This window comes from Fukomys damarensis, unplaced genomic scaffold, assembly GCF_012274545.1.
Source record: "Fukomys damarensis isolate Sample0158 unplaced genomic scaffold, DMR_v1.0_HiC HiC_scaffold_35, whole genome shotgun sequence".
NCBI lineage: Eukaryota > Metazoa > Chordata > Mammalia > Rodentia > Bathyergidae > Fukomys > Fukomys damarensis.
In genome coordinates, this window is record NW_022900947.1 from 7,495,773 (window position 1) to 7,567,861 (window position 72,089).

General features: G+C 41.4%; 1 long non-coding RNA gene across 5 annotated transcripts; it reads left to right on the plus strand.

Moving 5' to 3' along the window:
- The first annotated feature begins 28,692 nt into the window (after nt 1-28,692).
- On the plus strand, nt 28,693-47,976 carry LOC104874663. 5 transcript variants are annotated; one of them, XR_783826.3, is made up of 7 exons: nt 28,693-28,808; nt 31,649-31,747; nt 39,848-41,413; nt 41,919-42,235; nt 42,661-43,002; nt 43,268-43,349; nt 47,505-47,976. It is a non-coding gene; the product is annotated as an uncharacterized LOC104874663 (long non-coding RNA). The 5 variants fall into 5 exon arrangements; XR_783823.2 differs by lacking the exons at nt 28,693-28,808; nt 31,649-31,747 and adding an exon at nt 39,040-39,104 and having other exon boundaries at nt 47,505-47,974; XR_783824.1 differs by lacking the exons at nt 28,693-28,808; nt 31,649-31,747 and adding an exon at nt 39,040-39,104 and having other exon boundaries at nt 42,661-42,965; nt 47,505-47,973.
- The last annotated feature ends 24,113 nt before the right edge of the window (nt 47,977-72,089 follow it).

Consider the following 72,089-nt stretch of genomic DNA (forward strand, 5'->3'; position numbering starts at 1 on the left):
CAGAGATAGAATCCTACAGTAAAGTGACAGCCTGAAACGAATAGAAAAAAACACTAAGGAATTCTGGCACTACTATATGAGTGTGAGCTACTCTGTTTCTTGCCTGTGGTGTGGAAAGGTAAAGCTCATAATCAGCAAGACTTCTAGATTTAATTGACAGAGTCAGTCGAGTAGCTAAATACAAGGTCAACACTCAGAAATCAATAGCTTTCTTGTACACAAGTAACAGACTCACCGGGAGAGAAATTAGGGAAACCCTTTCACAATAGCATCCAAAAAATGAAATATATAGGAATTGATCTAACGAAGGAAGCAAAAGACCTCTCCATTGAGAAAATGCAACGCTCTGAAAAAAGAGATCAAAGAGGATATAGGAAATGGAAAAACATCCCTTGTTCCTGGGTGGGAAGAACCAGTACAGTAAAGATGGCCATACTTACAAATGCTATACAGATTCAATAAAATCCCGATTGAAATCCCAGCAGTATATTTCACAGAACTAGAGAAAACAATCCAAAAATTCATTTGGAACCAGAAGAGACCTAGAATAGCAAAAGCCATTCTAGACAACAGAGACACGACAATCCCCAACTTGAAACTATACTACAAAGCCACTGTGATTTAAAAAACAAACAAACAAACAAACAAAAAAACATAGTATGGTATTGGCAAAGAAACAGATCCAAGGATCAGTGGAATAAATTAGAAGATACAGAAACAATTTCAGACACAATCAGATACCTCATCTTTGACAAAGGATTCGACTATCCTCAGTGGAGGAAAGACAGCCTCTTTAATAAATGGTGTTGGAAAAAGTGGATTTCAACCTGACAAAGATTAAAGCTAGATCCCTATCTTTCACCATGCACTAAAATAAAATCCAAGTGGATTAAAGATCTAAATATTAAAACAGAAACACTAAACTTGCTGGAAGATAAGTTAGGTAGAACCCTTGAAGACATCGGCATGGGGAAAGAATTCATGAACAAATCCTCAGTAGCAGAGGAACTAGCACAAAGAATAAACAACTAGGGTCTCATCTTTTTAAAAAGATTCTGCAGTGCAAGAAAAACCACCAGCTAAGAGACAACCTACATTGTGGCAAAAAAAAAAAAATACCAGCTGTTCCTCAGGCAAAGGTCTACTACCTAGAATACATAGAGACCTCAAAAAAATCAGACTCCCCCAAATATAAAGACACAATTCAAAAATGGGCATCCAAAATTAACAGACATTTCTCAGACAAAGAAGTAAAAGCAGCAAATAAACATATGAAAAACTGTGCAACATCACTGGTCATTCAAGAGATACAGATTAAAAACAATGCTGAGATTCCATCTCACCCCCACAAGAAAGGCTCCTATCAAAAAGTTAACCAATAACAAATGCTGGTAGGGCCGAGGGGAAAGAGGAACACTTCTCAACTGTTGGTAGGAGTGCAGACTGGTGCAACCACTGTGGAAATCAATATGGAAATATTTCAAACAACTAGGATTACAAGTCCCATTTGACCTAGATATTCCCCTGCTGAATATCTTCCCAAAAGAATAAAGGAATTATATCTCAGTGATGTGTGCGCAACTGTTTTTGTAGCAGCAGTTTTTAATCACTAAAACTTGAAAACAGCACAATTGCCCAATTATATAATAATAAAGAACGAGAAATTAGAGACACGTATAGCTAAGCGGATGTACATTGAGGCCATAGTTTTAAGTGAAATTAATAGGACACATGTGTGTAAATAATGCATAGTTTCTCTGGTGTGATAAACTAAAAGTGTAAATAAGGATCAAAATGTATAACTGAGATTGTGTAATAGGAAAAAATGGTGCAAAGGAATAGAGGAAGTGGGAGGGGTAGGGGAAAGATAAGAAGGGAAAAGAAAAAATTTGAAAAAAGGAAAAAAATGGAAACAAAAATCTTTGTAAACAGGGAAGAGTGGAGGGGAGAAAGGGAAGACAGGGGAATGGGGAAAAAATAAGCACCAAAATACAGCATGCAAAGGTACAAGATCCCAGTGATGAATGTAACTGTGCTGTATACCTAAAATGTACCAAACTTAGTGAAAAAAATAATGTGCTGATCCAGCTGTTAAATATAGGGCATTCCCACTTGTGTTAGTTTGCCTTTAAAGATAAATGGCAGCAATGTCTCTTTTGCCTCTTACATGATATAAGCAAGTTCAGATAGAATTCAAAGATTCATACAATTCTCTCCTCTAGTCACTGAATAAGCCACATTCCATCTCAACTCCACCACCAGACCTGTGGCAATGCTACTGGGTTGTTTTAGCTGGATAGGTGCTACAAAGAAAATGCAAACAAGCCTCTCTCACCTGTGCTACATGAGCAAAACCAAGACAGGGCCAGGCCCATATTACAGAATCAAGACCAAATGAATGATAAATAGATTATTGTATTTATGCAGCTAAGTATTGAGGTAGTTTGGTAAGGACCAGTAGTTAACTTCAATGCTATAAAACAAAGCTAAAGACACCAATAAGAGAAATGCTTCTCAACTGAGGAAATCAGTGAAAAGATTCACAGCAATAATGCATCCTCTCCATAGATCAGCAAGCATGAAGTTCCAAAGGAAATTGCTAAGGAACTGCTTTTTTGAAGCTGAAGTAAAATTTCTAAGTTTACAAGGGACACAAATACCAACAAATCAAAGACAACAGGAAAAAATTACTACTGGTGAAATATAAATAATAGAATGGCTTTAACCAGTTATGTTCAAAAACCTCAAAAGACAAGATAAACCATTCAAGTAAAAAGTAATAGAGAATATTTGAAGCAAAAGAAAGAATATCAATGAAGTCCTCATAGGTCAAAAATCTGTTAAAATGTTCATAATCATTAACTTCAAAAGTCATTACAAACAAAACAGAAAACATTTGAAATCTAAGTAAAGTATGAATTACAAAGTAGTATAGAAATTTCACTAAACAATTAGTATAGAGAAATGATTAAGTAAAAGTGAGAAGTGGATCATAAATGATATAAAGTCAGTACTGACTTTGGAGAAAGCAATGTTTTAGAGTTTGATGCCTGAAGACTACTGCCAACAGTACTCCCCAAATCACAGTAGCATCATTTTATTGAAGTCAGGTCATAAGTTGAAGTCCTCTAGAGAAAAGCAATCAGCAGAAAATAAATGTGAAATTATGCCAAGGGGGTTTGTTTGGTGGGGCTACAAGGTCAGATGTGGAAGAATCCACAGAGGTCATCTGGTCCTGGAGAGCAAGTGCTCCCAGAAGCCACTCAGACAAAGATGGAAGCCACAGAACACAAGGGCTCAAGGGTACAGCAGCTCAGAGCTTGAGAGCAAGGGCCTGGAAGGTCACTGCAGAGTTGTCGTTGTGAGTTTGTATTGGAAGATGAAAGAAACTGGAGACCTGGGGAGTAAAGTCCAAAGTCATTAGTGGCAAAGACCAAACCCAGTCGAGAAGACTGGAGCTCTTCAAAATGGAGGTGCTTCTCTGTTTCCCTTTTATTCCATCCAGCCTACGTGCTTATTGATTGACCCCACTCATGACTGGGTTGGGTTTTCCTTCCTCAATTTGCTGGTCTACATTTCAGTTATCCACAGTTATACCCCAAACTGTGCGCTACTGATCTGTGACCTGTTTCTTTAATCCATTCAAGTTGCTACAGCATGGTTAATAATTTCGATATCCTTATTAGAGAAATTTTTATCCAATAAATGATCACTGTGGTACAATAAAAGATAATATTTCCTATCCTATTCCTTTCAGCCCCTTTCTATAAGTATTAATTACAAATATACTTCACAAAGGACAATCTGGATGCTATATTTCAACTCCATGTCAGTTGGCTTCCTGAGAAACCTACCTGAGCCATTTTTTCCCCATAGTGATTCATGAAAACAGATGATAACATGGGATTTAGAAGTGGTTCATTGATCACCTGGCTACCACGAGGAAAATATTTCTACATGGGCCATCTAATTACAGTGGTACTGAAGTTCATGTACTTCATTTATTCTACAGTTTTGGAAAAGATGGCCACATCTGTGTTTGTATGGGAAAGATGACCACAGTCATGTTTGTTACCTGATGCAGAGTTTGCAAACAGAAACAAAATTTTGTCAGACACTTTTGTTTCTAAACTAAATTGCTTGCAAAAAGTGTTCATGAACTGAGGTACCACTGTATTATAGCTAATACACAAACAAGAGATGTAAAAGATAATCATAAGGTAATCATTTTTAAAGTACAAAAAAGTAAAATGGAATAAAGAAAAAATGAGACAAATAGAGAAAAATAGGAACATGATAGATGTGCCTGACCCACACAAATTATAATATTAAATATAAATGCTCTAAATACCTGAACTACAAGGCAGAGAATATCAGATTTAATCTTTACTTTTTAAAGCAGAACTCCACCTTTAATTCAATAAGTAATCTTGAGCTTTGTGTTGTAATGACATTATATCACTTGGGAACATTTTATACTTCTGGATTTGCTTTCACGCTATACGAAACGGGTATTTTGTAGTTTTGTGTATATTGCCCTCTGAGAAAAACTTGCCTGAGCCCCAAATTGTACAAGAATGGTCAAATTTCCTTGTCTGAAAGATTAGAGCAGACCCTATCCCTTCTCCAGCCCTCTCCGCAGTTATCCTTTTGAGTATTATTTCCTCAGTCTTGGGCATGCTATCATTCCATACTCTCACCAATCCTCTGTGAAATGGAACCTCTTGGTTTGCAGGAAGGAGGTGTGCAACTATTTCCTCTCCAACTTTCTGTTCTACGATTTCTTTTCCTTCTTATCAGTATATGCTTGCAGTGCATAATGATTTCCTTTAGCAAGGCGAGTTGGTTCGGGTATATAACACATCCTAATTTATTCTTTGTTCCTTTCCTTCTTCTACCTTTTGATTTTCAAATCTTTTTGCCTATACATTTCTCTTCCACTCTCCTATCTACTGAGCCCCATCTATTTTAAAAAATACCTCTCTCCTTCCTATTTATTAGTCTTCCTAATCTTATACATTTCATGTGTGTATGTGTGTGTGTGTGTGTGTGTGTGTGTGTGTGTGTGTGTGTGTGTGTGTGTGTGTGTGTGTGTGTGTGTGTGTGTGTGTGTGTGTGTGTGTGTGTGTGTGTGTGTGTGTATAATAGAGAGAAATTTTATCATATAAGAAAAACCAAATATGATTTAAGCCTTTGTGTCTGACTTATTTCACTTAATATTAATGATCTGGAGGTGCATCCATTTACTTATGAATGCTTCAAATTTATCTTTCTTTATGACAATGTAGTGCTTCTTTGTATATAAGTGCACATTGTCTTTATTCATTCATCAGTTGACAGACATAGAACAAGAGTTAGCTGTTACAAATTGTGCTGCTATAAATTTGGTTATGCAGGTATTCCTGTAATAATATACCTTTAATTCTTTGGGGAAGATATCTACCAGGGGAATAACTGGATCAAATAAAACTTCTAGTTTATTTTTGTAAGCGTCTCCTTACAGATTTCCATAGTTGTTGCACTACTTTATATTCCCACTAACAAGGGAGAAGAATTTTTTTTCCTGGCATCCTCACCAGCATTTGCTGTTATTTGATTTTCTGACGATGGCTGTTCTTTCTGCAGTGAGATGGGGTCTCTGCATTATTTTAATTTGCATTTTTCTCATGGCCAACAATGTTGAGCATTTCTTCATGTTTTTATTGGCCATTTATCCTCTTCCTCTTCCTCCTCCTCCTCCTAAATGTATTCAATTCAATTGCCCACTTTTTATTTTGTCTTTCATTTGGGAGGTCTAATATTTTTGAGTTCTTTATATATGTTTTACAACTTCTTACCCATCTTTGCCCTCCTGGATTCAACCGTCCCTCATTTCTCCCTCCCTACACCCTGGCCTGGAGATTCTGTCAGGCCCAGGAGTATGGGGAACTCACATTGCTCACTTTTTAGGAAAATCCACTGCACAGTGACTGCCATTCTTTTTCCTTGCCTGATTTCTATGCTCTCCAGAAGCATTACTTCATATTTTTTTCTTTACTTTTTAGCTGCCTCAGACTGTAGATCTATTCCTTCTTACTCCTTGGATGGAAGCGGAGGTATAATACGTAACTGGGTGAGTGAACAAAAGTGGGCCTCAAACATTCATAGGCTATGTGATCGTAAACACAGGGCAAGTCCATACAAATATGGGCAGGTTTTGCACCAGTCAGTAAGGCATCTTTACAATTTCAATGTTCTCTTGGATTTTACACCACTAAATAAGCTTTACTTTTAAAAATCAGAAAATTAAGAGCATTTTGAGGAGACTTTTAACATTATGTGAGACTGCAGTTAAAAGAGCAAGTTTCAAAAGCCCGCATTGCCAGGGCTCCTCAGCTGCACACCTGGGCTGCCACCTCTGGAGCCCAGTGCCTCAGGGTATTGTTACATCTTTGAGAAGAAAACAGTGGTGTTCGACGTCATTTGGATGTTACACAAACTGATAGCTCAAAGTGATTCATACTTTTGATAGCCCATGCTATAGGTCTTTTGAAGATATTGTGTCTTCAGAAGTATGAGTTTTTAACAGCTGCTGTAATTGAAAGCACCAGTATGACATGAGGAATTTCAGATTGAGAAGCCTAATCTGATTCCAAGAGTTAAATAGCTGTGCAGTGTTCCATAGTGCTCCTCTCGTATTCGTAAATGAGTTCATGAGTTGAACCCGAACTAGTATATTTTTATTTCTATGTGTGTGTACAGGTGCATATGCTGGAAAGATGATCTGCTCAATGACAAGCCGAATCCATGACAATACAGACCATATAGCCGAGGTTTGCCCTGGTCTGTACCATCTGGGTGATGTTCATACAGTGAGAAAACCTCTCCTGGAAGGCTGCGTTTCTCAGAGCATATCTTGTCCCTGATCGATACATGGTCATATTTTTTCATATGGTTGTACATTTTGAGTATACTGATTAAGCTGTTTCGGTGTGAATACCTAATAAATGGAAAATGTAGGTATTTCTTTTATCCCAGAGGTGCCATGAAAAGCATGACTGAGACAGCAATGAACCAAGAGACCTGAGATTCCTCTCCTGTAGAGCATGTACCCTCTGTCTGTCTGCCTGTCTGTCTGTCTTTCTCTCTCTGTCTCTCACATACACAACACACACTGTGTCTGAGTCACTTTTTTTATGACCAAGACACAACACTTGACACCTACAACTTAAACAAGGAGAGATTTATTTCAGAAATCTCAGTCCTTGCATGGTCAGCCAGCTCTGAGAGAGGAAGCACATGATGCCTTCAAACCCTCAGGCCCCACTAAGGAGGAAAGTTGCTCACCAGGGATGATTGAATAGTCAGAAAGCAGAGCACAAAGGGAGGTGGTGGGAGGAAGCTGGGCCCTTCCGGTTAAGTGCTTGGTGCCTCATCCTTCAGACTCGCGTCACTGATTGGCACCTGGCTGTATGGATGGATGGATGGAGAGGAAGCACATGATGCCTTCAAACCCTCAGGCCCCACTAAGGAGGAAAGTTGCTCACCAGGGATGATTGAATAGTCAGAAAGCAGAGCACAAAGGGAGGTGGTGGGAGGAAGCTGGGCCCTTCCGGTTAAGTGCTTGGTGCCTCATCCTTCAGACTCGCGTCACTGATTGGCACCTGGCTGTATGGATGGATGGATGGATGAGAGCAGCATACACTTGACACCTACAACTTAAAGAAGGAGAGGTTTATTTCAGAAATCTCAAGTCTTTGCATGGTCAGCCAGCTCTGAGGTAGGAAGGACATGATGCCTTCAAACCCTCAGGCCCCACTAAGGAGGAAAGTTGCTCACCAGGGATGATTGGATAGTCAGAAAGCAGAGCACAAAGGGAGGTGCTGGGAGGGAGCTGGGCCCTTCCGGTTAAGTGCTCGGTGCCTCATCCTTCAGACTCGCGTCACTGATTGGCACCTGGCTGTATGGATGGATGGATGGATGAGAGCAGCACTTTTATGACTACTTATCTTCCCAAAGCCCCATCTCTGAGTGCACAAATCATCACACACACACACATACAGACACACGCACACACAAAAAAAACACAATACAAAAAAAATGACTAAAGGGGAAACACGAAGGGGAGAGGAAAGGAAATAAAGGAAAAGAAAAAATGTGAAAAAAGGAAAAAATAGAAATAATGTCTTTGTAAATAGGGAAAGGTGAGGGGGTGTGGGGAGAGTAGGGTCATGGGGAAAAAATAAAGACCCAGGCAAATCATGTAAAGGTACAAGATCCCAATGATAAATGTAAGTGTATTGTTTGCTTTAAATGGACCAATAAACTTATGGGGGGGAAGAAAACACAATACAGTGCTAAATATTAGAAATGACTTACACATTCAGAATGATCATTTGTTGCCATCACTTCTTCATTGAAACCTAAATTTCATTGCCACCAATAAAGAGTAGGTGTCATTAGAGAGTCAAGATGAAAAGGAACGGGACAACAGTCATTCCCTGAGAACAGAGCAGGCAATGGTAAAATGAAAGGTAATTCTTCGAAAAGACACTATTGAGAGCACGGTTTCGGCAAGTGTGGGCAGTCAGGGCAAGATGAAGTCAGACAGGAAATACACTAGAGGCAGAGCCTAAAAGAAACAAGGAGACTCTAGGTGGTAAGATGAGCTCTGGCATAGACATTGGACCTGCAACCAGCCAGATGGACCCAGACATATTCAGGAAAAATCACCACACAGGCTACTGAGGACCTGGAGTTTTAAGAAGTCTTCAAGGGTGACAGTAGGGGGTGTGTGTTGAGGGACACAATGTGGGACAGGGACAGTCTGTGAGCAAGGACAGAGTTGTCTAATGTAGTGTCAGACTGGTATCACCTGTTACTAATACAAACGTGGAGCCTTCAAGCCAGAGTCCAGCCTGCCTCCTGGTCCTTTGCATCAGAGGGAGGGTGTCTCTTCCAGGCAGGGAATTGGGAAGATCGGTTGACTGCTCAGGATTTCAAGTCTGTGTAGTGCTATTTGTGAGCTATGGGCTCTTGAGCCACTCAAATTCTTCAGCTTCAATTTCGTGTAAAAAAAAAAAAAAAGAACAATAATTCCTACTTCACAGGGCTGTGATACCTCAAGGAATCTTTGAATTACCCAGGATTTGTCCTTATGGGACCTGGGTATGCCTGATTCACTGGATTGATAAAATTGTCATCACTTATTTCACACTGTCTATGAAATATGTTCCCCGTCATCCTTCCTCATCCAGCTCAGCCCCATCGTTAAAGACTTTCTAGAATCTTCCTTTATAGGATGATAGAATTAATTGGTCGTTCCACAGTGTTTCCATAGTGTGCTCCTGGCAAATTCCACCCTCCTTTCACGTCTTGCTTTTTTCTCTCCTTCCCCGAACATGTGTTGACCACAAAGCTACGGAAATATGGCGTCTGTCCTACCAAACAAAAGTTGGCAAATTTTTTCTGTTAGAAGCCAGATGTTAACTGTTTTAGGCTTTGTGCATGACATATGGGCTCTGTCACATAGTCTAGTTTTCCTCATATTTTACATCCTTGAAAAGGGTAAAAAATATCATGTTCAACTCACGGGTTATAAAAGAGGAGACTATTGGACAGATTTCGGAGGGGGGAGCATCATTTTCAAACCCCACCCTAGCAGGCCAAATTTTTGTGGAAGACACAGGCGAGAAAACAGCAATAATGGTGAGAAATCAGAACACAGAGTAATTCACACTATGGAAGGGGCTGTGGTGACACCAAGGGGAAAATCCTAACACAGAGCACGGTGTAAGCATCAGGCTCTGTGGTTACTCACACATCTGAGCGGACCCACCGCGTGCCCCACTCCACACCTGCTCTCCACTCGTGTGCGACGCGGGGAGGTAAATGGTCCGTTGTGCCTGTGAAAATGGAAATGGCACCACACCTGGCAGGAAATTCCGTTCTTCCACTGCAACGCAGGTGACGGACAAGCTGGGTCGTCTCCGTTCTCGTCTGTGACTTAAAGACATATAATTCCATGACCTAATGTGCATGCATGGAATTAGCTGGAGAGAAAGTTTACCTTCTTTCCCTCTTCTTAGAAATGTGGTCGATCACATTTTGCAGAGAAGAAATCGAGTTGGGACGGAACCGGACCTCTGCATTCCGAGGTGTGTACTCTGTCCATCAGATGGCGCCGCCTCTATATTCCCTCAGAGTTTGATCCAAAGGCACAGAAATGTTCTGGAGACTACGGTGTGTACAGCACAAGTCCGGACACAGACTGCATGAAGGTGAATCGGGTTACTAGCGGTCGCCTTCACGGCACATCCTCCTTTAAGGTACCTGTTCAAAGGCCACAGTGAATTATTCCAAGAGCTCTTCCTAAGGGAAGCACTGTTCAGGGTGGATTTTAGATTAATGCTAACTTTCCTTCTATTTAAAAAAGTCAATATGTGACCATGTATGGATCACCTGTTTTTCAATTTGAAAATTATACAAATTTATTTTTTAAATTATCTCAGAATCCAGTACTGGAAGTTAATTGTCTTCCATATTTTGTCATACTACCTTCTAATCTGACACAAATCATCCACCTCGCTAAACGAATGCATTGCACACCATCACCCAGAACTATTCCTCTATGAAGTTTTTAATTTTTCACTTGTGTAGCTAGGACAGCTGCACCGATCCTCTTCACAGTTTGACTTTTTTTTTTTTTTTGGCTCAGTTCTCTGGGGGTGTTTATTAAGAATTAAGACATTTTGGTAATCTGAAAATATCTTGGTTCTCTTTTTAAAATAAGAATTAAACCAATTCTGTAATGACTATCTGAAAGGTGAAGATAAGTGAAACTGCTGTCATTGTAGAATTTTTCAAACCTTTGCTTTGTGAAAGGTTGTGAAAGACAAAAGTCTGTCCCCACTGCCCTCTGAATAAAGCCCTGACCCCTTATTCTGCCAAAGAGCGTCCCCTCCTTCCTCTCATAAGAAGATGGGACGAAGCCCTATCTGGTGCCAGTTCCACAGTCACTTCCTGTTCCCACCTGATCTTTCTCTCTCTCCTTGATGTCTACTTGGTGTCATCCCACCAAGCAGTCTGCACTGCGCACAGTAGAGAGTCCTCTCTCCTCCTCACCTTCACCCTCTAAGTTTCAGTCCAGTACCTCCCTGCAATTGGTCACTTTAGATAAAATTGATCCTGCTTCTCCTACAGAAGCAGAACCAGATTAAAGTCTTCTACAGGCAACAGTCCAAACATTCATTATGATTGCATCACAAGCCAACTGTATTGCAGGCCTGTGTGCACCTGCTCTGTCTTCCTCAGCAAAGCTCTTCCTGAGTTCAGGGCCACGTCTTTATAAATAGCTCAATTATGAGCACAGAGTGCAATCCAGTGAGCTAGTCAAAAACTTGAAAATTCCTCTTCCATAGAAGGTTTTGTAATCAATTCTCACTCCCTTTTCATTGCTGTTCCATGTATTTCTTTTCCACCACTTTGGCCTCAATCTGGTTTTATCATCATCATCATCATCATCATCATCATTGTTTAAGTATTATTATTATTATTTTGCATCTTATCATGGCCATCACTTTCCTGTCCTCTAACCACACGTAAGGCAGCTGTGACCATGGTACTGAGAAGTTGTGAGGGAGAAATACTGCAAGTTGATCTATTCAGAGGGAAGGAGAGCAAATGAGTGATAATAACAATGATGTTACCTGTGTTTTCTCAGAACACTTTTGGCTGAGTTATAAAAGGCTACCATTAGAAAATATGGTGCCACTGGCAAGCTGTCCCTTCTCTATGAGCTGATAGGGACTGAATTCTGTGTCCCCCCAGCTGTAAGCAGAAATTCTGGTCACAGTGTAGTGGAATTTGGAAGTGGAGCTCTAGGAGGTAACTGGGTCAGGAGGGGAACCCTCTTCGTAGGATTAAAGACCTTATAAGATGAAACATGAAAGACCCTCCACTCTCTTCTCCTTCCACAGGACACAACAAAAAGGCACCTATCTATCAGCCAAGAACACAGCCCTCACCAGGAACTGAACCAGCTGACATCTTTATTTTGGACTTTCAGGCTTCAGAACTGAGAATTTAATTTCTGTTGTTTAAGCCACCTAGTATATGGCATTTTTGTCATAGGAGGACTAACTGGCTAAGACATGAGCTCATCCACAGTTCAATACACTTAACTGGGAAATTTGCATCTCACTTTAAACTTCTTAGAAATCTGTGAAGTTGGACCAGACACATTGTTAACCTCCAGTTGTATCACATTCTGTCAAACTAGTAGAGACAACTGCTGATTGATTTGTAAATGGAAATATCCATGTGTCAGGAAAGCTGAACACCACTTAGGAGAACTGTTATCAGACTATAGCAATAACTGCAAAGAGTCAGCTCGTATAAGTTCAGGGAGAGAAAGATGAATTTATGTTTTGCTGACTGTATAATTTAATTTATTTTTAATATTTCAGAACACCTGGAAAAGAAATATGACAGAGGTGGAAACATCACTGAAATGGTTATCATGAGCTTTGAAGTTTGCCCAGCCCTTACTTTAAATCTTAGTTTTTTCATTTGCCAGTTCTTTGGCTTTGGAAGGAATACTCAGCATCTAAGACACACAATTATCTTCCTAAAATAAGAATTATAAGTAATTACAAAATACTTATAAATTATATAATTAATTGCATGCATGATTTCATATAAATGTACATTATAAAATGAATGTTTTTGTCCAAAATTGGCACAATGAACTTCTAGGCCCTAGCACTTGAGGATGTGATTATTTCTGGAGACTAGGTCTTTAAAGATCTAATTATATAAAAATGAGATTAAGGGACTGGGGATTTAGCTCAGTGGTTCCACCACCTGCCTTTCAAGTGCAAGGTTCCGAGTTTGATCCCTGGTTGAGAGAGAGAGAGAGAGAGAGAAAGAGAGAGAGAGAGAGAGAGATTAAAAGTGTGGACCCTAATCTAATATGACTAGTCCTTTAAACAGGAAGGTGACAAAGATACACACAGAGGAAGGACCATGAGGGCCACAGGGAAAACATGATTTTCTAGATGCCAGGGAGAGTCTCAGAAGAAACCATCCCTGATAACATCTCCATATCAGAAGTACGAGAAAATAAATTTCTATTGTTTCAGCCAGGTAGACAGTGCTAGCTTGAGACAGCCCTTGCAAACAAGGATGATATCTTAAGTATTTGGCACATAGTCACAGGCTTTTAGCAAGTAATAGCTCTTTTTATTGACATACTAATATTTATAACTGCATAAGTAGAAATGAATGCTAAAATATTGTCAAAGGACAAATAGATGTGACCTTTTGCTTACAAAGATCTAGATGAAATTCTTTTCAAAATAACTGCTTTAAAAAGTCACCAATTCACCTGCATTAGTTATTTATTTTCAAATACCACTGTAGTGATGGAACATATTTTAGTAAGCGCTGTATTTCTTTTCTGAAGCTGGGTAAGGTCTCTGAGGCCAAGAGCCTCAGCCAGGTGTGAAGGAGAATGCAGGGCCAAGCTCTTTCTGTCAAAAGGAGCCATTGCAGCTCTGTCAGCATTGGAAGGAGGAGCCAGGTCAATGCAGAGTGAAGAGAGTCTACCATGAGCAAGTCCAAAGGTGGGCAGAAGAAAAGCATTGCCTCAAAGGAAACAATTCGGAAGACTCACTGCTTGCTGGAGCACAACTCCCACACCCCCTTGGCTAAGCCCATGTTCTTTGTGCCCAGTTCCTCATCCAGTGCGAGAACCCAGTGAAGAATCCAACCCCACATCACTCTGGCACACAGCTTTTGAGCCTGACCAAAGTCATTCCCTTGTAGGTTTAACATGGGTACTTTACATGCATCTACCATTTTCCACGAACTATGAATTGCAATGGGGAACAGCTCTGTTCAACAAAGAATAGGAGGCCAAACTGAGATTCACATCCAGATCTTTTCATCAAAGCCTGCTCTCTTTTGAGAGCACTACAATAGGGTGTGGATGTCACACATAAAATATATATTGAGACTGTGAGAGCTGGAGGTAAATAAAAATGAATTTAGAATTAAAGTAGTCTTCCAGTAGGGTACTATAGACGAAAGATAGGTTATTATTTTTCCTCCTTTTCCCCAACAACTACCTTTTTCGTTTTTCAAAGTGGTATCGGCATGGAGCAGAGATAGATAAACTGACAGATGGACAGACAGACAGGCAGACAATTAGAATGTAAAATTAGACTGCTATATTCTATCTTGTATTGTGGTTGAGCAGATAATTAGTGGGCTTTGGAGTATTAGGATCCTAATTGTGAAAGTTCAGTCTTATGACCTTCTAAATCTCTAATTTGATCAACTGCTCAAGACCTGCTCAGTTTTCTCATCTATAAAATGAGAACTGCAGTACCTTCCTAGCATAGTTTTATGAGGAACAAATAAAGTTGCTATTGTATATTCGTAGTTTAAAGTTAATTTTCAGTCCTTCTAAAGCCTTTTCTTCTGTATAATTGGGACTACGTTCCTGAAGTCCATCTTTCCATAAGGAAATAAATATCACCAAGCCATTTTTAACTTTTATCCACCTCTGTCTACTCCAGAGAGTAACTGGAAATAGCACAGGAATCTCTAACGTTCTTTGGAGTGAATATTGGAAAATATTAACAGGCACTTTATGGACTCAAAATGGACTCCACGAGATGTTCCGGTATTTTGCTGTGTCATTTGGCTTTGTAATGTTCCCAGTGCATTTCTCTGCCTACCACATTGGCAAGTGATTTGGAACAGGGAGAAAATAAATTTTGGCCAAAGAATATACTGGAATTGGTCACTCATTTTAGGTGGCCTGAGGCTGCATCTTTAATATACCAAACAACCAATCACCCCGGGCAGGAAATCTCTTAGGCCACTAATTCACCATCAGGTATCTAATAATTAACATGATTTAATAAAGACATGGTCTTCGTTTCTTTGTCACTTCCCCTTTGTCTGTTCCGGGATTGTGAATGGTGGTAACAAGTTCCCTTGAGCCAGAGAAAGGAAAAAATGTGACTGGAACTTTCATTACATTTATCTGTGATGTTACCTGGGTGGATTAAGAGCACCAATAATTTCACTTGTGTGTGTATATTAAGGATTTAATATGGAGCCACAGTCTAATCATTTCCAAAATGAATTTAGCTATGTTATAGTAAATCAGGGAAATGAAGCGTGCTTCATAAATTTCATCACTATTAAGATAAAGGTCATATTCGGGAGGGGGTGTGAGCTGAAAATTAATGCCTGGTTGTAAATGTTTAGGGATTAAAAATTTAAATTGCACAGCTCAATTCTGTTAATATTGAAATGCATAATTTGAAACAGTGGCAGATTCAATAAAGAGGATTCAAATGAAGGAGTAAAACTTTTAAAATTTGCTTCAACTGACTGTGAATGTCAATGACTTAGGCAGCTCTTTAAATACAGAATCCTGGTTCTCTTACCAAGGATTCTGAGTCAGTAAGCTTAGAGTCAGAATGTTGTTGACAAAAGTCCCTAAAGTCCCTAGGTGTAGCTGAGAATAAAAATTATCCATTTAATTCTGTGTGCTTCTCTACATTGCTCTGTCCACCCCTCTGATTACTACTGTCTTTGTACCTTCGATATTCCTTACCACCGAATCTCGTAACAGACCCTGCACTTCTCTGTGAGGATTTTAAAAGCCTTACATTTCTAGTCTCTATTATTACATATCAAATTACCTTTATGCTAAGCTTCTAATAAAAACAAATCTAGATTTATACAAGAAGGAACTTTATCGTAAGAAAAGGAGAAAGGAACACAAAGAGAGGAAGAGATTTCTTTACCCATTGGATATTTCCAGGATAAAAGGGCTCAATGTTTTCATTACCCAGTCTTTGTTCAACCTTGTCCCCCTTCCAACAGTTCCTGAGCATCTGCTCTTCTCCAGTAACTCTGTGATCCCAGAGATATATACACTTCTAGCATCAAAAGGTTTGCAGTCTACTAGGAGAGAGTGAAGTTGTAGAAATCACAATAAATTTTGCTTTGCAAATGTCTAGGCTGATCTGTGGGGCAGAAAGTAAGGGAAATGCTTTTTTGTCTTTCTTTCCATAGTCTGAGTGCTTCTGTTAAGAAGGAGAGGTAATAAGGGAAAAGAAAAAAAAAACATGAGAAAATGGAAATAAAAGTATTTGTAAATAGGGAAGGGAGGAGGAGGGGGTGAAGGAAGGGCAGGGACAAGGGGAAAAAATGAGAACCAAGACCTGTCATGTAAAGGTACAAGATCCCAATGATGAATGTAACTGTACTGTATACCTAAAATGTACCAATAAACTCAATGAGGAAAAAAAAAAAAAGAAAAAGAAATACCTATTAAGATCCTGTGTCTCTGTATCTGGTCCTCCCTGCTCCCCAAAAGGTCAGACTGATTGCAGAGCCTGAGAAGAGACAGCAGGCAGACTTTCTTGGAGCAATATACCGTGCTCTTAGTTCTGCTTGTCATAATCTTCTTGGTATAGTTGGGGTCACAGTGGGGAGGGCTGTAGTTATCATCATACTGAGAAGTAAGTGTCCCAGTCTGCCTAACTGGTACAGGAATGGTGTTAGAACACAAGATCCATGATTGCAAAGTTCTCCATCAGTTTTATTTTTTAGTAAATTAGCTGATGTTTTCCTAAAGTCACTTTTTCTCACATCATTCATGTGTCAAATATTATTGTCAAGTGTCTGAAGATTTAATTGGTGTGAAGTCATCCACTGTGGTTGACTTCAAGCTACCAGCAAAAGTTACTAAACATGGCACTGAGGTAACGTGCATGTAGTCAAATCTCATTGTACATCGCAAGACAGTTCAACAAGACATTGACTGGTATTTCAAACTCCAGAAAGAGGACACAATGGATGTTATTTATCAAGTCTCCTACATCTCCAACAGGAGCATTTTGATAACTTCTAAGGTCAGAAAGACTATCACACTGGCTGTGGAGTGTCAGTGTGTGGGAGGTGGTCTGGGAAGCATTGCAAGAGTGGAGGACAACATGTGCAAAGATTCACCGCAATGAAAAGCCTACGTAGAGGCAACTCACTGTGTCTAGAAGTCAAACTCCCAAAGGTCAACAGTGAGAGATGAAATTGCAAAGGTAAGCGGCAATGTTGCCTATGAAAAATCTTGCAAGCCATGCGAAGAGAGAGATTTAAAAACTTTTATCAATACCTAAAACCAGAGTTAAGTATAAAAGTGGGACCGCTTTGAAGGGGAAAAATGATGACAACATGGACAACATTCTGAGCCCTGGACTTGACTGATCTGGATTTGTAGGATAGAGCCAAATGGGCTCCTTCTCCCAACAATATGAACAATGTGCCCCCTCTGATAGGGGCAGAGGCCATGAGAAGAGCAGAGGAAAGGAGAGGGAATGGACGAGGAGCAGCAAAGAAAGGCACCGAGAATGCGGTGGTCACGACACGACACGGACAGGTGCTGTGACGGTGTACGGTGCACAGTGACACTCACTGTCTCATCCCAACCAAATGTCCCTTCAGCGTTCACCCTGTGCCGGGCGCCAAAGCGAACCAACACTTCACATGCAACATGCTTTCACCCCTCGCATTGACTCAGAGACAAGGATTTCTACTTGGGCCTATTTTCCAGCTTAGGGAAATAGACTCCTCAGAGTCTAAGGAACTGCATCAAGCCTCTCCGACTGGTATTCACATGAGCCTTAGTTCAAAACGAGGCAGGGTGCAATTTAATCTCTCCAGTAATACCAGCTCTTAAAAAGAACTTCAGGGAACCAAACTACCTATTACAGAAAATTTTTATTAGACATAAAGTGTGTGTCTTTCTGTGAGTGTGTGTGTGTGTGTGTGTGTGTCAATGAAGTCCACTTAACTCATAAGCTCTCTGTGATAGTAGATGTTGCTTACTTGTTTGTATCTACGGAAACCAGGTTCGGGATGAGTTGGCACAGTTCTTGTACGCAGTACCAGACATTGCTCAGAGGAGAACAAGATGGAATAAGATGCCACGGAAAATGACAGCTTTCTTATCCTTAGTAACCAACAGAAAAATCAGAGCATACGGATCTATGTAGATAGTGAAATATAGGTGTTCTTGTTTCACTGTAAAGGATTGAAGAGAACTCAGTGCGCATCTATATATAAGCACAGTTTTGACTTCAATTCTCAAGTATCAGGAGGCTATTAGATGCTCTGAGCACAGGTCACTGATCTGATCACATTTGATGTCTGGAGAATTCACCAGGACAGAGTGGTTGGCCGTGACAGTTTCAAAAGAAGAGAAACTATGAAAAAGGATTGAAGTCAGGAGAAAATTGCATAATTTCAGAAAATTATGGACAAGGAACAAAATTAGGGCAGTGGCCACAAGAATGCATAGCAGGGATATAATACAAAATAAGAATGTCTGTGGAATATGTGTGTGCAGATAAATCACTGGGTTTGCTACACAGGGCATCAGGAAAATGAATCATCTAAACCTGTGATGAACAGATACCCTTTCATTATGTCACTTTTATTCAAATAACTTCCAAAAGCTATTAGAAAACAGGAATGATGGGGCAAAAATAACCTGTACAATTTGGAATAAGACAGGGTAATATCCCAACTTTTCTTATCTCTAAATAGGATCTATATCTATCTTCTAGGGGTGCTACAAATGTCGCAGAAGCTAATTCAGAGCATCTGGTATAGGTACTGGGAATTCTGGTTGCGACAGACAGCAACACAATTCAAATAAGCTTACAGGGGATTTATTAGAAGAATGTAAGAGAATCCTCAAATTAATCGGACAGCCCAGCTTCCAAAAATGGGAACTTGAGTAGCCCTGTGACCATAGAGAAAGAAGTAGCCAGATCCTCTTTTTCATTATCCCTCTACTGCTTTCTTTGGGTATGAAGACCTATACTCTCCCAGCATAGATTCAGCCAAGCATAGTCATAGGCAGCACACTGGCTCTTCCCTCCGTGACGTCATCACATTCGTGGACCCACTGCAGTGTGAGAAATTGCAGGAAGTGTTTTGTTGCTCTGTGTACATCAGACGCAGTCATGATGCACAGGGAGGTAGGAACGAACAGATCTGTTCTGCAAAGCATTTGAAAGAAGCAATTCTCAGAAGATGCCATTCAAGACAAGCACACCAATAACTGCTCACCCCATACGGGTTACATCCATAACGATGTTTCACAAGTGGTGTCTTAAGGAAGGTTTTGAGCACTGCTTGTTCTTTTTTGTCTTTTTTTATTTTATGAAAAACTAAACAAAATTTCAAAACAGAATAATAAGAAAGTAACAAAATTAATACACTATGCATTGTTGTCTTCAAAACAGTTACTTAGAGCATAAAGCATCAACAAAAAGAATGCTTACAAAGAAGAAAAATATATATTCTCCCAAAACTTTATTTTTAAAGAACTAAAAGATACTAGTAGTATAAATGAGACAAATTAACATATATATTAAAATATTTTTGAAACAGCAAAATAGGTATTTTGAGGAATCATCTGAACCTCTCCCCACTTCCTATTTATCATCTTGTTTTGCTTCCCATTTGCATACATACATATGTATATATATATATATATATATGTATTGAATTCCTCGTACAAAAGAAACCAAGCTTGTGCTTCTGACTTCTTTCATTTAACATGATGTTCTCAAATTGCATCAATTTAACTATGAATTCCTCAAGTTAATCTTTTCTGTGACTAAGTAATACTCCATTGTTTGTTTAAAAAAAACATATTTTTCTTATCCATTCCTCTGCTGATGGGATATATACTGTTTTTAAGATTTAGCTATTATAAATTGTACTGCTACAAACATAGGCATTAATGATCCCAGTAATATGATAATTTTAACACTTTTGGGAGGATATATCAGAGGAGGACAGCTGGGTCAAATGGAATTTCGACTTTTAGTTTCTTGAGGAATCTCCACACTGATTTGCATAGTGGTTTATACTACCTTACATTCCCCCAAAATGTGGAAGGCTTCCTCTTTCCCCACAGTCTCTCCAAAACTGGTGAGGTTTCATGTGTTTACTGAACATTTGTATTACTTCTTCTGAAGAGTGACTATCCATTTTGGTTGCCCATTTATACTGAGTCTGTCATTTGGGGGACTCTAATTTTGGAGCTACTTTCTAGACTATAAATGTTAGTCCTCTGTCTGGGGAGTAGACAGCAAAAGTATTTTGCCCATTCTGTAGCTGGTTGCTTCACTCTGTTGGTTGCTTTCACGCTCTTCGGAAGCTTTTTAATTTGGTATGATCCCATCTGCTCATTGTCAGTATTATTTCTTGTGCCATGGAGGCTCTGTTTAAAAAATTCCTCGCCTATGCCTATGTCTTCAAGAGCTGTACCTCTTATCTTCCAGAAGAATGTTTCTGTTTTGACATTTAGAGTTTTGATTCGTGTGGATTTTAATTTACTACATGGTGAGATATATGGGTCAGGACTCAATTCTCTGCATGTGGATATCCAATTTTTCCAGCACCAGTAATTAAAGAGGATATCTTCTCTCCAATATATGTTTTTCACAGCTTTCTCAAACTGCATATTCTTATTCAATTACAAAATTTACATTTATATTGGAGGTCCATTCCCTAATGTCAGTCCATTTACCATGTTTAGGCTGACTGAATATCAGAAAATGTCTTTATTAAGAAAGAAGTATCCATAGTCTGTCTTAAAAATACCTGATGTTTGGAATGGGAAGAGACTCAGCTCATTCCTGTCTTGCTCTAAAATTCTAACCAATAAGAAAAGACAGGAATCACTCGTGGAGTACAAGGTCTCAGATTTATTAATGATTGAGAAATTATCTGATCCTCCTCAAATGCATAGATTTTGCTCCATTTTGTCAGAGGAAGAGCCTTGAACTGTAAGAAAAAAAAGGATTTTTCAGGCCCACCTTTGAAATCCTCAATGCCCCATGCAGGTACAGCATAATGTCTACACCACTGAAGCACTGCTAAGCTGCCAAGACTCAGAAAGCTTACCAGAACACATGGGTGTGAGGAACAGAGGAAGACAATGTCAGGAAAAGCGAGAAGGCAAGACAATGCAGACACCCACAGAGTCATGGGGCAGTTTGGTGCAGAAAGTCAGGCGCCCACGAGGATAACCTTTCCTCAACCTCTCTATTCTGGATTGAAAACCAACCTTTCTGCAGATCCAACTCCTTGCTCCTTCTGTCCTTGTGAGCACAAAAAAACAATGTGTTTTTCATAGTCCTTCCTTGAAGGACATGTAGAATATGTAATGCCTCTTTTTCAAGGGTATGATATAGAGAATTGAGAGGTCAACTTATCTTTCATTATTCACTTTTAACCTACAAGATCGAAGAACACCCAACTTTGCATTCCCATCAACTCTTTTTGATCACTCCTGGAAGCTCCCAAGTGTACCCCTCCTATGCACTGAGGTCCAGTCCACCTGTACTACTGTGAGAAATCCCTGTAGCAGCTGCTACATGGAGACACCCTCTGCCATCTGATCTCTTCCAGAATAATCTAGGTCTCCTCATAGCCCAGTCCAGTGATGGTTTTTCTGTCCTTGTTCATTTTGACTTATGACATTTATTTCATTCTTTACATTGTCATTGAAACAGTACCTTTTGCTCTTAATGGCCTAGAAGAAGGTTTTGTGGCCAAATATGTATTTTCACCTCAACTTTCCCAGCTAAGACTTAGAGACATTTGAGGTAAACCAGTACATTGGTTACTACAGCATTCGTTAAATGCAAAGTAATCTCTCTGACAATGATATGTGGTACATTTGTTTAATAAAAGACTCCATACTCTCCCACGATAGGTTGGCCTTTCCACAGTCCAAAGTACATAATAATAAGCAACAGAAGGGTGACACCACTATGTGGTCCCATTAATGGAAATGCCTCTTCTTTTGCAGCCAGGAAGACTCAACTTTGGCTCCCGGAATATCTCATTTCCAATGGATGCCTTTCCAGAGGCTTCTCAGGGAAACCATTCTGACCTCTCCAACTTAGTCTATGTAAAGCTTTCAGCAATCTTCCGCCACAGAATGAGAAAACAGCACAAAGCTTCTCTTTAACACTCTTTCAGAACTTCCAGAGATTTTCAACTGGGTCTAGAGGACAGCAGGAGGGGATCCTGTAACTATCGCTGATTTTGAGTTTGTTTTTTTTTTTCTTTTGCATGCTACATTGCTTCTTTAATGATGAGTCCTGCTTTCCAAAGTTGCTATGTCAACTCGGTCTGAAGTTGTACCCCAGATTCTAAAGAGATTATTCTAAAGGGATTCCTCTGAATACTGCACATGTATGAAATACGTACTGCTCCCAAGTTGCTGTGGTAATTATATGAATTGAAGGAGTTTTTCAAAGATTTACATTTTCCTAATGAATAGAGCATATTTTAAGATTTTTAGTATTCATTAGGTATGATGTTTGTGCTAAAAAACAGCAACATAAGTAAATGTAAGAAATGCCAAAAGGGCCTATAATATATTCTCCAGAGCCAGTGGTGAAATGTACATTTTCTACAAAATTATTTGAAGTAGTTTCTATGAAGACAATTTTTTAACTTGAGGATAAATTAAATAATGATGTACAATTTGCTCAAAAATTATTTTATTCAGATTTTCCAAGTGTTTTAAACAGAATTTTAAATTTTGTATCCACTTAGTAATGCAGTATAATCTCGCTGCTAAGAATCTAAACAAAATATAAAAAGATACAGGGACTAGAACATGACTCATTCCCCCTTGCCACAAGAAAAATTTTATGACTATAGTAAATTATTGTTTTTTATAGAACCTTCAGTCTCTCTTGCTTTCTGTTTGTTTCAAAGTGATTTTATAAGTGTACGACTGCTTCTTACTTTTATTAGTAGAGAGCCTTAGTTTTAATAATGTTCCCTCTCTATTTAATATTAAAAATCTAGTTGAAATTGTCTCTATGAATCTAATATAATCGCTGCTAATATAGTTTGGACTTGAACTAAAAATTTATTTAAATTTGTTTTTAAATTAGGAATTAGTATTTTATTATCAAACATTACTATTAAAAGAATTTCACATTGAAGGTTTGTATATCATTTCTTTTTGTATTAAATGTATTATTTGCATTTACATTTATAGCCTGTTGTATTGGTCAGCTCTCTCCTTTCTGGGACAACATACTTGACAAATGCAACTTAAGCAAGGAGAAGTTGATTTTGGCTCATAGTTTCAGAGGCTCAGTCCATGGCTGACTGGTTCCAAAGAACAAACCTTGGTGGAAGGGCCTGGTGGAACAAAGCTGCTTACTTTCTTGCATCAGGGAAGCAAAGCATAGACAAAGAACTCCTGAAGGAAGGGGCCAGGGCCAGGCAGGGCCTCAGAGATCATGACCATGGCCCACCCAGACACACCGGAAAGTGTCGTTTATTAGTCTCATAGATGTCTCTCAAGCCAGTCAAGGTTAACCGTCACAGCTATCAATACAAACATTTCAGTATACAACATCAATCTAAGTTTCGTCTCCAATTTGTAATTTTGAATATTTCTATGGAAATCCTTTGCTTAAAATTGCATAAGCTTCTTCGACATGTTCCGGTTTCATATTGCAGGCAAGCAATGTGAAATTAGACTAATTATTGTCTTGTATGAAACTTTCCAATTCATATTTCAAAGCCCCAGTGCTCAAAGTGATAGTTCTGAAAGGTGGAGTCTTTTGGAGATGGTTATGTTCAGATTTGGTTGTAAGAGTGGACTTTTATGGGTAAATTAGAGCCCTGTAGGTTTAGGAAAAGAGAGGCATCTCTTTGCTCACATTACACATGCAGGGAAGGCCAGGGACAGTCCAAATGACAAGTTAGCCCCTGAGTGTTGGAACGGGGCCCTCAAACACATACGCCTTGATATTATGAATGTCTTCATATTGAACTTCTTAGTCCCAGGCCTGTGAGACATCATTATCTGTTGTGTGAGCTTATATTTTTATGGCAGCTGAATAGATAAGATATTAAATATTTATTTTATGACCACTACTGGAAATTTTAAAGCCATATATATAAATGTAAAGTTACACCTAGAACGTTCATGTCAAAGCCAGAAAGCCCATCCCTGTGCTGCTGTGTGCAAAGCAATCTCCTCTCTGAAACTGATATGTCGTCTCTAGACTCAGCCGCATCTCAGCTTTGACACGGCTGTCTTCCTAGAAGCCTTCTCCAACAAGCCCCAACAGCCCTGAAACCATGGTCTATCTGAATTTTGAACAGTTTTGCACAGCAGAATGAAGGTATCCTTTTGGAACACTAACATTTAAAGATCCCAACTGTTTCTTTGGGACAGAAGTCAGGGCTCAAGCAGCTATTGCTGACTATGAAATCTTAGCAAAATACATGTAACTTTTCGGCTAGTTACAGCCTAAGTGTGGACTGAGCAGTGTCGAGAGGGCATAGTGCAGGAGAAAAAGTGGTACTGATTCCCTGAGATAGCTGGACTTGGAGTACTTCTAAATGCTTAAAGTTGGAGGTGGAAGAGGGTAGATCAGCCACTTGCTACCTTCAGTTTCACTATCCCTAAAGTGAAAAATATTTCAATGTGCATATTTAATACTTAGTTTATTTTTTAAAGCATCACTCTGTACAAGTGAGGTGATAGCTTCCAAAATAAACCAACTGAAAGAAAAATAAGAAAGGCAGAAATGAATGTAGTCTTTCAAGAGTTGATTATTATTCTTAGTGAGTAAAAAATGAAGAGTAAAAAAAACAAAGTAATAAAGAAATACATTTTAATTAATCTGAATACTAAATTCAGTTGAATGACAATTTTCTTCTGAAGTTAAATGTCAAGCATGAGGCAAATTCTGTTGCAAACTTCCAAATGGAGACATGGTCCCAGAAAAGGATGTTTGAAAACTCCCATCACAGCTCACTGTCCTGAAACCTTGGATTAAGGTTTGAACAGGTTAGTCACTGAATAGAACTAGTGGACAGAGGATGAGAGGCCCAGGGCAAGAGTGTCAGGGCAGATCAAAAGATCCCAGTCTCTGAGCTGGATGGGACAACCCACGCAGCCTGTCTTGATGGGGCCCAGTGCCAGCTCCAGGTTGCATCCTCCCACCAGCACTGAAAAGCTCATGGTCCTTACAATGACTCCCAAGATACTCAGCCATCCTGTGGGACCTGTGCTTTTCTCCAGTATTAAAGCCCAAGACAAGAGATAGTTCTCATTACAAGGATGGTGGCCTAGCAACCCTGTTGTCAGCTGCATCCACAGATGGCAAAGAAGAAGCTATCTTCCTACAGATGATTTGAGAACAAGAATTTCCACTTGACTCTCTTTTACCTTTTGAGGTATCTCAATGTCTGCATATCCACCAACAACTTTCCTCCTGTGTATATTGATTGACCTTTTGTCAAATACAAATGACCAACTTCCTCTGGACCTAGTTCCTCTATGTGATTTACTCATCCTATATTAAGTGAAGAATCTGCCAGTATGGAAAGATGGGACATCTGCAAGGTAAAAGCAGAGCATGAAGAAGGAAGAAGCTATGAGGGTTTAGAAAAAGTGGATGATGGCAGTGGTCCTGTGACCACAGCTGTGACGAGCAGTATGGTGGGGTGGGAGAGACCAGACAGAAGATGGAGCATCAGAGTTCTCGTACTGGCTTTTTTAGAAAAACCAGCCAACAGACTAGCCTAGTCAAGGTCACACTTTCCAGAAGTGTATTTTCATACATTTATACATGAAATGAGACTACCAATAACTACCTGCCCATCTCAAAAGATATCACTTTAGCAACTCCAGATGTAACATTTTATGGGGACAAGAATAGCTCTGGTGAAAGTGCAGTTTTCAGTCTGCTGAGATTCTTGCAATTCAAAAATAGACATGAGAAAGGAGCATAGAATGCATAACCTTTTGAAGTAAAAGAGTAGCCTTGATCAATAAGAACATATCGACCAGCCAGATGCTCCTTCAACGTCTGATGTGGAAATCAGAAGTGGAAGATACAATTCCTGCCTAAGAAAAGCACTAAACTATTGCATTTATAGGTAACATTGATCGAAGATTTACCTACGGCAGACGCTGTGCTAAGTCTTTATCTCCAACAATCTGCACAGCTGCTTTATGAGTTCATAATATCTCCAAACCGCAGTAAGTTTGAGAAAGAGAGTGGTTAGTTGCTCCCAGATTGTGATGCGGATAAAAGTCACTTTGCCAAGCCTGGTATAAAAGGGGTTTGGATACATCTGGGGAATTTATGTTTTTAGCCAACTCCAGGTCTTCTGGAAGCAGGTAAGGTGCAAACCACTATTCCTGAAGCTGCTTCGCAGATTATTAATATGAAATGTTAGTTGATGTAGAGATCCTGGGAACCCACATTTCTAATTGTATCTCATGGGAAGCAATACCGGAAAAGATTGTTAAGAATATAAGGACCCAGGCTTACTCCTCAGTGACTCAATATTCTGATGCGAAGCTCGGGAATCTGTATTTTTTTAACAAGCTGTCCCAAGAGAGTCTTATGGTTAAGAAAATCTGTAGTTTTAGTCAGAATTTTCCCCGAAGCCCAATTGACCCAGGTCTCAGTCTAGCCTTCCTCCAGTCCACCGGGGCCTTGAAAGAGATACTCATAGGACCTGCACAGGATAGCTCACTGCACTGCTCAGCAAAAGGCAAGGGCTTGCTGAGTTTTGTTCCCTCGGACAGTTCTGAGAGGGGTCCTCAGCTCATTCTCAGAGCCACGATGGATCCATCACGTGCCCAGTTGAAGCTCCTCACAAAGCCATTCCAGGCCGAAATTGTAGAACAGAATGGCTGCATGTCAAGTCTGATGAGGGATTAAAAACAAATCCACGGAAACTGTTGTCACAGTCACCAAAACTGCTTAGCCAGCTGCAGGAAGAAAACAAATACACTGAAGCATTAAGCCGGGCAGAAGGTTCCAGCTCACTGAAAGCAGGCTCATTTGTTTTCCATTATGGCTCACCAGCATCTACCTGGGCTGTGCTCACAGGGTTCCGGCAGCAACAAGACAGAGCCAGGAAGGCTGATGGATTTATGACATACGGCTTTGATGACATATTTACCAGCTCTTGCTTGCTGGATTCCAGAAACAAGAGGCTGGAGCTGGAAAAGGAGAGGCTTCCTGGAAATGGAGCCCACTGGGAAAACAACAGGTAGATGCCCACCAATGAGAGAAGTCTCTGCTGGAATGGGTGTTTGGACACCAGTTCTTCTGATGGATGAAGGGGTCAGAGATTGCAGCAAAGTGTTCTGCTGGCTGCCAGGAAGAAGGGGTTCCATACTCCAGCACTGCTGCTTCCTGCTGGACAGCCGTGAGGATGGCCCTGGACTTCAGAGCCCCAGGGTCCATGTTAGAAAAAGCTATGTAGGCTTTCTGGGAGACGAAACATAATAGCAATGTAAGATTGTACTGCTGCATGTTTTAGTATTGGCGATATCCCTTATGCAGCCTGCAACTCAAGGCAAGATTAGCTTTGAGAGATAATGTTCTTAGTTCCAGCTTCCTTTTATCCAAAGCACAGGGAATCCCACAGTATGGACATTGCAAAAGATTGTGCCTTTTAATTTATTCCTTTTTTTTTTTTTTCAGGTAGGGAGGCAAAGAAGGAAACTATCCATTGATATGCAAATGTGGCACCAAGAGAAAGTTTTGTCATTTTTGTTCTTAATTGCTCATGAAATCTTTGTAAGTTAGAAGCTACTCTCTCTTCTCCGCAGACGAGGAGACTGGAAATCAAAGAAGTTAATTTCAGTGTACAAACTCACACAGCTTATTAGAAGTAGACCCAGGAAATTTGAGATGTACTGAAGACAAAGCAGGTAATCTTCAAATACATTTTTTAACTAAGGAGGTAATAAATGGCCCTAAATTAAGAATTCTGTTTTCTCACTATGATGCACATTTTCACAATAACCTTTGTTTGTCAAAGAGTCCGTTATGCTCATTTTTTTTCAACAACACTTGTTTCTTTACCGCTGCTATTTACGCCATCCCGCTGGCCGTGTAAAAGTAAACCAAACAAAATGTGTCTTCTGATGTTTCGATGGTGTATGGGAGAAAGTACACCTGCCCAGAAATCCCTACGATGCTCATTACGTTGTTAAGGGTGACAGAGAAGGAGTCACAGGTACCTGAAGCGTCTGAGAGGTGTTTGCAGGTTGGCTATACAGAGACGGAGGGCGACGACCCAGATATAGGGACAAAATGAACCCGGATGCAAGGGGTACACTGATACTTGCCCCGGAGGGGAAAGCATTTAAAGGGGAGTGGGTGGGAAGCCTGCTGAGTGAAACAAATGGGCTCTCCCGTTCTCTCTGGTTATCCGGCGGCCACAGCTCCTGTTCAACACCGGTAAAAGGGTTCACCTTGGAGAGACTCTTGGTTCCCCTGCTTCAGGGCTCTTCTGCTGCGAGGTGACAGGGGACGGAGAAATGGGCCTGCGAAGTCTTGTCGTCCTGTTACCCACCCCAGCACATTGCGGGCTCCCCCGCTAGCCGGAGGAGTTCGTAGGACGTGGCAGTTTCAGCTGAAGCTGAGCACTAAGGAGGTTTCCTCGGGGATGCGAGTGTAGTCTGCCGCTCCAGCTGCTCTTGGGCCTGTCACCTCCACTCAGTGATGAAGGTGTAGAGAAAAGGTGAAAATGCCATGGCGACAGCATGCTAGCCAAACACAGGGAGGAGTCAGAGTTGAAATTCACTTCTAGAGAAGTATTCGTTTCCTGCCTCGGATTTGTGCGAACATTGATGAAAAGCCAATCACATCGTGAGGATGGTGATTAACATAACGCTGCCTAATGAATTAATTCCGCCAGTGCATCCGAAGGTAAAAATGTTTTCTTTTCCCCTTAATCCTCTCTAATGGAGGTAGATTTGCCAATAGAGGGTTGTTTTTTTTTTGTACTTTATGCATTTATTAGAATAATCCTCTGCTAGTCAGTGATGTGTGAGTGCAGAGTATGCTGAATTACTATCTGTGTAAATATGGACTTTCCATTTTCAGAACCAGGGAGAGGAAAAGCTATTTTTTGTAAGTTTATTTCCAGAAAACATATGATCACTTAAGGGTGATTTATGAATCTGTGATATTTAATCCAGAAGAAGTTATTTCTTGTCTTTGCCCTGATGGGTCTTAGAAAATAGACAAAATTTTAGGCTCTTAAAAATTTAAGAAACAAATGGCACTGATGTTTTGGAAAGCAAACTGTCATTGCGTATCAAGAAATTTTAAACTACTTAATCCTTTTAACTTAAAAATTTTGTCTTTGAAATGTGTCAGAAGGGAATTATATTGTTCTAAATATAGAACCCACAAAAAAAATTGTATACTCACTTCAGGGAAAGAAAGACAGCATGATGTTTTTTTCCACAGATGGTGTTCTCCTCATACAGGGGACCCTAGAGGGTGTTGTGTATTACACTACACTGCCAGCCCTTAGAGAAGAAATTGAAAATGCGCATGTAGCCATCTCAGTGACCAAGGTTACCCAAGGTTCATCATACTAATAAATGTCTGGAAGTTAATGGCCACCACTTTGAGTACCCCTTGTAACTGTAGAAGCCAAAAGTAATAATTTGCATTAACCTTATGGCTTCTCAGTATATTTAGTATTAAAATATTCCTACAAGCTTTTCTTTTCCTGAAGTGTGCATGCAGTTTTTGGTGGACTTCATGTATACACAATCCTATGAGCATATTCAGAGCCATGCTACTTATTATCAGAAAAATAATGTGAGCTACTGAGGCATTCAACATTAAAGCAGTGGCCAAAGAAACCACAGTGTTATCTTTTAGTGGAATCATTTATAGATATTTAAAATAATATTTGCATCAGCAAAAATGTAATAACTTGAAAATGTTCATGGTTTAGGAGTATCAATGACAATACCTAATATTTATTGATCACTGTTAATTGATTCAATGTTTTACCTACAGTATTGAATCCTCAGATGAGCCTAAGGGGGAGGAGGAAGGCGTTATTATTACATTATTATTATTATTATTATTATTATTATTATTATTATTATTAATATCCCCATATATTAAATGGAAAACTAAAAGCTATAGGGTTAGGTTGATCTATTTCTATTTCTGGTCACACAGTTAATGTGAAAACAGATTCTTTGTGATGTTGGTCTCTAAGACCCTCTGATATCAACAGTGATTAGAAGGAGTCACAGAACTCTGAAGAGATGTTATCCTTTTATTACATCAAGAACATAGATAATAAAATAAGCAATGTCTGATATGACAGAGTACATGAGTGACCAAGGACAGGTCTCCTGCCATCCTCCCCCAGTGGAATAACACAGACAGTGCTGCATGTTCCTGGCCACCATGTGAACCAGCTTGCAGGTGTGCTGCCTACCAGGTATCTTGAACCTTCGTATCCTAGGTGATTACCAGGGATCAGTTATAAAACCAGGGACGATCCCTTGGCTGGCCTCCAGACCTCAGATGTCAAGCAGAGCCTAGGCCAAGGCCACTACCCCAAGTAGCACTGTTAGCATAAATTATCTAGAATGGCCCAGGACTCCAGAAATGCAGTGAACGTCTGTCGGGCAGGATTTTCAGGGGATTATATCCATGAGCTGGTAGGGTAACTGCTGAGTTAACTCTTTATTATGCAAACCCAGTTAGACAGAACCTGGAGCCCAAATGCTTAGCTACCACAGATTCTGTACAGCAGACATCTAACCTCCTGCTGATGCCTTCTCCAGGGCAGCAGAGGAGCTACACACAGGTTTATGAGGTTGAAAAGAAAAAATAGCCCCTGGCGATAGCCGATGGATTGGCCCGCAGGTCTGTGTGCAGGTTGCATGTGAACTCGAGAAGAGACGCACGGAGGTAGGGACACCAAGAAGAGCACCCCACCGGCCACACTGAGGGTGGGAGGACAAGGCTTCCTAGTGAGGGCCGTAGTTAAGACGAGGATGAAGACGTGAATGAGAGGCAGATAGGAAAATCTCTCAGGAAGGATGACAGGAGGCAGAGGCATAATACGTCTTGGGACTGAGAAGTGGGTGGAAATGATTGGAAGTGTAGTTCGTGGTGCCTGGACAGAGTGAAAGGGAAAAGAGGCAAAGGATAATTCTGGGTGGACGAACAAGGGTAGATCATTAAGGGGCCTTTGTGTTTCAAATATATATGGAAGATTTTTAACTCCATGGGCAAGCTGATCATACTTTTGTTTTATTAAAGCATGTTTATCACCTGAGTGTGCTACAGACCTGCAGAGTCTTGTCTTGACAGGCGATAGACAGAGCAGGAATGCAGTAACAGAAAGACAGACAGACAGACAGACTAGGCTAAGAGTGTAGTGGTCATGGTAGGAAAGTGGGCATTAAGGAAAGAGATAGCAAGGATATTACAACACAGTGGACGAATACATATAGTGTTGACTCTTTGGCATTTGTCTCTGGGGCCAACTACATGTTGCTATTATTCAGATGGGTAGAAAATGCAGAAATGGAGTCATTCAGACACAGGGTAGTTGAGACTACCCTGTATTTTCACCGAACCCATTTATTTTTCCTCCCAGAAGAGTGAATAGCAGGTGTAGTTAATGAGATCTAACCAATGAAATGGGGACATTAACAGTTTTGATGGATTATGTTCAAATTGCTGAAATACCTCACATGTACCTCCTTCCTTTCTGCTCTCAGCTGCCAAGTGGGGTTGAATCCCGGGTAATGTTTGCAGCCACAAAATGGAAGCAGCCTGGGACCCTGAAAAGAATCTCCCAGCACACACAAGACCATAATGTGAGTAAGGACCAGTCCTCTGTAATATAGACCAGCAAGGGCCCCTATCTCTCACAGAAGTTGGTCCACCCTGACTTAACTGGAAATTGGTACCTTACAGTGGAAGATTAGTAAATAAAAACAACAGCACAGACTAAAGAAAACAAAATAAATTTAATTTACATGCCCATTACTTTGCAGTCAATTGGCAGGTGACAGAAAGCAGGTATGACTCACTGGACATCTGAGAACCTTGCAAGGATCTGCGCATCATTTGGGAAAGTTACCCTGATGATTAGGAGATTAGACTATGCTTCTCATGATTCAAAAAAGCAGAGGCTATAAAAAGATTCATTAGTGTGTGTTTGTCATTGGGTGTCTTTGGCAAGAAGTAACTAAAAGAAAAAATAACTCAGGAAAGCATTGGGTAGTTGGCAGAAAAGAAAAACAAAAGTGCCAAAGACAGACATTCAGAGTTGTACTGGGTTGGAAGAGCCAGTGATTCTTAGGCTTAGGAATGTAAAAGATGCAATTTTAAAATGCTTCCCATGAAAGGCCCAGAACAATTTCTGGACTGAACAAGGACTTAACCCTACAAAGAACAGCATAAGGATGTGCCTTCCCAAGGATAGTTTCAGAGTGCATCCAGGTACCAGCACCCCTCTGCTAGAGAAAGAGAGGTGACTCACAGCACAGAAGCAAGGGAAATAAATCAGAAGGCAGATGTTTGAATTTGGAATGAACTTTGGGTGGTACATGAGACAGGCTGAAAAAAAATAAATTAACAGTCAGCAAAGTTTGTAAGGAAGTTGTTTTGCCAAAGGAACCATGAAGCTAAGATAAATAATAAAAATAGGGAAAAAAGGAGCAAGTTTGTCCAAGACTTAAAATAACTCTGCAATCACCAGTCTTCCGCGGGCAAAATCAGAACAAAGGAGCTGTGAAGTTCTCCAGGAGGAACTCCTGTCCCCTTCCCATGTGGCCAAGGCGAGTTAGAGATAAAAAGTCTGGATGATACCAGTGCCGTGGAGGACAGAGAGCAAGAGAGCTCCCCTTTGAGAGTGGAATGTTGGGACCTCAGGGAGGAAATTCTCCTTTCTCTTAAGGTTTAAAAAAAAACTTGCAAAGTTTATATCCAGCAGAATTGGGCACAAATGGGACACGTGCCTTCTCCTCTTCTGCAAGATGGACTGCAATTCTCCTGCCCTGTTCTAGACTGGCTGCCAGTGGGGTTTGTAGGGAAATATAATTTGAATTTCTATCCAGAGCCCCGGAAGTGCAGGCAACAGCATCTGGCCTGACGGGGATGACAGCAAGAGACTCAGGCTTTGTGACCAGTGCAGTCTTTAGAGACTGGGGCTCAGAGTCATCACTCTTGCCATGCCCCTTGCTCTGGTTCCTGGGCACCATGAGCTGCACAGCTCTGTGCCTCCATGCCCTCTTCCATGAGGTTTCCGTCTTGGAGCCAGCTGACTATGGACTGCAAAACCTCTAAAATCATGAGCCAAATTAAGCCTTCCCACTTTTAAGTTGTAGGTGTCAGGTATTGTCCCTCAGTGATGGGAAAACTGATTAATACAACATGTAAAAAGGCCAGTGGCTGTTTTGTGGGTACAGTGTTTCCAGTGCTCCTTCAAAATGCCAGATTCAACCCTACCCCAACTCAAGTGGTCCAAAGACTCAAGGATGCAAGTTTCTGTGTCCTTCGTTATACTTCTTTGCTGAGGAAGCAGACATGGTGACATGCTCTGCTCCTGCCTTTGTAGGTGGGAAGAGAATTGGAGTGGGTTACAAAAAGAATTTTCCTATATGCTTTCTCATCTGGAGATTATTTGTAATAGACAGAACCATCGGAGAAAAGAATAGGCATAAAACTTGCTGCAGGCGTGAGGAGGAGGGTAGTGTCTCAGTAGGGAGAGGTTAGCTAACCCCCTTGTGAAAAGGACAGATAAGAAGCTTAGCTCTGAGTTTATAGGTTCCAGAAGTGATAACCAGTGAGAGCCTAGTGAGGGACTTCTGCAGAGTAAGAAAGCACCGAAGGACCAGTAAAGGCAGGAATGGAAGGAGTTTTCTCCAGAATCTGGCAAACAGATGAATCACAGAAGCTATGGCCTCCAAAAACAAGGGGGAACAAGGGCGCCAGGCTCTGCCTCCTTTCTAAAGACATTCTGCAGAAGTCCTAAAGGATTTTCAACAAGAATTTCTCTACACATTCCAGGAAAATTTTTCAGGGACACGTGGGGTGGATCTGGGTTTTCCTTTCCAGCTAAAGGGCTGCAAATGTGGGTACATGATTTCCAGGAGCCACCCCTATGATGATTCTGGGGCGGTTTTAGCCCCCTCCTTCTCTCTGCAGAGGAGCGGGACACCGCCCAGGTTGTGCTAATGTGGGCTGTGGAGCACGGACACTCAGAGCAGACCCCTGAGCTACCCAGGAGTGGACACGGAGTGCAGGCAAAGGCAAATAGTCACTGAGAATCGTCTTCACCACGTTGCCAGCCTGGCCTCTCCTGACCGATGGACGTCTCAAGGAAGACTTGAAGGATGAGCAGGAGACATGGGACTGAGGTCGCCAAGGTAAAACTGGAGAGTGGAGGAGCATCTTGACCGAGAGCAGTGTAAAAATATGGTTGATAAACAGGGCAAAGTAGCAATGGAACCAGCGTTGGAACTCTTGTCACTTCTTGACTGACCCCCGGCACCAGACGAAATATATTGTTTTCAATTGCATCATTTGTGAAGAGAGTTTTAGTGAAGTCAATAATCACATGTATCATCAAGGCCTCAACACCGGCCAAAGGCACCTAGAGTCACATCCTTGTTTTGACACTCAAATTTTAGTGATGCTTGGGTAGTCACCAAGCTTTTGCCTTCTCATCTGTAAGCCCAGTGAGCCAGATGAGTTTTTCAGAGGGTAAAATCAAATGGTTTCTGTGTATCCTTTAGCCCAAGGCTTTGCCTTGTGTGCTCAATAATTATTTCCTTCTATTATAATTTATTTCATCATCCTCACTAATGGCTCATAGCTGTGAAAATCTATTTCACTTGGAAATTATTATAATTATTTGGGCTTTTAAAAGTTTTACATTTTGATTCAAAACCCAAAATCAAAGAACATACAGGAACAGAAGAATGGCAAGACAAAATCTTACAGCTAGTATTTGATGCTTCTACCACCTTCTGTAAATGTAAGATTAAAGACAACCAAAGATGCCCTTGATTTATAAACCTTTGTCAGTAGCTTTCCACTTATGAGTGTTCAACTTTTTATTTTGTTTTGTTTTGAGACAGGGTCTCACTATGTAGTTGAGACTGACCTGGAACTCATTATGTAGCCCAGGCTGGTCTCGAATTCACAGCGATCCTCCTGCCTCAGTCTCCTGAGTGCTGGGTTTACAGGCGTGCACCACCATACCATTCATGAGTGTTCAAATTTTTAACATTTCTAGGTCTCACAGTTCACGGCAAACCTGAGGTTTGCCAGCAGCACAAAGCCAGCATTTGGCTTTATTCAGCTCTTGTAGAATGGTCATTTTTAAATTTATAGCCTAAGAGGTTTGTTTTTAAGACTTGAAATTTAAGGTTTGCACAACATAAGCTGTTGTAAAATAGAAGTAAGCCTGGAACTTTGTACACCTGAGCTTCACTTTTTCTCATCTGCCTAGTCAGTGATCATGGAATAGAAGATAAACACAGCCTAGCATATCGACACATGCTTGTATTTCCAACACTGTGAGAAGGGAGGTGAATCACAAGTGTGAGCCCAGCTTGGGCAGGTTAGTGACTTAGCAAGACCTTCTCTCAAAGTAAAAATAAATAAAAAATGTGCCAGGATGTAGTTGAGTGAGACCCAGGTTTCAATCTCCAATACTAAACCAAATAAAATCCAATGTTGCATAAGTAGGATCACGATTTCAATAAATCCCACAGCCATGCATTGGTTTGTGGGAATGAAAAGACAACTTGAGCCCACATTTAGCAGTGCCTCCTCTAAACTCCTGTTGCTTTATCTATTCCATGATAGTTCCTTTGATATGAGTTGCTGTTTCTACTAATTGCAACTAAAGGGCAAAGATGAGATATTATCCCTAAGGGCCTTGTAATATGACCTACAGTAACTGATTTAAGTGGCTATAAATGCATTAATTGATGTTATACCCTGAAACGCACAATCTGAACACTAACATGCTAGCCAGGAAACCTTGTAGACATTGAAGTTGGAGTCTTTCTCATTGATGTCTCTGCTTAGCCTTACTGCATACTATGGCACTGAGCTGAGTTATTAGGTGACAGAGGATTTGGATTTTTCCCTATACATTTTGGAAACTTGTAATCTGAGAAGTATGAGAATAAATACATCATTCTGCTCTTCCCTGTTGCTCCCATAACTCTGTGATTGTAGGTAACAATTCCAGAACTGTTACAAATGGTGGGCTGGGAGTCAGGCAGCACCAATAGAGAGACTCAGGGTTATGAAAACAGAAAAATCATGAGCTTTCTCTTGTGGCAGACTCTGGGGGAAGGCATGAGCAGGCTTACTTCTGCACAGGCAAACCACTGGGACAAATTCTCCAACTAGGGCTTGGCAGGTCCTCCTTAGGTGTCTCAAGATAAGTTTAAAGACTTATAATCCCTAATTTTTCCACCAAAATAATGCCTAACTCTGGTTGGATTTACCTGTACTGGCTCATTTTATCCTCTTACCAAACTCTGTGAGGGAGATACAATTAATCACATTATTTTGCAGGAAATAAAAATGAGGAACAGACAGGTGAAGACATTTGACCAGAGTGACACCGGCAACTGTGACAAGAAGTGGAATGGAACTGATATGCACTTTACTCCAAGTGCATGGTCTTCACCCTACGTTTTCTTGGAGCCCTTATTTATGGAGGAATTTGGGCAATGAAGGAGTACCTTTCAAAGCTATATAGACAGACAGACAGATGAGATAAATATTTCAAATATATTTATTTATGTGTTTGCCATATCTGACACTCAGGTTTACAAATGACTTTTTTTCTCAAGAACTACAATTTACGATCAGATATCATGAAGCACTTTCACAAACACATAGTTTTTTATTCACTTCCTTACACAAACACTTCGACAGTAGCAGTCATCTCTCCTGGGGAATGGCTTGCCCAACATGCCCACCTCAGATATCTGGCTTTGAACGTCTTGCAATTTCTTCATTCCCTCACTGACTTTTTTGAAACATTGCTAATTAACCCTTGTACCCCACGAGGTCCTTGGGAATCAACAGAAAGTATGGAAAGGCATTTTTGGACCCAAGTCCTAGCAGATCTGTTAATCTCTCTCTTGCCTTCATTGCCCTCTTCTTCCCAGGGCCATCTGCTAAGTCAGCAAGAGGGATTTCCATTGATCTTGCTGTTGGAACAGACTCGCTACTTTCAAGGATTACATTTTTGCTTGGTCATTTGCTTAACAAACATATATGTAGTGCTTGCTATAGAGTCAGAAGAATAGGAGAGACCAGCAAAGACAGAATTCCAATGTGGTATAAAAGACACCTCTGCAAAGACTCAAGGCTATCACAGGAGAAGCAGACTGCAACCAAACACTCGGGAGTGACCTTGGAACCCTTCCATGAGAAGTGCGCCCTTGTTGAATCACAGGACGTGAATTTCACTTGAAAGATGAAAGAAGAGAGCAAACAGGAGGACCAAGGAGGGAACTTCAAGGGAAGTGTGTGGGTCCTTTTATTTTAATCTTCATTCATCCAGTGAATACAGGTGAAACCTCTCCTCTATACCATATCATATCTGAGGTGTCTGAAATACAACCATGAATAAGAGAATCTAAATCTTTCCCACTCCTCAAAGATCTTACTGCCAAGGGTTAAATGCTGGAGATGAAACACACAAGTCATGCTCAAAACATGACAGGGCTTACATGGTCTTGGTCAGGATGCTCTTACAGGCAGGGTGCAAGCAACTTCCAGTGGGCTCCAAGGGATCCAGATACAAGACCAAGAGTGAAAAGAAACAAAGACAGAACAGCCTCCATATTAGCTCCCAGATCCCCTCTGTCAAGCCATGAAAATGGGGAAACCTGGAGATGAGAAGACCAACAACTTTCTTCTCACTTATCTGAACACATAAATAGCACCTGCTGTGGGCAGGAAGCTCAAAGGCAAAGACAAGAAAGCCACATCTTGCGACCTGCAGGAGCTTGTTTTTTAGCAAAGGAAAAATTTATGTATCAAGCTCAATTCTAGAAAGTTTTCATGGACACAGAAACAAAATAATGCCCTTGATCCTCCTTCCAGAGAAGTAACTGGGTCCCCCTAAGGTAGGTTGAGTGGGTAATAACCAGGACATAACTGGTATGTGCTACATCCCCAGGTCAGGGTGACCTTTCATCCCATGAAGAAAAGATACATCTTGCTCACTTTGGCAGCGCATATACTAAAATTACCAGAAAGTAGAAGGCAGGATTGCATATTGATCCAAATGCCTGTGAAAATGCCCTGACTCAAAACGAAGAACACGGAGTAGGATGGTGTCACCCACATGTCTGCCGTGAACCCTGCTCACTGGGCACAGATGGGCAAAGGTGGGTCACTGTGCATTTGACAACTGTGCCCTGAAATGGTGTCACGAGGTTTATCTGATGGTGCGGTGGCATTCCAGGATCCACCTCCTGGAGAAAGTAGACTGCTGTTTTCCCCCACAGCAAAATTGTATTTTTGGAGAGGAGGCAGATAACTAAGGGGCTAATTATAAAGAGTTATGGAGCACAGGCAGGAATCCAAGAGCTGAGTAGTCAGGATCTATAAAGATGCTTTGCCCTGACAGTGTCGTCATCAACCGAAAGAGGCACAGTGCCTCTCAGAAGGCTGAGCAATCAGGCTTTCTAAGGAAAAACCATCACAGGCCCACAGAATGTTTGTTTTCCACACAAAAGGACACTCGACTACATTTAAATGTGAATAATGTTTCTGAAACCCAACTAATTCCTTCAAGAAAATCACCTTGTTTTCAATTACATCCGAAGCAAGGATAATGTCGCAAGTGCAATCGATCTTAAATATTTTCTTTCAGTAAATATTTCTGTGGGAAATACACGAAGAATTTGAGTTCTTGTTCCACTGCGGTTTTTCATTAGAGAGACGTTTGTGTGTGTGTTTATACCTTGAACCTGTTTCTGGGTGAAGTTTGCTAGAAATGAGTAACCCACGGGTCCTTCCTGCGCAGCACAGGGCCCTCTGACGAGCAGCAAGTGGCTCCGGTGTGAAGTGGTTAAGTCTGTACCGGAAACGGAAACGTGCACATGGTTTCCAGGGCGGAGCAAGCAGCCCACGTGGGATGGGCCAGGAGCTTCCGGGACCGCACCTTAAAGGAGGGGAGAACACGTATGTGTTATAGAGGAAGGAAGAAGAGAACAAAGAGGGAGAGGCACAGCAAGAAGGGTCCCAATTTAGGAAGCAGAGTTTGCAGAACTAAGAAGTCAGAAATTGGCCGGAGGGTCTGCTCGCTGGCCCCAAGTCAGAGCCCCCTGAGGGCACAGAGCAGGGCCTGAGTGGGGGGTCACACTAATGTCTGATGCACTGTTCAACAGAGATAAACTTTGACCTGTGCGTAGTAGTCATCATTGACACTAGGAATCAAGGGATTCTGGTAACCAGGAGAGAAGGAAACAGGACTAATAGCAGAGCCCTGTCTGACAGGGTCTGTCATGCACAGATGATGTATTTTAATCCTGCCCCTTCATAGCAGTTGGGCTCATTACTTAACTTCTTGAACCTCAAGGCCCCTTTTTTGTAAAAACAGTCAAGCAGACTACAAAAGTTTTTGTAATGGCTTGGTTCGAGGAACCGTAGAACGCCCCATTGGATCAGGTAGTGGAGGCCCCTATTAGGGACAGCACTGGGTCAGGAAGGACCCTGGCTGTGTTCAGAGGACATGTTATCCCATCCCTGGGACAGGCCAGATGATGAGGTCTTCGCTAGCATTTAAATTATGATTCTTAAAATTAACAACTCTGTATTGCATCGTGTAGGAGTTTACCATCTGTGAAACCAGTGTTTTCCTTTATATTGATCCCAACCAAAGTTGCAGCTCGGTTTGAAGATTCTACTTTTTTTTTTTTCTTCAGTCACAAGCACAACAGTGGAGTTGCTACGGAGACGTGATGAGCACAGCAGAAGGAATTCTGGGACTGCTTCACAGGAACGTGAAGTGTGTGAAGCCAGCCCTCACAGCGGCTTTAAATAAAGGCTGCTGGAAGTGACGCTGACAGGAGGAGGCGGAGGTTTGAAACGGGTCCATAATTAAGTGAAGGAGAGAGACACGTGAAGGATTTGGCAAGCGTCAGCAGGAATGAGTGCCTGTTTGTACGGAGAATAAAAGGAAAACAGTCTCCACATGGTGATAAAGCCAGGCTGGTGACATCCATAGGGACAGAGAGGGCCCGGCTCCCCTTAACCGCTTAGAAAATTCAGAGGGCTAGCGTCTTCCACAGCAGAGTTTCTGCTTGTGTCTGCCGTCCGTCAGGCAAAACACAGTGAGTCAGATACTCGGGTTTAGAGTGGCGAGGTGACACGGCTTAAGCCAAAGATGAGTACCTGGGAGTGTGTATTCCTGCTGCTCCTGACAAACGTTTAAGCACCTTCTGCGTGCAGTTGTGATGACATGCCGTGACTCTGCTGCCTTATGATGCCCTCTGTCTTAAGAATTTGGAAGAAGAGCAAAACTCTAAGTAAATAGTCACATGCAATTACATATTTACCACCCTAAATAGTGTTGGGAAGGAAAATGGTAAGAGCATATAAGACTGAGGCCCGAGGAGGTTCTAGATGGTCTCTGGTGGAGAAAATGGTACAGCAAGCTCAGTGCTGAGAGCGGAGAGCTAAGCACACAGGACTCGGCTGTCGATTCAGGTCGGAACTAATAAGAGCTGTGAGGACCTGGGATTTAGTGGGTAAAACCAGAATAGCTGTAATAGATTACCGGTGGATCCTGGATGTAGAGACCTACAAGGCACGTACCTTCCCGGCAGCCAAGGGCGCGCAACAAGGGAGGCACAAGAAGTAGTCAGAGAGCAGGCTCCTAGAAGCCAGGGTAGCTGGGAACTTCACGGAGAAGGGGGGCGCCGTACAGTCAGGTGTCTCCTGGAAATAAGACCACCTGTGACTTGGAAGGGCTGAGCCCAAGAGCCTTGATTCAGCGGAGAATGTGTTTTGCTGTCTACGTCTCCCAGGCCCCACCCACCCCCCAGTACCTGACCTGAAAGAGTCAGGAGAGGAAGCAGGGCCTCGCTTGGAGGCCTTGTTTTCCCTGAGACCTTGGAAACCTCTGCCTGCCTCTCTGATTCTCAACTTCTTTACCTAGAAAACAGACATAAAATAGTGTCTTCTTATTAGCAAGCAAATGGTCAGTGCTGTATCAAGAAAAGAGGGAAACATGAATGGACAGACGAGGAACATTCGCCTCCATATCTTCGCTGCTCAGCACGTAGGAACTGGAAACCATAAACAAACAAACAGCAACAACAAAAAAAATCCAAAACGATATTCATTCCCTCTCGTCTCATCTCATTTATGTAACGCCAGCAAAATTTTCCCTTGAGAGAAAATTGAAGACGAAGCATACAAAATCCAGCAAAGTTCCCTCTGAAATCCAAAGGCAAAACTCGCAGTCTTCTCTCCTGAGCTGCCACACTGTAATGTTAATCTTGCTGGATAGTGATTTTCTTTAGTGCACCTCAAGAAGAGAAAAATGTATTCTTGTTTGTATCTTCGTGTCTAAGGTCTAGGGATGTGTCCTTTTCTTTCTTTCTTTTTTTTCTCATTGAGTTTATGGGTACATTTTAGGTATACAGTACGGTTACATTCATCATTGGGATCTTGTACCTTTACAGGACAGGTCTTGGTTCTCATTTTTCCCCTTGTCCCTGCCCTCCCTTCACCCCCTCTTCCCCTCCCCATTTACAAATACTTTATTTCCATTTTTTCACTTTCTCATATTTTTTTTTTCTTTTCCCTTATTTCCTTTCCCCTACCTTTCCCACTTTCCCTACACCTTTAGACCTTTTCTTCCTATTTCACATTGTCCATTATACCATTAGGGTCTTCTATACTATTATAGTTTCTTCACACCAGAGAAACTATTCGGTATTTACACATGTGTGACTTACTTATTTCACAATGTGTCATTTTCGATTGCAGCGGAAGTCTATGCCATGCAACTGATGGCCCCGACGGAAATGCAGTTATTTCTGACACTTCGTGTCGATAACCTGCTGGAGCCCAGAGGGAGGATGTGGTCCTCTAACTCTGGTGCCAGAGCTGGAACTCGGCACCCGAGCACTGTAAGTTTTTGTTGCCTGCTCTTTTCTGTGCCTGCGTCCTGGGAAAATAAGAGCATGGAAGGGAGACAGGGCGAGCCAAGCAAGGCACGGTGTCTGGCTGAAGAGAGCGGAGGACAAATGAGAAGCATGTGGTTCTCCTTTTAGCTGTCGCACACTCTACACTTCCAGAGCAGGGTAAGTCCGGGCACAGTTCAGAATTATCTTCATAACAATGATATAATTTCCCAATTTTACCAGTACATATTTGTGATAAATGAAGCATATATTCATGCTGGGTAATCGACACACATGCGTATCACATCTTGATCCTTTTTAGTTCCCTTTCCTCTCCCCTTCCTCCTTTTCTCTTCCTCAGATCCCCTCCCCATCTCCACGTGGTCTCTCTTTTATTTATATAAATAAGTATTCAGAGAATCAGTACATGGAATGTCAGGTGACGGTTATCTCTGCGAAGGAGAGGGGCAGACAAGGTGGTGATGAGGACTGGCTGTTGGTAATGCTTCCAAAAAGCTAAAGCGATCTGATGAAACGATAGCATTTGCCCAGTGTGGGTGTGAGGTTGTACTCCAAGGGTTTAAATGTTTTGTGTGTTTTAAAAGAAGGGAAGCCTCCCGCTCCATCCTCCCAAGCTCATGCAAACAAGCAGTAGGGAGTAAGGACTGTCGCCTGTCACCATCGCAAGTCACCATCGCTAGATCCCAGCAGGAGGGGGCGAAGGTGCCGAGGAGATCAGAGACCAGAAGGAGTCTTGCAGGAAGACGGCAGGCTTTAGGGAAGAACGCGTCGGAGGGACAAAGGGCAGGTTGCCGCTTGAGAAGCCCCGCACGTGGGAGATGAAGGATGGCCGGGCCCTGGAAGCTGTGTCCCCGCTCCTCTGAGATTCCTCGTGTTCCGGAGGCAGAGGGTCAGCAACTCTTCCTGACACTCAGGACTTGGCCTTCGTGGGTAGCTCCTTTCTTGTGCTTTGATAAAATTCAAATGCCTTCCAGCAAAATAATTTAAAACAAAAGCGTCTCCTATTTCATTGTATAATAATAATAATATTAATAATAAAGAATGTGTCGATACACTACAAAGAGTTGAGATCATAATACTCAGATCTTATAGACTCCAGTAAGATCATAACACTCCGATCTTATAGACTGTTTTGTGATCACACTGGACACACCTACGTACTTCAATAATTGACACTTTTCCCTCCCGTAGGCCAGGAAGAATGAACGCTATTGACTCAATGCTGCCACCTCGTGGTCATATGTCATAATTCATCTGAACTGCTGAATTGAAGGTAGGTTTTTAATTTCTATCCCCTCCCCTCCCCTCCCCTCCCCTCTGCCCTCCTCTTCCTTCTTTTCTTTTTATTTCTTTGGTGAGTAAAAACGGTAAGTGATCTTGAGAAAATCCTTTGTCTTATAAGATACAGTTTTTCAGTACTTTCACCCATTAACTTTTCAGTCCAATGAAATATATCCTTCTATAAAAAATTGGCTGAAAAAGAATAGAAATATTGCAGAACGTCTCGAGGCAGGTATTCGATCGGAACTTTTGCGTTATAGCCTCTTCTTTTCCCACTGCACACCACTGCCTCCGCGAAACAGGACTTCGCCTTACAGGGAAAGGAGTGACATTGCTGCAAGTCAGGCTGGTGTTCAGAACGCATGTGCTCTTTCATTCATCCTTACACTGAGTCAGGAAGCACACGCTAGGCTTCAACTCTCTGTTCCCAGAGCACATTCTCAGGTCATGATAGGGGTAGAAAATAAGCACCTTACTCGGGATTCAAGTCTAGTAAATGTGACTTCACTGAGATCTAAATCATCCTAAGATTTGGCAAAGAGGTAATTACAGCCACTGTGGAAAAGTCATGCCACGAAAACGATCTTCTGGAAATTAATTGAGCAGTGAGTTTAAATGATTTGCAGAAGCCTCTCGTCTCTGACATGATGCTTGAGCTGCTGCTGAGATACACAGATGTATTCCCTGCCCAAACCTTGTGGGCACTAAACCTGCTTCCCTGCGGAGAGCTATTACTCAGTTTAATTAACGCTCAGACAAGGGAAAAGAGCTCGTCTCAGGGCTGAATATCATACGAATGTAGCTTTCGTTTGTATCGTAATTTGATGTGGATTTGACAGCTGAGTTTTATCTTTCACTGCCTTCCATCTTGATTTCCATCTGGCTTACCTGACCCCCGGGTTGCTGCAACAGGGAAAAAGGAGGGCAGAGGTGCGCGGTTTGACAATCATTTTCATTCTCAGTCCATTGATAGAATAGGCCATGTGTGGCCCAATGAACCACTAAGGAGGCTGAGAAAGGAGAGGTGCAGAGGGAGGCACAGGCGCCTAACTCTGCACCAGGGCCGTGAGCTGGGCTCTATAAATTTGTCCACATCCTGACTTTAAAAGAAACTCGATGTATTGAGAGTCCTTTATGAGGTAAATGTTGTCTGTGAACTTTGGCAGAGTAATTTGGAAAGTCAGCAGATGGAAAGCAATGGGAAACTATGGCACTGGTTCAACGCCATTAGAGTGCAGCAGAGCTCCATCTTTGTAGAACCAGTTATTCTTCCTTTGGGAAGGAGCAGGGTGGGGTCAAGGGAGGAAGCTCAGGAAGAGGAGACGTGAGAGTTGAGGGGGACTCTAGCTAAAGCAGCCTAGCAGGATTCTTGCTGAAGACGGTCACAGTAAGCAGATCCCATGGAAAGCGGGGCGGAAGACGATGAGCCCAATCAGATGCTAAGGATGGAGGCCTTTGCTAAGTTGACTTTGTGGGAACTTCTGAGTCAGGCTTCAGGAGGAAGTGTTCAGGGGGAAGCAGAAGGCTCAGAAGCCTGACTACAGTCTGGTCTAACCTCGATTCTTTGTCAGTCCATTAGCAAAAGAAAGATGTGGGAGGGCGTTTTTCTAGAGCTGTGCTTGAATTTATCCTAAGGTGTTGTTAGGTAGGAATTACCCTGCTGTTTCTTTGGAGGTGAGGTCATACTGTATAGCTCCTTCCTTAGTGGCTTCCTATTCAGCTTTTATTGCTTTACTGTTCTGGTTATCACAGTCCTCACTGGTTGGCCACACTTAGTTACATAAGTTACTGCTTTGTGGTACAGGAGGCTGGCAAAATGGTAAGTGGTTTTCTTTTACTACCCTCTTATACTTGCAGAGAGGTGGGGGGAGAGGGGGAGGGAGGGAGAGAGATTGAGATTTGATAACAACATTCCAGAATTTATCAGCAGTGCAAACATTCCGATTATGTGACTGGTTGCTGCCTCTAAGGCCAGGAGGCTCAGTCGGCCTCCACTTTCTCACAGTGCATGTAAATCTGAAGCCTTCTTTTGCTCAAACTAAAAGGAAATGAGGCAGAATTCAATGAGTAGTCTAGGATGAAAATAAGCGGAATCCCAGATATTAGAAGCTCAGGGGATCTAAGAGATAGTGTGAGAAGTTAGGAAAGATGGCTCCCAAAGCAATGTGTCTGATTTTTGTAGACACTGAAGATAAACTTTAAGCAAAGTGTTGCAAGTAGAATGACTGCTTACTAGGAACCAAGTCAACGAATACCTTCTTAGGCATTGGGTGGCTTTACTGTGCCTTTTAAAACATATAATGAACACTGGCTTTTAAGTCTTACAATGGGATTCTAGCATTATTTTCCATGGCATTTTAAATTCTACCTTCAAAAGTGTAAATAAGGATCAAAATGTATAATTGCTATTGTGTAAGAGGAAGGAAAGGTCTAAAAGAGTAGAGGAAGTAAGAGGAGTAGCGGGGAGGTAAAAAGTAAAAAGAAAAAATACAAGAAAAGTAAAAACGTGGAATCAATGTCTTTGTAAACAGGAAAGGTAAATGGGGAAAAAATGAGAACCAAGACCTGTCATGTAAAGGTACAAGATCCCAATGATGACTGTAACTGTACTGTATACCTAGAATGTACCAGTAAACTCAATGAGAAAAAAATATTACCAGGAAGCATTGCAGTGGATTGCTAGTAAAGTACCTGCATTCACTGGTGATACATTACAAAGCTGTAAATATAATCAGTACGTTTTCTCATATTTTTTCCCTTATTAATTTTCCCCTACCCTTTCCACTTTCCCTACACCTTTTCTTCCCATTTCACACTGTCAATTATATCATTAGGATCTTATGTACTATTATAGTTTATTCACATCAGAGAAACTATTTGGTATTTATACATTTGTGACATTTGTTTCACTTAGGACTATATCCTCAATATGTATCCTATAAATGACTCTAATTTCTCATTCTTTATTCCATTTTATAGAAAAACCCACATCTCCTTTATCCAATCTCCAACTGATGGGCAAATGGGCTGTTTCCAAGTTTTAGCTATTACAAACTGTGCCGCTATAAACATAGGTGCACATATATCACTGTGATATGATTCTTTTAGTTCTTTTGGAAAGATACCAGCAGAGGGATGGCTGGGTCATATGGAACCTCCAGTCCAAGCTCTTTGAGGTATCTCCATATTGATTTGCATAGTGGTTGCACCAGTCTGCACTCCACCAACAATGGAGATGGGTTCCTTTCTCCCCACAACCCTGCCAACATTTGTTATTGTTTGATTTCTTGATAGCAGCCATTCTTTGTGGGATGAGATTTTTTTTTTCAGCTTTGAGTTTATTGGTACAGTTTAGGGATACAGTACAGTTACATTCATTGTTGAGATCTTGTACCTCTACATGACAAGTCTTGATTCTCATTTTTTCCCCTTACCCCTGCCCTCCCCATCTACAAACACTTTATTTTCATCTTTTCATTATCTCACATTTTTTTTCTTTTCCCTTATTACCCTTCCCCTACCCTTCCCACCTTCCTTACACCTTTAGCTCCTTGCTTCCCATTTCTAAATGTCAGTCATCTTATTAGGATCTTACGTATTATTGCAGATTATTCACACCAGGGAAACTATTCGGTATTTACACATGCGTGACTTATTTATTTCACTTAGGAGTATATCTTCAATATGTATCCATTTTCCTATGAATGAATCTATGCTTTTTCATCTGCATCTCTCGAATGACCAGTGTTGTGGAACATTTTTTGTAAATAGGGAGGGGAGGAGGGGGTGAAGGGAGGGCAGGGACAAGGGGAAAAAATGAGAACCAAGACCACCTGTCACGTAAAGGTACAAGATTCCAACAATGAATGTAACTGTACCGTATACCTAAAATGTACCCATAAACTCAATAAAAGAAAAAAATTTTAAATATAAAATCAGTATTAATACTGAATGCTGTTATGTGAAAATGTTGACCATGTAATAACCTGTAAAAAGTGTAAATTAAAAGTAACAGTGTACAAGATTACTAAGTATATATAGACCTATAAAATAGGAAATATTAATAAAAAACTAGAAAAGACTGTCAAGCGCTCGCTGTGTTAAAATAACCCAGACTGAGACTGCTACTTACTTCCCTTCTCTGCAGTTCTCTCATGCTAGGTGCGGCTTTAAAGCTTTTAGAATAACGACGGCTGTGGTCACCGTAACTGACCAGCGGATATTCTATCAAACTCTGCAAAACGTCACGTGAATATGTTTTAATAAATGACGACGATGATGGAGGAGGAGGAGGAAAACACCCAGGACCCCTTTGCCGTGGCTGAGTGGAGAGTTCAGTCGAGCTGAGCTGACCCGGCGGTGGGCTGGGGTGGGACTGGGCTGCCGGCTCCTTGTCAACTGTGGCTCAAGGCCGCGTCCCAGCTGGGGTTTATTGAAGTCATTATTAAAAATATTCTTACAGGTGTGTTCCCAGGGTGTTCCTGGAAATGGCAGAAATGCTCTTTCACGCACATACATTGTACGTAATGCCTGCAGCCTGTTAGGGCCTGAATTTAGGACCAAACTCCTTTCCCATGCCCTTGAGATATTGTTGCAGTTTAAACCTTGGCCACCTTCTACTCGGAATCAAAAAGTAACAAAACAGTTCTGAAAACTGAGCTACACAGATGCAGTCGCTCCCGACAGTGGCCTTCCCCACTGGGTCCCCCAGCGCTTCCTGCTTCTCCAGAGAGGGCCCAGGCAGCAGAGCCTCTGCTAATGTGCAGCCCAGGGCTGGGTGAGCTCTTTAGTTTCCAGCCTGTTCAGCAAAGTGAGAGGCACCAGGCTGGGGAACGCTGACTGGAGGGTAATGGAAGACTCATTAAGGCAGCTTGCCCACGGGTGGCTTCCTGCTTCTGCTGATCCGATGAATGAATTCGCATCCCAGTCCTGAAACTGCAGGTTAGTTGATGACAGCAGTGGGGAATTTGCCAGAATTGCTCCCTAATTGCTTCCTTCTACCTTTGGGGTTGGGTGGGATGAGCTAGAAGAAAGATCTTGCCATTTCTCACACTAACCTGCACCCACAGGGGAGAGAGAGAGAGAGAGAGAGAGAGAATCATGTGTTCAAGCATTTCACTAACAGAGACAGAAAACAACAAAGTCACCAAATCCCACAGGCTCCGTATTTAATTTTGCTTAAAAACAAAAGGAGTTGAAGAGGAGGGAGGAGAGAGAAAGCAAAGAAGTGAGGAAATCCCTAAAGCTCGATGTCAGAATTTTTTTAGCAATAGTTCAAAAACCTTATTATTAAAAAGCCAATTCTCTAAAATATACCGGCCTGGCAAGTCAATGTTCGCTGTCACGATGCTGATTATTTTTATTAATAAGAAAGCATCATAAGATGATAAGTGAGCACACTGTGGCCATGTAAAGAGAGAGATACAGAAAAAGCAATCATTTGTTGACTGAATTGAATTTACCAGGACAGTGCACATTTTCCGGTCATGGTTCTGTTAGACTCACAGAAGCATCGCATTGGTGACTGACAGATGGATTCATTCTCTCAAACCGCACCACTCACCATCTCTCTGTCAGATGTTCACCTCTTGCACAGAGGCTATTAGGTACAGGGCGCTGCCCACAAAGAGGGAGAAATAAATAAGTATGTGATAGCAAAGCAGAATTTCCGGCCCAACCCCACAACTGTGTGATCCAAGACTGTGTTTTCTCAAAATGCACAGGTTTCCATACGCACATAAAACTGTAAGACACTCTGAGTCACACCAAGTCCTAGAATCCAAAAAGCGCGACGTGCTTTACTTGCCTTTTCCGTATGCTGTCGAAAGCCGGTGACGCAGAGCACCGTCCAGCAGTGTCTCAAACCTGAAAGAGCAGCGGGGTGGAGATGGGGCAGAGAGACAGGAAGGACGCCAAGACAAGTGTCGCGGGCCGCGACGTCAGGATCCTGCCAGCAGGTCCTAAACCTGAAAGGAGGAGGACAGAGAGACCAGAAGTACCTTTCTTCTCAAGTTTCTAGCTTGCTTTATTACAGAACCTCTTCCTTTTATACTCTCCAGCTGCATGGGAGCAACAGTACCGCCCACACATTCCAGAGGGAAACAATAACAACCATTATGGGTTACATCTGCTAGGCAATAGATCAGACCACCCGCTGAACTAGCCCATTGCTATAGCGACGGCAGGTCCACACTGCTCGGGTGAATCACAGGTCAGTATGGCTGCGCTCATGTCGTGTTCCTTTACAGTGCTCTCCATAGACAAGAGTCTGATCAAGGCGACATTTATTGCAGGCAGGCATCAGCCTTTTAAAGGAAAAGATCGAACTATTATGGGCTAGGATTACCATAGTAACCTCAACACCCGCTCCACGGGAACGAGGGTTCACACGGGAAAGAGAAAGCAGGCTCAAGAAAAACAAATTAACAACACTTGCAACTAATAATCATGATTCCCAAATAGGTGGAGGAACTTAACAAAATGGAGTTACAACACCTGACTCCTACAGAGAACGTCAGATCTTTAACAGGAAGCACCTGACTCCTACAGATCTTTGGCTGTCCGAGTTTCTCCCGTGCAGGGGCAAAAACAAGTTTAACACGTGCAGTCCTTAAAAATGAACAAATGTTATCTTTCAAAAAGCCAGTGGGCCATGGCTGGCTTCCCACAATATTCTTCCGTTTGCAGGCTCCTGGCAGCACACAGGAGCTGACCTCTTCCCAGTTCTGGGGAGAAAGGTGATCATCAAAGCCTCAATCTACATGCCCTGAAAAGGTTTCATCATCTGAAAATGTTGGGGAAAACTCTGCCTCTTAGAGTTTCCCCAAGGCATCCGTGAAGCACTGTTTATAAACCATGTATCAGAGTGACAGCCTCGTAATAAACTTGGTTTTAATGAACTTTCAAAGAGCAGCATGGATTAGAAAGCAGATTCCCAATGCAGCAGTGCTGACAGGTGGGAACTTCAGCAGATTATCAGGGCCCGAGGGCTCGGCCTCGTGAAGATAGGGACATGATCCTCACAGCAGCAGGCTGGTTATCCTGGGAACAGACTGCTGATTAAAGCTCACTTCAGCCACATACGCTCTTGGCTTTCCGACTTAGACCGCACGATGATGCATCTCATTGCTCTCTAAGTGCTTGGCTTCCATCCTGAAATTCCCAGCTTCCCAAACTGCAAGAAATAAATATCTGCTCTGTTGCGACTGCTAATCCCAGGTACAATGGGCCTTCGAATTACAACTGGCCCGACATGCGTGCAACGTGGGTTAATTAGATGAATGGGAGATTCATCTGCCCCTCATTGTCTATAGTGTGTAACTGGGTAAACATCCAGGTCTCAGCTGTACTGACTTACAAACAGCCCTCAGGAAACAAGTGATTGAGTTCATAAGTCAAGGGTCCACTGTATTCTCCACCCCAACACCTGATAGACTAAGACCAAGCTCTTCAGAGCGATGATGACCCTCCACAGCTGTTTTATCTGCACCTCCACATGTATTCCTGAGAAAACTCAAAGTCCCACTCCTTCTTAAACCGTTTGGAGTGACTACAGCCCCTTCTACTGCCTGCAGATATGTGTGCCAGGTGTTCATCAGCCTAGGAAAACCTGTGTTGATTTGCTTTGGAAACTTCAGAAATAATGGTGGCTTCAAAGACAAGATTGCATAAGGCTCAGGGGGAGATTGGAACCTGCCTGAGCTGAAGGACATCCTAGCCACATGGTGAAGCTGTTGTGTCTCTCTGAGCCTCTGCTCCTGTAACAACAGCACAATGGCAATAATAGCAGTGAGCTTTCACTGCTCTGCATAACTACTGAGAAGAGCTGTGCCATTCTCTTTTCTATCACCTGAATTCTATATTCAAGGCATGCTTTGATTTTTTTTTTAAATCTCCCTGTGTGTGTTTCTGGTCACTCATCCATGCAGTATTTATTCACTGCCTACTGTGTGTCAGTGTGGAAGTGTGTTAGGCTTTGTAGCTTTGCACATGAGTTTATACACATACACACCACATGTGTGTATACATAAGCATACACATACATACACACAGATAACTGTGCAAAGAGTCACGTGTTTATAAATAAACTGTACATGTTATAAGGTACGATTTCTTGAAAAAATTCACTTAACATCAAGGAGACCAGGGCTGGGGATTTAGCTCAGTGGTTCTGAAGCCTGCCTCGCAAGCACAAGAACCCGAGTTCCATCCCTGGTACAAAAAAGAAAAAAATAGAGGCAAAGGGGACCAAATAAATCCGTGCATCCCTAGCTTTTTAAAGGATCCAAGCATGCAAAACAAAAACCAAACCAAAACAAAGCAGACGTTAAAAGTGACCAGCAGAGGGCAGAACACCCTAACAAAACGTAATAGGATCTTTACATGGTGACCCTCCCTCCCTCCTTTCACTGAACTGTCAGCTTTTGGAAGTTTGGGGTCATGACACATGGCTAGGACTGTAGCACTTGTTACATACGTGTCTCCTGAGTGAAGCAGTGACACAACCTTTTATACAAGCAAGTTTTTCGGCACCCATGCCCTGTACACGCATCTCCCCTACTCCCCTTCAAGCCACACCTGCAGGCCACTTTACAAAGGCATGCCAAAGGAAACTGTGTTCCCCTCTCACCTTCACAGTGCCACGACGGAGTTGGGCACTAACCACCCACTGCTCTGCTCTTCCCAGTGCGTGGGCCAAAGCTAGCATCCGCTTCTAAGGGCGAGAGCCAGGCTGCAAGCTCCCGCGGCGTGTGGAGGAATGGGTGGCCGTGCACTGCCGAGGGTGCTCGAAGAGGCAGTGTGAGCAGCTTTCACCTGACGAGAACGGGACCAGGAGAAGACTAGAGCTGGGTGTGGCGAGGCCTGGCATGGCCAGATCAGAGTGGCCAACCAATTCTCTCAGTTCCAAATCTGAGACAGGAAAGAGGGAGAAGGAGGGAGTTGGCAGCTGGTACCAAAATATGAAATGGCGAGAGTAAGTCATGGGCCACAGGAGTGCTGGAGTCATGAGAAAGCTGCCTTTATGAGCAAGAAGCCACGGGGAAACAAAAACCTGTTTCATCAGAAATGTTAAGATGGTAAGTGGTTAATAATGTGGGTCCTGAAATCGAGTGCCCAGGTTTAAATTCCAGGCCTCCCTCTCATTAGTTGACCCTTGGCAAACTATAATCCTCTCTACTTCAATTTCTTCTTCTGGAAAAAAGAGTAGCTTTCCCTCAATGGTCTCTGATTGGTCTACTCCAGTCCACAAGTCTCTTGTCACTGCACATTGCACGGGAAAACTGGTGTCTCTGCCAGCCAGGAGAAGAATTCTGGGGAGAGGAATTGCCCTCCTGCCATCAGCCCTAAAGTCGAGCATGACATCAGCAAGAGCCAAACAGCACGCGGGACCTCATACCAGGAGGAATCCAGGAAAGCAAAGAGAACAAAGTCCAGTTAGAAGGCAGGAGCAGGTCCCGTGTGACGCCATATCTGAAGTCAGCTCCACATCCAAGCTTTTCCATTATGCGAGTGAATACATTTTATTTAAATGAACCAATATCAATATGGATTGTCTTTTCTGTCTCTTAAAAAGGGCAGAGTTATCATTAGTGTGTTCAATGTGCAGAGCTCCGTGGACCCCAAAAGGCTCCCAGCGGCCAATCCCAGGGAGCACCGGACTCTGTAGCAGTTCTTTACTCTCCTGAAACTATGCTCTCCCTAGCTTTCTCTTAAATTCAGTCTCATAATACCTGCGATATACTTCAAAAAATTATGTAGTGGATCCTTCTGTGTGTTACCTTTAAAATATTTAACTCAGAATCTCCATGGTCAGGCTTGGGAATCACAATTTTGTCTACAGTTGCTTCTATAGGGACAAACACCTAGCACATCTTCCTTGTGTATCTGTTTAAATGAACCTTTAAATATATTAACTCACATCGTCATTCTTGTGAGTGGTTTCAGTCCTTGCCAAAACCCATAGATTCAGAGATAGCGGGAGGGACTTCCTCCTCCAGCTGTCTCCCCGTGTAGATCTTGCGTGTGTCCCTGGACAGGTCAGGGAAGACACACATGCACACATGGAAATAGATTTGTGGAGAGCCCTAGGGGTCATCCTTTTTGCCAAGCTGCTTTAAGGAATTCTAGTGTACAAGCAGGCTTTAAGACCACTGCCCCGGGCTACTTCTCATCTGAGGAAACAGTGAACACCGCTACTATAGTTGGGTACAAAATGGCCTCAAAAAGCCTTTTTGGAGGCTGCAGGGCCAGCTGATGAGGTTCGAGGAACTGAGTTTGAGGAACTGAATGGACCATGAGGACAGTAACTTGGTCAAGTGGATTAATCCATTGATCAGTTCATGGCTCAATGAGCTTATTGAAAGCTTGGGCCAAGCCATACGGGTTTGGCCACTGGGGATGTGACACTGGGGACTGCATCTGGTCACTGGCCCCTTCATTCTTGGCTCTTCCTTGTTCCCTCTCCTTATAAATTTTGTGTTTTTTTTTCTTTTGGGTATTTTGTTCCAATAAATGAAATATGACTAATATAACCCCAGCCAGGCAGTCGCCATTACTCACTACCACAGCACACAAGTGAGGGGTGGATCTGAAAGTAGATCGTGGAATCTTCTTCTCCATTTCTCTTGAGGTGCCCCAGGTGAGAACAAGCAGCCCATGTATTGCAATGGAGCCTTCTGTCCTCACCAAGGGAGTTTCGGGAATACTAGTGACTGATTCTGTACCGTTTTCTCGTTCTTAGCCAATCTAAGGAAACCACGAAAGCAGAATCACTTCCTATCATCCGAATTTAAAACATACGATATTGTAAATGATGGATTAGAGTGAAAGAAATAATTAATGATGCTATGTGTCATAGTAAAAAATGAAGTGTGCAGAGAGAAGGTTGCACTGCAAAAAGACACCTCTGAGACCCTCTCTCAATAAACACAGCTGAGCTAGGGCTCTGACCATATCAGCATCTGTTCCCCTAGGTTTGAATTTAGCCTCAGGGTAGGTCAAGAAGGCTCAGGGCCAGGCAGCTCTGCTTCCCCGGGGGGTCAAAATCTGTCACCTGGAGCTTTAAGGTTACAGGTGCTGCGTTGAAGAGAAAGCAAAACACATAGCTAGCAGGTGAGTGTTTTTGTTTTCTCCCCTTGACTGTATGAACTTGCAGAAATCCAGAGCAGAAAGGTGAAAACGGGAGACAAGGGTGACTTTTCTCAGAGTATTTATCAGGCTGCACAGTAAGTATCAATTCACTTCTCTGCTGTTTTTAATAACTTTTAAACCACTTATCATAATGAACAACCTCAGTATCTACAACTATGAGTGAAATATGGAAGGGAATCAGAACAGGCTTACTGAATTAACCAATATTCACCTGTGGATTTGTGTATGGATACTGCCTCTGTGTGATAATGCTAAATATTTCTTTTAGATGCCACCACTTAAAATTTGATTTTTATGGACAACTTTCTTTCACAGTGAAATTAAGTGGAAATTAAGAGAATCCACTGTGCTCCCCGCCCTACACGTACACAGCCATTTGTGTGTTACACTGGTTACAGTCAATGAACCTACCCTAAGAAGTCTCCCTAGTCCAAAGTCCACACCTTCTATTAGGATTTCCTCTTTGAATTTTGAAATAGATAACATCCTGGCGTGTAATCACCACTGTACTATCACACAGAATAGTTTCACTGACCTGAAATATCTTCTGTGCTTTGCCTTTTAATTTTTTCCTTACACCTAACCCATGATAAAACTCTGACATCTATGCTATCTTATAGTTTTGTCTTTTCCTGCGTGCCGGAAAGTTGGAATTGTATGCTACATGGCTTGGATTCTTTTACTTAGTGATAAGATTCCCTCCGTGTCTTTTCATGGTTTAAGGGCCCTGTTTGTAACATTTATGTATGTGCCATGGTCTGTGGAGCATAGTTGGTCTACTCACCTAATGAAGAATATCTTAGTCTCCTCCACATTGTAGCAACTGTGAATAAAGGCACCATAGAAACTTTGCGCAGGTCTTTGTGTTCACATTACAGTCTCAGCTCACTCCGGTAAAAAGTAGCGATGTGGCGGCCGCTTGGTATGATAAGAGCACCGTGTTGTGTGTAGGAAGCTGCCAAGCTCTCTCCTGAGGGGCCTGCATCGTGCTAAATCCTGGGAAGGAAGGAGAAAAATTCCGGTCACTTCACTGCTTGCCAGCATTGAGAAAATATTTTTTGGCAAAAAGAAAAATATACATGGGGAAGGGGGAGTTTAAAGTGTTTCAGACTCTATGGGGTTTTCCAATGTCTATTACAATTTGAACTGAACAGATCATTTGACCTCGTGATTTGGCTCACAGAAAGGTATTTTCTACATGCACTTAGCTTTATTGATAAGGGACACAGTATATATGGACATTAATATGAGGGGCGTCATTGTACATAACATAAATGCACAAAAACAGGACCCAAGAAAAAATAAATTCCAGCACTTTAACCATAGATGGATAAGCAGCCTTTCACAAAGAGGAGAGGCTTCCGTATAAGTGGATATGCAGGAGATGAAAGCACAGTGCTAAATGGAAAAAGAAAACTGCAAAACACAGGGCAACCTATGTCATCTTTCTCTCAATGACTACATAGGGTGAAGACAAAGTGGGTGATAAAATGGTTTATGAACATAACTTGTCATTTGTTGTTTAATCATTTCATATTATGTCTCAAAAACAGAGTTAAATTCCTCAATAATCTCAGGTCATGATATATGATTATTATTGGCCCACACATGGCCATTCTACTTTGTTACTTTTTGTTATTTGCTTTTTATAAATGTATTTAAATATCTATTTGAATGTATATAAAATAACAAGAACAACTAAAGTCACCACCTAACCAGGAACATTAGCGATAATTTTTGGGGGACCTCTGAAATATTAATTGTAATTCCCATCTACTCCCAATTCTTATCACTTTGGATTTTGGGTCATGCATGCTCCAAATTTAAATAATTAATAACCTTGAAGATAATGCAATTATAAAATAAAAGTTAATTTTGAAAATATCAAATTCATAATAAGGACAAATGGATTGAATTCAAGTGTCAGCCGATAACAGCAGTACTGAAATTCATTTTTGTAAAACCAAACAAAAGAAATACATGTCATTTTTTTCTCTTGTACTGTCTGAGTCTCTTTATATTTGCATATTCTTTTTTTTTTAATTCCTGCAAAACAATGTTGAAAATTCACTTTTTGGTAAGTTTATTTAAACAAGGGTTGATTGCAAAATATGGTGAACATTTAAATTTTTAAAATGTGTCACAGGAAAGGACATGTTGCCTAAATTTCTTTGAAGCAAGAAGAAATGCTTTCAGGGGAATTAATGGCAACATGGTCTAGTGTAATAAACATTTTAATTTAGATGTTTACCTAATTTTTATCTCATCCTCTTGATCAATTTTTTCCAGCAATTTCTGCCAAATGAAAACACTACCGTGTATCCCAGATCACCTTATTAACCCCATGTGGCACCGTGTGACCTCCAGCTCTTCCCCCAAATCAAAATGACCATGAAAGCCAATTCTAGAACTTCGTGCAAACCGTGCCACAGCCTAAATTCTCCTTTGACCGGCTTCCACTGCTCCGGGTAATGCACACAATGTTCATCCGCACTGTCAGGCATGGCAGCCGTCCATCCAGTTGTCCAGTTCACACCTACTCTAAGTCACTTCCCATGCATTGGTAGTGTTCACACTTGACCGGCGTGTGTGCCTTTTCCAGCTCAGGGATATGAGAAGGGCTTGTGATTATCCCAGGACTTTCCATAGCATCTAGAGAGACTTGCTTCTCTCCTCTTGCTTAGTGGGAAAGAGTGGTTTAAGAGTGAAAATTTAAAACGACAAGAGAGCTGCAGCAACAGTTTCCTCCTGTTTCACCGATGAGGATTCAGTCAAATGTTCATCTCCGATTCAGGATCTGGGTTACCCATCACCCTCGGGGTCCCTCGATGTGTGTAGGAGAACAGAAGTCAAGCAGAAATCTACTCTGTCCCACACACAGAGCAGTTGTGTACAGTACATCTGTGCCCGTTATTCTGCCTTTCAACTGTCCATGGCTTTCATTACCTTGAAGTTTGATACACACACTATTAGTATTCACAATGAGAACCCAGATGCACATCGTTGGTAGCTCTTGCTTATGCTTCAAATTTCTTTGTTTATCCTAAGTAATATAATTTATTGCAGTGACATGATATCTTCGTTTAAAAATAGTCTCTGATATGAAAATAACTGAGTCACTTTATAGACCAAACTATCAAACTCATATGGGTAGAATCAATAACAAATGTCTCACTGATGAAAGTCAATTCATAAAGAGCGTCTTTTAAATCAGTGTCCCATCATTTCACTTTACAGCCTCATCCTTGGTTGCACTCTCAAGGCTAAGTATAGCCCCATCCCTGCTGATTTACATGGGTAGCCTGGTTTATCTCTTCTAAATTACAGGCTTGTTTCTCTCACTCTCTGTCTTCAATTCTCAGTGACTTTCAACTGAGCTATACAAAACTGAATTCAACATCTGTGTCTCCCATGATCCTCCTAAGTCTGTGAATCATAACTTTATACTTATAGTTCCCCTGGGCAGTCATCTTGGAATCATTCTGAATCACCTTTTGCTCCCAAACCTCTGCTGATAATTCATCAGCAAACCTTGGTTCTATTTTAAAATATATGGACTCTAATCACCTCACACAGCCTTCGCAATCGCTGTATTTCCGTCCTACACTGGCGGCCATCTTCTCTCCCTTGGGTTGTTCCAGCTGCCTTTGCACTGTTCTGCCCACTTCCGGATTTGCCCCACCACTGTTGATCTTCAGCCGGCAGATGATCCATTTTAATTAGGACTTTTAGTATCAGTCTTCTATGCAGACCACTTCCATGGCTTTCCATTTCTCATACAATAAAAGTCAACATTCACGAGGTATTCTTCAGAGTCCTACATGTTCTGAATCTCTCCATCTCTCCATCTTAATCTTCTGCTGTGTTTCCACCTTATACATTCCTCTCTAGCTACTCAGCTCTTGGTGTTATTTCTGGATGAAATCAAGGCTATTTACTTGCTCCCTCTGGAATGCTTTCTCCTAAATAACATCCTTGCATCCTCAAGTCTTTGAGCCAGTGCTACTTCCTCTCTGAGGGCTTCTCAAACCAATCAGTACATCACTGCACACCCAACATGGCAGACGTGCTACTTTACCTTCTGTATCACATTTACCAACATATGGCATATTCTGCTTCTTTTCCCTTTTTATCCTCTGTCTCATTGTATTCCACGTGGGCAGGAACTCCTGTCTACTGTTTATTGTGTGATCTCTTAAAACAATATCTGCCATCTAATAGTCTTTCAGCAAAGAGACGTAAATTAGCAAATACTACTGGGGAGACTGCAGAGAATACGGGAGAGGAGGAGCCGACGCCATGAAACACTCACTCTCTCGGACACAAACACACAAGCTCAAATGAATCAGCACATGGTGCAATGCCAGGGGGCGTCGGGTGCTATGAACAAAACGACAACAGATCAAGAGAAGAGGAATGGAGGAGACGTGTGGCTTTCTTGAGGGTCAGTGCGCTCCTTTATGTGCTGAAAAGGGATGTGAAGAAGATGATGGAACAAGTCTTGTGAGATCCAGAAAAATAAGTTCCCAAACAGGAAATAGCAAGCACCAAGGCCCTGATTCCAGAGAACATGAGAGATGAGCAAGGAAGAGAGTGTAAATAGCATGGAAAGAATGAAAACTCCATGGTGGAAATGAAAAAGAGCAAAATCGCAGAGAGGCTGAAGAGAGAACTCTTGGACAATAAATAGCTGTGTGGTAAAAGGCCAGCATGGAGGGGCATCGAGCAGAAAAGTCCTGGGACCTGACATGGGGTTAGAAGAGGCCCCAGATCGCTGAAACAGAAGCAGCTCATCATGCCAGAGTTGCACCGAGTAGCACTGACAGCCTGAACGAAGAGGGGCTTCTGAAGGCAGCGAGAAGTGGGAGGAGTGGGGTACACTTAGAAGGCGGAGCCAGCTGAGTTTGCATCACCTATTTTAGAGTTGGGTGAAGCTGGTGATTGGGACTTTGCAGCTATTGCTCTATGTAATTATTATCGAATTAATACATTATTTAAGTGTTTTCCATATCATCGGACTGTATTATAATTATAATTATCTTCATGGATTCTCACAGCAGCCTGATCAGAAAAGTAATTCTATGTTTAATAATAAAATAATTTTGCGTTCAATAATAAAATGAGGGAAGCTTAATGGAGGTTAAATTCTCATCGACATCACCTGTAATTGGCTTATTTCCCAAACGTTTCAATTAGAAATCTCACGGATATCACCCATAATTGGTTAACTTCCCAGACCCACTTAATATGTGTCCCAATCTACCTTTTACCAGTCACAGACAATCAAACGTGTCAAAATCTAATACCTCCAAGTCTAGCGAATGCATTAGACAATGTAAGGAAATAATTACACATTCTAACTAATGGGCTTAGCCCTCAACCTTCAACTTTTAAATTCAATGTTTATGAAACATTTTTAAAAAGTGAAAGAAGAAAAGCAAAAGATACAGCTCTTTTGGTTTTTGTTTTTGTACTGGGGATCGAACTCTTGACTTTGTACTTGTGAGGCAGATGCAGCACCACTGAGCTAAATCCCCAGCCCCAACCAACACAACAGTTCCTGATCAGCTCCTCACCCCGGAACTCCACCTTTACCCCAAAATGTCCTAGAGAGAGGCCACCCCTTTGCCATCACAGCCTCATGGACCAGGCTCTGCTCCTGATCTAACATCACACGAAGTTTGCCCATTACACCCTGAGGTTCTGTTCCTGATAGCACATTTCCCATCGCTGTCCAGGAGGACAACAGTCATCCTGGGGAGCTGGTCCCTGTGTGTCACACGTCTTAATTCTACCCCCCTCCCTGTACTCCTTCCATCGCTTGGCCCCCTTTGCTTTTGCAAAAAAGCTATCTCCCTGTTTCCTATTATGTATCTTAATTTTCAGGTTCTGGGGTTCTTAATCAGCTTGCAGCCTCTGTGCTTTTCTCAGGGACATAAATGAAATCTGACCTGTGAAATCAACCCACTCACAATTGCCTTTTCCTTCCCACCCCAGAAACATAAAGGCAGATAAGACTGCTGAACAAAAACTGAGACATCGGAAGTAGGAAGCTCCTAACAGAGGCTCTGCTGAAATACCAGACACCCATCTGCCACCACAATGCCTTACTCCAGAGTGTTCGCTCACCATCTGTATGCAGGGGGATGAGCCCTTTTGCTCCCAGGACACCCCTGCTATTTTGACTCAAAACCAGGACAAAAGGTACAGGAAAAGATGCTTCAGAGTACCACAGCTTGAGGTTCAGATCCTGGCTGCTGACTCTCAGGGAAAATCCTTTGGCGAATCATTTAACCTGGCAACAGTAAAAGACTCCCATGAGAATACGGAAATGAGAACACACACACCATACTTGGAACCAAAGCTGCCTCTACCCTAATGCATCCAGGAAAATAGTATGAAAATCGCCTTTCTTGACAAGAAATCCAGCTCTCCAAGCCCCCAGTCCTTCTGGACATAACTTTACTTTTCAACTTACAAAGAAGAAACAGGCTGACCCCCGAGTTGATCGGAGAGAACCCCACTTCAGAGACAGCCCCAGCTGGCAGAGAAAATAAACTGGGTGAGGAGCCACCTCCATAGTAGTCTTATAACTCAGATCCTTGCTAACAGCCAGAGGACAACATCGGCCCTGCTCTCCCCCTCCCCATACACTGAAACGCGGTGTATTTTCCCAAGTCAGGTGCTCACGGTCCGCTAACGCCTTAAGAAGCAGGAGGCCAGGAGGGAAGGAGCCTCCGGAGGCAGGCAGGGCGGGAGATCTGTGACATATTGTTCTGAGAAGGTGGAAGAGGGACAGAGGTGTGTGGTCCCTCCAGGCAGAGCCAGCCAATGCCTCCCTCTCCCAGAAACTCATTTATCACCTTGATGGTTTCAGCTCATTTGCAGCCAAGTTATTGTCACCCTTAAAATAATGTGGCTTGACGGGAAAAAAATGAAATCCTTGTGAAAAGTTACCTAGTCATCACACTCTGGAGTCAAAATATAGACTGCGGGGCTCTGGGTACGGCGGGGGTGGTATTTCCTCTCTCCCGCAGGCTTTGGTTTTAGAACAGGACATTAACATTTATGTCATGTTAACGTGCACCTAGGCACGGCGTGTGGCCTCCTGCCATGGTCACTGAGACACACATGCTCCAGCGCTGCCTCGGCATGAGCGCCAAGGCTTCCAGTATAATGGAGACGCGTGTTTCCTTGCCCAGAGAGTTAATAGCGGGCGACGACTTAAATGTTTGGTCACCCCCGGTGCACGGACTCCATTTCAGATGTCAGGAAACTACTAAATCTTGCTGCGCCGGGAGTAGCAACTAATTTTTGCCCCCAGAACCAATTAAGCCCATGCAGCCTCAGTCTGGTACCGCCCCCGCAAACACCCTTAGCACCCCACTTAACTACCCGTAGCACATTTCCCAACCCCTGCTACCCTCAGTGTCCTTTTGTAAAACAGCGAAAGTCAACTCTACCTTCATGGGTGCTATAAAGAGGACACCGAAAACTGGGTGCAGAAGAGTTTGTCCTGGAACCTGAGAAGCAGAAGACATCACACCCAGGGAGAGTTTCTATTCTCTCAGCTGTTGTATGTTATTTCTTATTTTTCACACTCATAAACCTGGTTTCTGAGCACATCGACCTCACTGCAGAGCAAAATTGGCTAAAAGGAAGCAGCCCCGTTCACACCCTCCACCTCCCACCCCCTCTGCCCTTTGCTGCCCTAACAAATCTCACAAACTCAGGCTGGTCTCCCCCGCAACACATCCCCGCTCATCCTCCTGAAGCCTTCAGCAGCCCCAGACCCAGCAGAACTGTGCGTCCTTTGTGAGCCGCCCTGACCACTAGGAGTCCCCACTCTAATCTACCTGTGTCTGTCTCCTTCTAAAACAAGGTAGCGTGTATTGTTTCACTTTGCATTTCTCTACTTCTCCTATCTTGACATTTCACCAGAGCAGGATCTGTTTGTTTCTGCGGCATCCTTAGCAATGCTCATAGTCACCGAGCACACACAGGTTATCAGGGAATGTTCGGGAAATCACATTTAGATTACATTTAAACACGTTCAATGCGGACAATTATACGAAATCCTAGTTGGTACCGTATTGTGTGTGTGTGTGTGTGTGTGTGTGTGTGTGTGTTTCATACACTCACCTCCCTAAAACAATGTATGTGTGTAGTCAATACGTCTTCGAGCATGAATAATTTGCAATATGAAGCCTTTAAATGTGCTATATTCTCACTAATACATACATTATGACATAAATTTCTCCATGCTCACGTTTCCATTCAAAGAAAAAAAGATAACAGTCAATAAATCATGGAGCTCATTCAGTGAAGAAGTGTTTAAGAAGGAGTTTAAATAACTGTTGGAGGGCGTATTTCCCTGTGTCCACAACAGAAAGCCGCATGCCATGCCAAGGTGCATGACTTAAAACATTAGTCGTTAAAACCGATTATGTGAAGTATAAATGATACAAATTAAATATATGAGGAAGAGAAGTACTGAAAAAGGTAAAAATAGAGCCCTTAGGGTGTTGAATAATGACAGTTTACAAACCGTGGAAGTTCATCTAATCAAATTGTCCTATTACTACACTGAAGCCAGAGTGAGATTAAGGATTCACAGATAGGGAAATGGTGTCAGCTGGAAAAAAATTACTTTCTCCTCCACCTAGTGGAGGTAATGATAACATAAAATTAGTAAAATAAGTAGCAATAAATGTAAGTTACTTAGAGATGTCCTCTTAAAGAGGTTCCTGGCTGGCCTTGAACTTGCTAACCAGCACTGCCTGGCCTTGCAATCCCAGTGATCCTTGTGTTGGGGTTACAGGCGTGCACCCACCACTGGGCCCTGTTCAGCTTCACCATTGAAGTGCTTAAGTATTTGTTTAATTTTGCATCCTTTTTCCTGAGTGTAAAGTATTCCTTCCAGTGGCCTAGCGATGTAGCTCAGTGGTACAGGAATTATAGGTACCCCCCCAAACTTCCTTTCAGAGTAATATACTGTGTAAAATAAGTTTCCACGAATAAACCTCCTCCCTGGGGATTTGTGATTACAGAATTCCTTTCTTTCTCCATTTACATTTCTTCATGTTAAATAGTTTTACCTGTTTTCAAGGATTTCCCCCCACCAAGAGAAGCACATTAAAAGTATTTTAAACGGGGCAAAATGGTTTATAGTCTAAATACCTCTAGGGCCGGGGATTTAGCTCAGTGGTTCCACCACCTGCCTCTTAAAGAGGTAAAGTGGCTAAAAGAATGAAGCCAGCATTGGGAGACTACACTTGACCTTGCAAACCAAGTAAAACCCACAAGCCAACAAAATCACTTATTTTAAAACCATGTATCTTTTTTAAAAATAATTACTTTAAGATGCTTCATTTCACTCATTTATAAGCCTTCTTTATTTACTTCAACATTGAGTATATAGAACACATAGAAAATCCCCTTAGAACTTCATGAGTTTTCACAAAATAAACTTGCCCAAGTGCCACCACAGCCAGGAAGACATAGTTGCTGACCCGCACACCTCCCCTTCATTCCTCAGCACAGTGCTAAATTGTTTTTTCATAGCTTTTCTCCCTTTCCCTATTTTTCTCCTTTCCTTGTAGGAAATTACACCCTCTACAGATGTACTTTCAGTGATTAGAGAGGTACTGCTCCATGAGGTATCCTTGACATGCAAGTTTAAAATTAATATCTTCCTGTCTTCCAAAATAATAATAATAAAAATGATAATAATAATATTATAGATAGACTAGCTAGGTAGAAATATTAGAGGCAGTCAGTGAGGGCTAAAAAGGTAAAACACACCACAGCACACATCACCTAAAAACCGGGCCTCAAGATGGAGACGAGATGACCAGACCCACATACTTCTTCAGAGAACTGGGCTCAGTGAAGAACAGATAGACACTGACCACCCTGAGGGTGAACAGAGACCTCTAGACCCACCGTCTCCTAGGAGAACCCTTGTTCTCCCCTTCCACCCCTGCTATGTGACTTGCTTCCCGATTGCACCACCATTACCTCAGTGACTGTACTGAAACCTTATTGGATTTTCATGGCTCTGGCCCACATTGTACCTACATGGGCTTCACCCTATAAAACTTCTCTGTAAAGTGGGGCTCCCCAGGCTACCCACTCAGGATCCCTCCTGTCCCTCAGGATCTTTCCTATAAATACATATCATCCTACGTTTAACCTCCATAATTCCTAGAACTCTTTCTTCAATTTCTAGAGAACGAGAACTCTGCATATCATAGTTAAGAGGGTGGGGGATGTATTTCATAGTTCATATTTTCCCACAATAATAATAATGTATGATGATAGTAACAGTAAGTTTCAGATTACTTTAATTCCATTCATTATTTCATAAATTAATCATTATTTTTGCCCCATACTATACTTCTCTTTTATATTTCACTAGGAGTCACATATCATTTTTATGCAGTTAATGTTTGTTTAAAATTACCCACAAAATAATTATATATATATGTATATATATATATATATATATACATATACATACATACATACATATTGTCATTCCTATTTGTGTTGGATTGTTTTCTATTTGAAACCTGTTTCTTTGGTTGAAATGGCTGCTAAACTCACAGTTTACTCTATTATCTAAAATGCAACTTATATATACAATTCTAGGTTAATACTATCTTTCCTAGCATTTTCACAAATTATTCAACTATTTTTCATCTCTAATTGTTGCTATTAACATGTCCACTATTTTTTTCCTGGACTGTCCTTTGTAGGTCTTTTTTTTCTTTCTGTTTTGAAGATCTCTTTTCACACTGATGAATGTTCCAGGTGAAGATTTCCTCCTCCTTTGCCTTCTTGGTAATCCTTGTGGTTTGGAAATATAAAGCTTGGTATTTTTCAACAATGCTCTAAAGGTATTAATTTCTATCATTGACATTGTTGTCTCTTTCCTGTTACTTTTATTATGATCGCTGTGACCTTAATAAGAACATGTTAGGACTTCTCGTATTATCCACCATATCACTTTGCCTTTGCCTCTTCAACTTTTTTCAGTTTCTCTTAATCTCTCTCTCTCTTCTCTCTCTCTCTCTCTCTCTCTCTGTCTTTCTCATGCTTCTCCAACAATATAAGTAATTTCTTTAACTTTGCATTTTAGATTAATGTTTCTTTAATTGATTGGCTTTTCTTACTTATCCCCTAATTATTACATTTGCATTTACAAATGCTTCAATTCGTTCAATTATAAACCTTCAACACTGGATTTTCTCATAATCATTAAAGTTTTTGCTTTGGTTTAATGTGTGTTCAGTATATTAAAAGTAGTTTTGGGGATAGAAAAATAAGAATATTTTGTATGACTGCCATAGCTCTAAGTAAGAAGATATTTTCTTTAACTTCAAATAAGCATTTATCTTTCTTTATCTTATTGCATTCCTGTCCAGACACATAAATATTAGTGTTGCATACCATTTATGCACATATTTTTTCAAAATTTAATGTTTCTTGATTTGGCATGTCATTAAATCCATTAATTTTGAAGTTGGACCAGAGATATAGCTCAGTGGTTCCGCTGTCTGCCTTGTAAGCACAGGGTCCGGAGTTCAAATCCCAGTACCCAAAAAATAATAATAACAATTTTAAATAATAAAATTGTCACTAGCAAGGATCTCTATTGTTGTACCATAAATAACCTAAGATATATGATAATTGAGCTATACAGTAGTATACTTTTTTCATGTTTATCTGATCTCATTAATAATTTATCATATCAAATTAATTTTTAAAAATAACAGTATCTTATACCTGAAGTATTTTTTGTCTAGTAGTACTCTTAAATTTACCTTGGAATAAATTTCCTGAAGGGTGTCGGGAAATTAATAGGGCTGGGGATTTAGCTCAGTGGTTCTGCTGCCTGCCTTGCAAGTGCAAGGTCCTAAGTTCAGTCCCTGGTACCAAAAATAAAAAAGTCTATTATAATAAGTAATTAACACTGAAAATCTGTTTATATTAACTCTACCAGGGGAAAATTAAATATGGATTAAATTTTTATTTAAAAAGATATGACAATTGTTCAGCACAACATTTTTATATATGTGAAATATCAGACAGCAGTATTACCTGAAATAGGTGTATACAGATGTGTAACTGTGATAAAATATTCAGTTGTTAAAAGTAGTGATTTCAAGAATGTTTAATTTTAAGAAATATATCCACATAAAGTAGAAACAATGTAAACATAAAATGTATAGGAGTATAAATGACCTCTTTCTCTGTTTTAAGCTCTTTATTTTTGTCTATCTGACTAGTGAAGGAAATCAGAAAAGAAGGTGATAAGCCAGAGACAATTGTGATTATTCTATATGGTAAAATCTTGCTGATTTTCTTGGCACTTCATAAGTTTTTTCAGTTCTCTATATTGCATGTAGCATTAAAATCACACAGAAAATGTTAGTATTTTTATTACCACATAGCTAAATGCAAGAGTGAGAAATGGTGAGATTAAAAGAGAGAAAATAAAAGGGAAGGGGAAAAACAAAAGGACAGAGGGAAGGGACACCCATGGTGGGATGCTCTCACCCTGACAGACTCCCTTTCATTCTTCCGTTCTAAAGTAAATGCAAACTGAAGGGCCTGGTACTGGTCACTGTAGGCACTTAGGACTCATCAGCTCCAAGTCTGCAAACATTTAAGAAAGCAAACAGACAGCCAGGGGTTCCAGCTAAAAGCACAGGGCAGAAGTCATATCACAGCAATCTTCAAAGGCGGCTCAGACCACACATTTGGGTGGCATCTCACGTGGTCACCATTCAAGAATTCAGGGGAAGAATCAGAGAGGTCAGAGCTGCGGTGGAGGCAGGGTCGAAGAGCTATTTCCTGTGCCAAGTCTCTGCGAGCTTATAAAGGAGCTAAGTGATGTCACATTTGAAAAGGACAAAACAAGCATTTCTGAACGTGAGTGGTAGTGGCCTTTTCTTTTGCTCTTTGCCACTGTAACCTTATCTGGACCACTGTCAGTTCTAGGCATGAGATTTTGTTGCTGGAAATAGAATCTGCTCTGTCTTAATGAACCATGCTTTATTATGAGGACACCACTGAGCCATCTTACAAGTCAAAACCAGTTTCCATTCTCCTGCTTTTGTCTACAGCTGGCTGCTTTGTCTCACTGAAAGCTGCTCTTCTATTTCCAAAACTTTCCCTGAGGCTTTAGTCTTTCCTAGTGGGGAAACTTGCCCCAACTCTATTTGATTCACATACACCACTGTCATGAGTAAATTCCCTTCTCTCAGAGCCATTGTTCTCATTCTCCAGAAAGAATCTCATTGACCAGGTTGCACTGCCATTGCTTATGTACAATGGTCGTGTGTGTGTGTGTGTGCGTGTATGTGAGAGAGAGAGAGAGAGAGAGAGAGAGAGATTAGTAGTAGTAGTAATAGTAGTAGTAGTAGTAGTAGTAGTAGTAGTAGAACCAGTAGCAGTGCCTACTGAGTGCCGTAAAAAGAGCCCTCAATCTACTAGTGACCTGTTGTGCGCATATCTACCATACGTACTTCTTTGGGAAAAAGAACTATGCATACTTGACAAAACACTAGTGTTTGAATATAAAGTACCACACACTGAAAATGACCAAACAGAGAAGTATCTCGGTACTCCAGCACCTATACATATGGCAGCTCACTTAATTATGTGAGACACCAGCCTCCTGCAGGGAAGAGTAACTATTTCGGATCTACTGCTGGACACCAGGCTCTTTGCTGTTTGCCGTGTCATTCCTTCCTCACACAAATGGTGGGTAAGTGGTATTATTGCCTTACTTTACAAATGGGAAAAGTTAATTATTGGAATTTTGAACAAATTGCCCAAGGTTATACAATGGGAATGAAACTCGAGGAAAATTCACATCTGTCTAAAAGCATTAGGTAATGCTTTTCTTAAAATCTCAAGTTAGCGTACAGTCAAACACTGATTCACTGTGTGGTTCCGTGTAAGTCGCTTATACTCCATCTTCATTTTCTTCATCCATGAAGAATATTCTACAAAGTATCTCCACAGTTCTTCTAAATTTCAGCTTTTATGGAACTCTGATGATGCTTTACTTATTTTATTTTATCCTATTATAACCTGAGTCATCATTTCTTTGATTTCAGTAGAAATTCTTAGAATATGTACTCCAAATAAATATTGGTAATGAAAACGAAAGGTACTCTTTTCTGAAATGGTAAAGACATTGTTGCAAATTTTCCATGAATAATTCAAGAGTTTAGATCTGTTGCATTAACATTATAAACATTATAACAGAGTACCATAATACAATTGAACTGGGATAAACTGAGTGCTTCCTTTCTTCATGACCAGCTACTGAAAAGGACGTTAAGAAGAATCAGAGGTAGGATATTCTGTCCTGCAAGTGCTTCTTGGACACACGTCACTGCCAATGAAGGGATGGGATCTTAGAAAGTGCAAACAGTGAGACCACTTGGTTTGGAGTATTTGGGAGTGTTTTCTGAAGGGAATAAAATTTCAAATGTGTATCGAGAATATTGCCAAGAATAATTATTCATTTGGATCCCTAATAATCACTATACTCTTTAAACAAAACTGACTGAGGCTTTTAAATTGATTTCAAATAACTTGATTTTTATTTCCTTTTTTTTTTTTTTTTTTTTTTTTTTTTTTTTTTTTTTTTTTTTTTTTTTTGTCCATGTTCCTTAAGATAGGCTGTAAAGAGCAGCACCCAGAGACAAAACTTGCAGAATTCTGATCCCAAGAGCCAAAGCCAGCCAGTGCCTTGGGGGAGAGCACGTACAGGTCTGTGCACAGCTGTGAGGCTGTTTCTCTTGACTTGTGTGGCATGGAGCTGAGAGAGTGTAAAGGACGGGAAGTGATGTGGAACCGGAATTCAGAATGATCCAGGTCCCACTGCAGTAGAAGTCTGCCTGAGAAGCAGCTGAGTACATAAAAGCTCATAAAGAAAACCAAAACAATGATATTCCCCATTGTGACTGTTTAGTCTTTCTGTAGAGACTCATGGGGTCCTGGCTATTATCTATTTTTAATATCACTTGACCTGAAAATTTATGCTACCATCTGGAAAAAGAGGAATGTTTTCCCCTAATGTGACTATGAGTGAGGAAAAATGATGAGGGAAGAGTTCCAGAAAGTTTTAAGCTTTTCACATCAGCAGATGTCACTCATTTCTCCTCACTGTACACATAGCTAAACACATTAGACAGTCCAACAAATTGATCAATAATTTTGTGTGTATTCACTCAACTCCTTCTCCTGTGTCATTAAATTTTCAAATGGCACTGTATTGAATCTAACATTCTCCTTCATATGTATCCTTTCCCCTTTGAAATAGGAAAAGATATCACTCTATGAAGAGACTTTGCAACTGTTTTATTGATCTCTTAAGAATTATAAGTATTTCTTCACCTAGGGCGTAAAAGAATCAGATACTCATAATTCTTAAATTGATTAAACTTCTCATGCATTTCTACTCAATCTTAATGATCCAATCTTTCAACCAAGAATCCAGTGTGGGACTTAATGCTTTGGGATAATTTTGTTAGATACAAATCAGCCCTTATCAATTCCATCATGGAAATCCATGTAACTTTCAAAAATTAAATGCAAAGTTTCCAGGCTCATACAAGATACAGAGCAGAAATCTGGTTCTTATGTAAAAGAGTAGTGAGGGGCCAAGGATTTAGCTCAGTGATGCCTCTGCCTGCCTCTCAAGCAACAAGCACAAGGTCTTGAGTTTGATCCCTAATACACATACACACACACACACACACACACACACACACACACACACACACAAAGAGTAATGAGGGAATGAAGTGTATCCAGTCAGAGCAATTTGTCAGGGGTTGTAAGGATTAACACACAGTGCTCAGAGTCATTCTCTGGGAGGAAATAATATTTGTTCCAGAAAGGTACATATAGATAGTAATTTATCTAGTGAACAGGGAAGAATGGTTGTAACAACTCTAATTACAAAAATTGCTACTTCTTTCTTATATTTCTATTAACTATCTAAACTGAGCAATTAAAGTAACATTACAGATCTAGAAAACTTGATTTTCAAGTTTGTAAGACAATGATGATTAAAACACCATGAAGCCAACTCTTTTTGGTTGCTGCTGGTCTACCTTGTTTCCCTTTGCTGGAATGGAAGGTAGGATCTATCCCAAGTGTCACTTTCCATGGAAAGGGGTGTCTCACAGTAATCCTTTTGTCTTTGTTTCACTTCTCTGAAGAAACCAATTGATGATTTAACTACTCTGATCCACCCATCTCCTCTCTGGATATTCACTGGTCAGTTTTTCATCATTGTGACAAAATCCCTGAGAATTAAGGAGAACAGATTTGTTTTGGCTCATGGTTTCAAGTAGTTCATCCAGGTGAGCTGGCCCCATCACTCAGTCCTGAGGTGAACATCAAAGCAAAAGGACTGCTCATCTCAAAGCAACCAAAGATTGAGATATAAGATTGAGGAAGGGACCTGGACTGGGACCAAGAGAGAGCCCACAAGAGTGTGCCTGCAAAGATGCATTCCCTTCAACCTTGTTCCATCTCTTAAATTTCCAACACCTCCCAGTAGACCATCAGATTATGAACTCATGAATGGATTGTCACACTAACAAGATTAGAGCCTTCGTAACCCAGTCACTTTTCAACAAGTCCACCTCTGAGTTCTGAGAACAAATCCTCCTCCACATGCACTTCCAGAGCAGGTCCCAGATCCAAACCACAACTGGGTATGTAAGTAAGGGAAGTGAAATTGAGATCTCAAAAATTCTACCCATACTTATGTTCACTGAAGCATCACACACAATAGTCAAGCCATGGAGGCAATGCCCATCGGGAGATGAAAAGGTAAAACAAATATGAACTCTACCTACCATGGATTAATATTTGACCTCAAAAAAGGAGAAAATTCTGTCTTTGGAAGCAACAAAGGTATGCCAAACAGAGAAAGACTGATACTAAATGACACCAATTAATGTGATAAATCTAAAACTGTAAAACCCAGAGCAGAAAATGAAATGGTAGTTTCCAGGTGTTGGGAGTAAGGAGGAGTTAGTTTTCAGACATGTGGCACAAAGCTTTAGTTGTGATCCAAAACTATGGTGAATATTTAAAGTTTTTAAATTGATCACCATAAAAGACACAGTCCAATTAATCCCTCTCGAAACACTGGCCCACTTCAAGCTCATTTGTGTCATACTTTTTCCCACTTTCTGAAGCACATCTTCAGGTTCTCTTTCCTGTCTTCTGTTGTGCTGTTGTAGCTGCCTCATTATCCTCAGTCAATTCCAAGCATTAGCTTTCATGGTCATTTTGACTTTGGGGAAGAGCCAGAAGTCACACAGTGCTAGATCCAGAGAATAAGGTGGATGAGGACACACTGTAGGGATTTTATGAGCCTGCCTTTACTTTGAATAACAACAGCATTCATCCTAGTTTATATCTTGTACTGTAAAGACAGTTACAAAACTTTCAGAACTGCTTCAGAAAGTGGCAAGCACAGTTGCATAAGTGTATTCAAATTGAGAGTGAAGAATTTCTAAGAGTATTAATTGCAAAG